The sequence below is a fragment of the Zingiber officinale genome, chromosome 2B (assembly GCF_018446385.1).
Source record: "Zingiber officinale cultivar Zhangliang chromosome 2B, Zo_v1.1, whole genome shotgun sequence".
Lineage (NCBI taxonomy): Eukaryota > Viridiplantae > Streptophyta > Magnoliopsida > Zingiberales > Zingiberaceae > Zingiber > Zingiber officinale.
The window spans coordinates 31,440,715-31,512,803 of record NC_055989.1 but is presented as its reverse complement, the minus strand read 5'-3'; the positions used below and the strand labels follow the sequence as shown (position 1 = coordinate 31,512,803).

The following is a 72,089-nucleotide window of genomic DNA, read 5'->3' as shown; positions in this document are numbered from 1 at the left end:
AGCGGTTCAACAAAGTGGCCATGGATATTCCAACGGCCACCTCGGAGACCATGATGAATGCCTTCACACAAGGCCTCGTGGATGGGGATTTCTTCCGATCACTCATTCGGAAGCCACCCCGAGACTACGACCACATGCTACACCGGGCCAACGAATACATCAACGTGGAAGAAGCCCAAGCGGCCCGGAAAAAAGAAACTCCAACCGAGCGGGCTCCCCCTGCCGAGCGAAAACAGCACGCCGCTCATCAGCCACCCAGAGGACCGAGGGCCGAAGCAATCCGCTCCCCACATGCTAGGTCCCACGTGCAAGAGGTAGCTGCCGCTCGGCCCAAGCCAAAGAAGAAATTGACCCCAATGTTCTGCTCCTTCCACCGGACGGATACACACAACACAAGAGATTGTCGAAGTCTTCCCTTGATCACTCAGCCCGTTCCCCGGAGTGGCGGTCGTCGATCGCCATCAGCCGACAGGCGACAGAGGCCTCGTAAAGCCGATCGGGCGCAAGTTGACAGGCGACAACAACAGACTCTTGAGCGGCATCGCTCTCCGAGGCGGGAGAATCTCTGGATGTCTAGAGAATGGTCCCGACCGTCCGCTCGGGAAGAAGAAAATAGAAGTAATACTTCCCAAGGCGAGATTAACATTATTGCTGGCGGGCCGACCGGAGGTGACTCTAACCGAGCAAGGAAGGCGAGCGTCCGACAACTTCAGATCCATGCGGTCGGCTGCAGCCAGGAACGGGCAAGTGGACCCGAAATCAGTTTCGGGCCCAGGGACTTGGAAGGAGTTGAAGTCCCCCACGACGATGCTCTTCTCATCAAAGCGGTAATAGCCAATTACACAATTCATCGCATTTTTATTGACACAGGAAGCTCGGTCAATATCATATTCAAAAAGACATTTGAGCAACTGCAAATTGATCGAGCCGAGCTGCTGCCCATGACAACCCCCCTTTACGGGTTTACGGGCAATGAAGTTCAGCCGGTCGGACAGATCTGGCTGGCCATATCGCTGGGAGAGGAGCTGCTCAGAAGGACGCGTACTGCAAACTTCGTCGTGGTGGATTCTCCGTCGGCATACAACGTCATATTGGGGCGACCAGCTCTTAGTGAATTCCGAGCGGCCGTTTCCACCTTCCACCAAAAGATCAGGTTCCTCGTCGAGGACAAAGTGGGAGAAGTACGAGGGGATCAACTGGCAGCTCGGCGATGTTACGTCGAGATGGTCCGAGCAGAAGCCAATGCCGCTCGGAAGATGCCCCGGATCGAGGTGAACGCTATCACTGAAAGGCCACCCTCTTTGATTTATGAAGAAAAAGAGGAAGTGCAAATTCACCCGACCCGATCGGAGGCCACGACATTCATCGCGTCCGATCTGGAGGCGAACCAGAAGGAGGAAGTGATCCAATGCCTCAAGAGAAACCATGATGTCTTCGTCTGGGCGACGCATGAGCTGCCTGGAATTTCACCAAGTATAGCGCAGCATGAGCTCCATGTCCGACCGGATGCTCGGGCGGTGAAGCAGAGAAAGAGGGATTTCAGCGCCAAACAGAATGTCATCATCCGAGCGGAGGTGGAGAAACTCCTGGAGGCCAGCCACATACGTGAGGTCCAATTCCCGAGCTGGTTGGCGAACGTAGTGCTTGTCTCCAAGCCCGGCAATAAGTGGAGAGTGTGTATCGATTTCTGGGATCTTAACAAGGCATGCCCAAAGGATTTTTATCCCCTGCCCCGGATCGATCAACTGGTGGACTCTACGGCCGGCTGCGAGTTGATATGCATGCTTGACGCTTATCAAGGATATCATCAGGTGTCGCTCGCCCGGGAAGATCAAGAAAAAGTAAGCTTCGTTACGGCCGACGGCACCTACTGCTATAATGTGATGTTGTTCGGACTAAAGAACGCGGGAGCCACTTACCAACGCTTGATGAACAAAGTGTTCAAGGAGCAGATTGGGCGAAATCTGGAAGTATACGTGGATGACATTCTCATCAAATCCGTCCAAGCGGCCGATCTCTTTGAAGACATGGAGGAGACCTTCCGAACGCTAAGGAGGTATGGAGTTAAACTAAATCCCTTGAAGTGTCTGTTCGGAGCAAAAGGAGGACATTTCCTGGGTTACATAGTGACCGAGCGGGGTATCGAAGCAAATCCCAGCAAGGTGAAAGCTCTACAAGATATGCCGCCTCCAAGAAATTTGAGGGAGGTGCAGCGCTTGACCGGTCGGATAACTGCTCTGTCCAGGTTCATCTCCAAAATCGCCGACCGGAGCCTACCTTTCTTCAAAATCTTGCGCAAAGCCATTAAGTTTCACTGGGACGAAGAGTGCGACCAGACTTTCGAAGATCTGAAGACATATTTGAACTCTCTCCCGGTACTAGCCAAGCCAGCTGCGGGCGAGCCGCTTTGTATCTACTTGTTTTCAACCGAGCAAGCAGTCGGCTCAACACTAGTGAGAGCGAGTGGAGAAGAGCATGTATATTTTCTGAGCCACATTTTAAAAGATGCTGAATCTCGCTACACCGGGCTCGAGAAGTTGGATTTCGCTTTGGTCCTCGCCGCTCGGCGCCTCCGTCCTTATTTCTTGTCTCATACTATCATCGTCCGGACGAATAGCCCATTGGGGAGAGTGCTGTTGAATCCCGAAGCGTCCGGACGGCTCATTAAATGGACGACGGAGTTGAGCGAATTCGACATCCAATACCTGCCCCGGTCGGCGATAAAGGCGCAGTCCTTGGCGGATTTTGTCACCGAGGTACAAAGGCCAGAACCCGAAGCCATGTGGAAGATATTTGTGGACGGATCGGCCACTCGGCTCGGGAGCGGTATTGGTGTATTGTTGCTTTCTCCCCAAGAAGAAAAGATGCATCTATCCGTCCGGCTTGATTATAGAGCTACGAATAATAAAGCAGAGTATGAAGCCCTTATAGCCGGTTTACAGGCTGCCCGGCATGTAGGGGCCGGACGGGTGACGCTATATTCAGACTCCCAATTGGCCGCTCAACAACTCTCAGGCTCCTTTGAAATCCACAACGCTCGGCTCAAGCTTTACGCGCAAGCCTTTGAGAAACTCAAGGCCGACTTCAGAGAGGTTATTATCCAGAAGATACCCCGAGCGGAGAACCAAGCGGCTGATGAGTTAGCCAAACTCGCAAGCTCAATAACGCCGACCGCCATCCAGTAACCAGTCGAACAAGTATCTTTGGTGGCGCACGTCGACCGGATGGAGGGCCTCTCTGTTGGAGTGTATACTGAGAGCCTAAGCTTTGTAAACATTCATTATGAATAAAGAATCACATTTGGTCTAATTATCTACATTTGTTTGTAGTTGTTCATTTAATTTATATTGTAGATAACATAGTATGTGGTGTCACATACAGAAGATGATGTTATCAGTACCTTATAAATTATAAACAGTAGCTCACGACCAGAATGGAAAGGAACAAACCATTAGAAAGTCGTAGTGTAATTAGGTATTAGTTTATCTTGACTATATAATTACACTAGTACACTCAGAGTGTATTGAGTAGGACCATTTGAGGTCGTTCCTTTTATACTGACTTTATAAAGGAACAAAGACCTCAGTTATTATGGAAGTGTGTGCTCTTAATCCTAATATAATAACAAGCACATATGTTTGATATTTATTTCTTTAATTTATCAATGGGTGAGATTTAGTTCGATGAATCAATAAACCCGATAAATTGGGAAATGGTATCACCATAGTGTGTGTTGTTGATTATAGAAGGAAACCGTGTCCTAGTGATACTAGGTTGATAATGTCCTCAAGAGGAGCTCATAAAGATTGTCATGTTAAACCTTGCAGTGGACTTAGTCCGACATGATAATAAGGTTGAGTGGTACTACTCTTGGATTTAGATATTAATTAAATGAGTTGTCAAGAACTCACTTAATTAGTGGACATTCGATATCTTAAACACGTGGAGACTAACACACTCATAATAAGAAGGAGCCCAAAATGTAATTTGGGATTGGTGCGGTAGTTCAATGATAGTTCTCTAGTGGAATGAATTATCATTGATAAAATTAAGTTGTGTGTTCGGGGCGAACATGGGATGCTTAATTTTATCAGGAGACCAAAACCAATTCCTCCTCTCGGTCCCTATCGTAGCCTCTTATTTATAGAGTACTATACCCACATATACCCACCTTTTATACCCACCTAAAGGGGGCCGGCCAAGCTAGGGAACCAAGCTTGGGTTTAAGGTGGTGGCCCTAGCTTGAACCCAAGCTAGTAGGGCCGGCCATAATTAATTAAAAAGAAATTTTAATTTTAATGTTTATTATTATGTGGAAGATTTAATTTAAAAGAGAATTAAAATTACAAAAGATTAAAGAAAGAGATTAGATCTCTTTCCTTATTTGTAGATTGGAGAGATGTTTTATTTTCTCTTTAAAATTATTCACATGTTAATAAAATTAAAATTATAGATATTTCCTTTTATTAACCATGAAGAGATTTTAAAGAGAAATTTTATTTTTTAAAATTTCTGGAAACAAATTAGGAAGTTTTAATTGTTGATTGAAACTTGTCCTATTTGCCTTCCAATGATGTGGCCGGCCATCACAAATTAATTAGGGAAATTTTATTTTATTTCTCTCAATTAAATCATGTCAAGGAAATTAAGGAAAATTTATTTCCTAATTTACCTAGGCCAAGGAATATAAAAGAAGGGGTGAGGGTGTCTTCTCAAGACACAACATCTATTATTCCTCTCCCTCTCTTGTTCCTTGTGGTGGCCGGTCCATCCTCTCCCTCTCTTCCTCTTGTGGTGGCCGAACCTCTCTCCCCTCCTTGGAGCTCTTGTGGTGGCCGGATACTACTTGGAGAAGAAGAAGAAGAAGGAGAGAAAGCTAGCATCTCTTGGAGCTTGGTTAGTATTTTGGTTTTTCTCCTTGGTGAAGCTTTTCTTTTGTGGCCGAACCTTGCTTGGAGAAGAAGAAGGTGGTTGGTGGTTTCTCATCTTGGAAGATCGTTGCCCACACAACGTCCGAGGTTAGAAGAGGAATACGGTAGAAGATCAAGAGGTTTTTCTACAAGGTATAACTAGTAATTTCTATTTCCGCATCATGCTAGTTATTTATGGAAATAATACCAAATACAAGAGGCTTACGTTCTAGTATTTCGAATATGTTTTTCGAAGTTGTGTTCTTTGTTTCTTTCTTTTCCTTGTGATTTGATTGTTCTCTTTGGTTAACCTAAAGTTATTTTAGGAAATTAAATATTAGCTTTCTATTAAAGGTTTTGTCTAGTCGGTGGTGGTTGCTCCCATATCCAAGAAGGCCAAGTGCCTCGCCACGTCAGTACTGGGAACCTTTTATGGAAATTAATATTTAATGGAATTAATAACTTAAGGAGACTTGGGTCGAACGTGTTAAGTTCCGCAGGAGATCCAAGTCAAAACCTAAAAGAACAAATAGATTAAGTTTTGGATCAAACGTGTTAAGTTCCGCAGGAGATCCAAAATTTAATTTAAAAGAACACATGGTAGCTAGGAAAAGGTTCAGACCTTTGTACAAAATTTTTGTACAGTGGAACCTATAGGCTTTCCGAGTAGCAACCAACACTCTCATTCCCGAGCGACTGGCGGACACCCATCATGGAGTTTCTCCGCTCGGATGCTACATCGTCAGATCGGGATGAGGCCCAGCTGTTGAGGAGGAGAGCCGGTCGGTTCACGCTCATTGGAGACCAACTATACAAGAAGGCTTTCTCTCGCCCGCTGTTGAAATGCGTAAGCTCGGAAGACGCGGCGTACATCCTCCAAGAAGTGCATCAAGTATCCTGCGCAGGGCATCCGGGCGGACGATCGCTGGCTAAGAAGATCCTGCTGGCCTGATACTTTTGGCAAACTTTACAAGCAGATGCCGCTCGGGCCGTCGCGACGTGCCTTTCTTGCCAAAAGTATCACAACTTCTCTCGCCGACCGGCGGAAGAAATGAAGGCAGCTACTGTGGCTTTACCGTTCGACCAATGGGGAATGGATATTATGGGTCTGTTTCCTATGGCGACCGAACAGTGGAAATTTTTATTGGTGGCGGTCGATTATTTCTCCAAGTGGGTGGAAGCCGAGCCGCTAGCCAAGATCACCGAGCAGATGGTCAAGAAATTTATCTGGCAACATATCATCTGCCGGTTCGGTATCCCCCGCCGACTCGTCTCCGACAACGGGCGGCAATTCGCGGGAAAGTTGCTCGAAGATTGGTGCAAAAGCTATGGCATCGAGCAACACTTCACATCCGTGGCATATCCTCAAAGCAATGGGCAAGCCGAAGTAACCAATCGGGAAATTCTTCGTATTTTGCGCGCTCGGCTCGACCATTTGGTAGGAAGTTGGGTGGATGAGGTGCCGGGCGTTCTGTGGGCCATCCAAACGACCCCAAAGGAAGGAACGGGCGTCACGCCTTTCCATCTGGTGTACAGCGACGAAGCGGTGATTCCTGTTGAAGTCTCGGTCGAGTCCGCCCGGATCGAGAATTATGATGATGGCAACACCGAGCGGAGGAACATGGAGCTAGATTTGGTCGACGAGGAGCGAGCCAAGGCGTCCGTCTGGTTGATGGTGTACCGACAACGGATGAAGCAAAACTACAACCGGCGTGTCATCCCCAGGTCTTTCCAAGTCGGCGACCTTGTCTGGAAGAAAGTGAAGTCGGTCGGCGACGTCGGCAAGCTAGAAGCTCCTTGGGAGGGCCCCTTCAAAATCATCGAAAAGCTCCGCTCGGGAGCTTATTATTTGGAAGACGAAGACGGGCGGCAGCTGGATAGGCCGTGGAGCGCGAATCATCTTCAGCCGTACCGAGCTGGGTAAGAGGTGCGCTGATGTAATTTCGTATACGTTTTGGTCGCCCATGTACCTATAATGCAGGAAGCCAAAATAATTGAAGAATGGCAAATAGCTTCGCCGAACGGCTGTGTCAAGTTAGCCTTAAAGGCCGTCGAGCTCCGACGTTAAATATCGAGAGACGAGCCGGCGTCTATAAACCCTCCGAGCGGAAGACCGTCGAGCTCCAACGTTAAATATCGAGAGATGAGCCGGCGTCTATAAACCCTCCGAGCGGAAGACCGTCGAGCTCCGACGTTAAATATCAAGAGACGAGCCGGCGTCTATAAACCCTCCGAGTGGAAGATCATCGAGCTCCGACGTTAAATATCGAGAGACAAGCCGGCGTCTATAAACCCTTCAAGCGGAAGACCGTCGAGCTCCGACGTTAAATATCGAGAGACGAGCCGGCGTCTATAAACCCTCCGAGCGGATGAGGGCAATAAAAAGGATGCGAGTGTCCAAGGGACTCGCCGTCAATATTGTTCGACCGTCTCTGCGTTCCGCCCGGCTCAGTACCCAAAGGTGCTTCATCAACATCTAGCGAATGATCTCTGCTATCAAAGCGGAATGTTACATATCCGGAGTATTACATATTTAGCCGAGCGGAAGGGTCACACCAATTACTTCGTAAAAATCCCTTTCGGATACTAAAGGTGTGATAATAGACGAGCGGACAACACACATTGACTAGCAAAAGGACAAAGTACGCGAAAGGAAAGCATTGCATTAAAAATAAAACTTTAGGCCGAGCAGCCTAAGTACAAAAAAGGATCATTTTTGGTCGAGCGATCGAGTTACATACAAAATATCTACTCTATATAATCGTAAAGATCCTTGGGAATGTTGTCCAGGAGCGCCACTTGATCGCCAGCCAGAATAGTAGTGGACTCCGGAAGAAGACCCTTAGACTTCAGATACGTAGTGGTGGCGGTCATAGCCAAGTCGAAGGCTGTGTACATCCGCTCGCAGATTTTCTCCGAGAATTCAGGCGAGCGGATGTAGCCCTGTTTTAGGGCAGCGACCCGACTCGGCTCGGAATCTTGATACTCTTTGAAGGCCGCCTGAGAGGCGGTGAGAGCCTCCTTAGTATTTTGAAGCTCTTCCTTCTGCTTGTCTGCGTCGGCTGAGCGGCCTGCCTTCTCTCTATCGAGCTGCTCCATCAGCTCCTTTACCTTCTGCTCCAGGCCTCGAGCCTCCACGTTCTTCTTCTCCAAGTCGGAAATGGCCGTGTTTTTTCGAGTGGTGGCCAAGGTTATTTTTGTGTCGAGCAACTTGACTTGTCGCTCGGACTCGGCCAAGGCATGGGCCTGATCGGCCGTCTTTTTCTGCTCGGCCGCCAACAAATTTTGAGCTTTCTTCAGCTTCTTTTGTAGCTAAGAATAGGAGGGGCCTTTAGAGCCGGACGGACCGACGGTCGCCTTCAGTTGCCTTAGTTCTTCATCTACCAAGGCCAGGAGGTTGGAGACAGCAATCTCCTCTACCCATCTCTGACAAAAGAAATAAGAGGTTGTTATTGGCCGATCGGAAGGAATGTACACAAAACTCGGAGAGAAAATAAACTTACCCCCGTGGCCTGCTGCATATGGCTATTGGCCAAATTTCGGAGGGGGATGAGCGCGACGCGTGCCCGAGCGTCAGCCCACATCTCAGCTAGTGGACCCTTCAAAGTGATGGTATGCTCGGGCGTTGTTGGTTGGTCGGCCTCTGGCAGCAGTTCTTCAGTTGGAAGATGAAGAGTGACTCGTATGGTGCGGCCATGACCTGGGGTCGTCCGACCGACATCCAGAAGAGGATCAAAGGCCGGCGCCGAAAACTGAGAGTGGATGCTTGAACGCCTGACTGGTTGAGGGGGCGGAAGGGTGCTAACCGGAATAGCCTCAATAGGGGCCTCCGACTCGTCCCATTCCGAAGGAGTCCGATCGGACGAAATGGCTTCGATCTCCGGAGCCTTTCCGTGAGCACTTGCAGTGGCTCGGGCGGAAGGTTGAACAGCAGATGTGGCTGAGCGGACGGGAGTCTCCACTCGGCGCCTTTTCAGAAGAGGCTGCTCTGCCTCCGGAACTGAGCCGTCACCCCAAGCGGGAGGCTCTTGGCTGATGGTTGCTCCAGCTGCTGGTTCTAGGAGAGAAGCCTGAGCGGCCGACTCCCCGGCATGTGTCCCGCTCTCTTCTTCATTTGAGCCGACCGGCTGGATCCCGAGCGTCTCCATTTCCTTTGTTGTCGCGGCTTCAAGCGCCGCCGCTTTTCTCTTCAAAATGTTGGCCATTACCGACTCCATGACGATGTCCGCTGCATAGGAAAGAAGAGAAATCAGTTAGCAATCAAAGTATATGCCCAAGTTAAGTTCTTACCGAAGCTGCTCGGAAGGGGAGTCCGCATGGGACTCAGACCGAAGATGTACATCACTCCTTCGTGAAGAAGCTTATTGATGTCGAGACGTAGACCGGCTAGCATATTTGCAGCATGGAGGTAGTCCGGTCGGGTCTTGAATTTCTTCAGCTCAGGAGTGGGGGGTAGGTCGACCTGCCACTTGGTCCGGAAATTGGCCTGCTCGGGCATACGGATATAGAAAAAATACTCCTTCCAATGTTTATTGGAAGAAGGCAGTTTGTTAAAGAATACTAGGCCGGGCTGAGCTTGGAACATGAAGGTGCCCGGCTCGGACTGCTTGGGGTAATAGAAATAAAAAAAGACGTCCGGTCGGAGGGGGATGTTGTGTATTTTGAACAAAACAACAATCCAGCAGAGAAGGCGAAAGGTGTTGGGTACTAGACTGCCGAGCGGAACACCGAAAAAGTTACAAACATCTATAATGAAAGGATGTACAGGGAAACGCAGACCAGCGATAAACTGGTCGCGGAAGACACAGAAGGCTCCGCGCGGCGGCCTGTGTGGCCGAGCGGAGGGACCGGCTAAAAGAAGTTCAAAATCACCAGGGATGTCAAAATTTTATGTCAGAACATCAAAATCACGCTGGTCGAATCGGGACTGCATGGTGGTGTACCATGGGCCGAGGGACTGATCTTCAGGATGAGAAGAACTAGCCATGATCCGAGCGGAAGAAAGCAAAAAGGCAGAGAGGTAGAAGAAAGACGACCGTAAGCGAAAAGAGGCCCCAAGGATTGAAACTGGGGAAAGAAATGCGAAGCAAACACCGGAAACAAGGAAGAAAAGATATAGAACCTTACTGCGAGGAAAAGGATCAAGGAAGAGGCGCCGGAGAGCGTCGGAGAGCAGGAATGGAATCGCCGGAGCACCGAAACACTGGGGACGAAGGTAGAAGTCGCGAAAGCAAATGAGGGGAATAGGGGAGAACGAAGATTTTATATGGCGGAGGCCGAGCGGCCTCCACCGTTGGATCCAGGTCACGGGAATCAAAGCACACATCGCACCGTCCATTTCGAACCACCTCGATCCCATCGCAGCACCACACCGCCGCCGTACGATGACGACAGTACGCCACGTGGCATTTAGCCATTCGATGCATTTAATGAGCGCGTGCTCAGCCTTAATGTCGATGATTGGCGCAGATTACGAGGAGATTCGAGGAAGGTTGCTGTTGACTAACCTAACGGCTATTCATGCGGAAAGCCGAGCGGAGGAGGAGTGCCTGAAGGCGCCGCCCGGCTAGGCTAGCAGTCCAGTCAGTCGGACTAATCGCCTCCTTCGACTAGACTTGAAAGGGAGGCAAGTGATCCGGCGGTAAGAACAGGGGACCCCCGTTCTGGGGAGTCAACGCCACGCGGAAGTCAAAGGGCCAGGTGGCCGACCGGAGAAGGGTGGACTGACCGCCCGGCCGGCCGACCGGTGTCTGACTGATGACAAAAGGCGCCCCGGCAGGAGTCGGGGTTTCGACGCTCATTGAACAGGATCGCAAGGCCGAACGGGTGTCACGCTCAGCCAAAGATATAAGGTAGCATACTGCTAACAGTCTCCACAGAACACATTATCAAGAATCTCCCAAGTAGACCACTATATATGACCGGCCGGACGTAAGGCGAATGCTGGCCGGTCGGACCCCAGGCAGGGAGTAAGGAGAAAAGGACAAGAGACATCTTCTGACAGCGGGCATGCTCTATAATTCGGCCATACTCCAAATCTTACGACCAGGGATTCCGCTGTCCCATTGAAGACGTGCGTGGACTGTGGCAGTACGGTGGCAGGTAAGCTCACTGACAGGCCTTTACTTGGGTATGGGCTGAAGACACGTGTACACCTCGGTATGTGTGCATCCGCTTCTCCACAGCCCTATATAAAGGCTCTCATCCTTCGACGGAGGTATGCATTCTACGATTCTTGGAGCCACTTTCTTGTTGAGCTTCGCCTGACTTGAGCGTCGGAGGGTCGTCGCCGGGAACCTCCTCCCGGCCCGACTTCTTTGCAGGTTCACCGGAGCGCCGTCCGACCGACCGAAGATTTACGTCAGCGACAAGGAGAGCACCACGTGCCCAGCGTCCGTTGATTCAGCGATTCGGACAGGATCAATTCATGTAAACAATTTACATTAATAAAAGTCCGCTTATTTATCAAATTCAAATATTCTTACTTTGAATTCGGGAGATGATAGGTATTTTCTAAGTAAGTTGATATTCACCATAGATAAGAACAACCTTGACTTTGGCCAACAAGCCATTCTTAGCTATGGCGGTAGATAACAAGTTTACCAATTGCATATCCCTTATATGCAACTATCACATTATGTTAGCAACTAATTTATTTTCACATAAACATCGAGTTGTTAATATATTAACAAGTATACATCAAATATATATCACCCAACTTCACCTCTATTCATATTAATCATGGCTTTGACACAATAAATGAATGCTTCAAGTTTAAAACCAGTCCATTAATGATAAGATTGTATCTCCATGGTTTGAACATATTTAATTTCAAGTTGAGCTCGACTTTAGCTAAAAATTCAAACAAGAACTTAAAATATAGTTCTTACCGTATTAATAGAAAGTGTAGGTTTTAATATTGTATAAAGGATTTGGTCTTATTTACATTATGCAAATATTCTATCTACATGACATTATACGTATGACATAAATGATGACATGTCATGGCGCACGCATAGCATAGATGATGACATGACATATCACACACATGACATAACATGACAAATCACACATACAGTAAGATATAATCACATCGCACATATGACAAAATCTAATCATTTCATAATTAATGAATTTACACATAATTAATGAATTTACACGACAAACAATATGACATGAACATCACATAAATTTAAATATACTATAATTATATTTTAAAAATAAAAATATGCTATAAATTTGATTTTAATAAATCAAGATTTATCTAATTAAATTAGGAAACTAATTTTTAAATTTAATTAACATATTTTATCTAAAATCTTTCTATCAATCAAGAATCTTTAATTATTTTATAAATAATTTCTAAATTAATTTCCTAATAATTTAGGAAATAAATAATTAATATTTCTTAATTTATTATAGAATAATTTAAATTTAGATTTTTGTGATTTTTTAAATCTTTCTAAATTTGATATTTCCTAACAATTTAGGTAAAAATATAATATTTTAATAAATCTAGAAATTTTAGAAAAGACAATTTCTATAATTTAATTCAGAATATTTCAAATCTTAATTTTTAGAGAATTTCAGAATTTTTCCAAATTTGATATTATCTAATAAATTAGAAATTTTTTTTAAAATGAAATATTTCTTAAAATTCCAGAAATGATAATTTTTAAATTAACAGAATATTTCTAAATTTAATTTTCCAAAATTATTTCAAAAACTTTCCAAAAGTGAAATTTCCTAACAATTTATGAAACTTCCAAAAATAGAAAATTCTTAATAATTCTATTAAAATCTCAAAAATTAATTACAACATTAATTACGAACCATAAAATAATTTTACGATCATGTCAAAGCATGATCGAGCTCTGATACCACTATTGGGATATGTATGATGTAGTATGTGCTAAAAGCACATTTTGTAAACATGCACAGCGGAATGCTTAATGATAAATATACTAATTTATTACATCTCACACCACACGCATGTAAGATACAATCGCGCAGATACGATTATAAAATAAAACGAAATCTATTAACAATTATTCTAGGTATATCTTATGGATGACCTATAAAGATAAAAGCATCAACCTTTTACGACGTCATCAAACCTCCCCTCTATTCATATCCATGCCGATCTCTTCAAGACAACTCCAAAAGAACAAACTTCTCCTTTGGAAGGTACTAGCCATAAGCGAAGGAGAAGGATCAAGAAGAGGAAGAACAAGCAAAAGGAAGATCTTCTTCCTTTGGGTGGCTCACGGCAACAAGAGGAGACCCTCTTGTTATGATCGGCGACAAGAGAGAGGGAGAGGGAGAGAAAGGTATTGAGTTTAGGTTTCTAAAACCTAATCAAACTAATAATGAATTATATATTAATTCTCTCTTTAATGAGTTGGATTAGAAAGTCTAAATCCAACTCATTATGCCTTAACCAAAAATTAGCCATTAACCCCTTGGTGTGGTTCATAACTAAATCAAGTTGGTTCATAGCTAAACCAAATTAATTCATAACTAAACTAAATATGACCCAACTCTTTCATAAGAGATGTGACCCATCTGCGTTTCCATTTCGATAAATATTTTCATATTTGTCTTATGTATGGTCCAATCAAACATTTATCTTTTGATTTGAGAATCATATTCTCTAACTTGTTTTATGTCTTTTGAAGATTCGTAGTGCGTGTGACCCAATAGGTTTCTGGTTTATTTTGACAGTCCATAAATAACTAGTTAATTATAAAATGACCATAAGTGGCATCTAGTAGTACATTATGATCCCCAATTAACTAAAAAAATACAGTTGATCATAAAACTAATTCTGAACCCTTCAACCACTATTGTGAGTTGTGTCTCGTTCCTTTCACTTATCTTACACCCACTTGATTTATGACATGGTCTATGTGTTTGCCCCCACTAGGCTAACTACGTCACACCTAGCCCAAGTAATACTTCCTCGTTCTGTGGATTCAAATTACTCTTATATGTGTACAAGAGTCTCATACTCTTAATATGTGATACTTTGGCCAAAGACTGAATAATAATCCTAACGAGCAGCCATAGGGTATATGTCTCCTCATAAGGAGCGGTGAATCCTCTATGAGCTACTAAACACCTTCAGACACTTCAACTTATATCCAATCATCTTAGGTCTACACCTCCAAGAGATGTTTGCTTAGGATGTCAAAGTATAAGTTTCTATGACCAAGATGACTTGTATACCTCAAGTCGAAGAAAACTTGTACTCGAACTGTAATAAGAATTTTACAGACATATCCATATATGTAGAGAACCATATGAAGTCTTACAACAAGTCACTTCAATTAACTAGTTACTATAACTAGCATCCACATTTAACTCTTGACATTTTAATGTCTCCAGCTAGTGAGAAACAGTTGATTGGCCGAACCAAGGAGTATAATCTGTGTTAGTATTATATAATTAATGATGTCCGAATGCACCAATTAATGACTATGGAAATTTCAATACTTTCATAATTGCACATGTAAAGATAATCACAAGTTATGATCAAATCACAAATTCTCTCATATTATAAATTGTATTACGGACATTCAGTAAATAAGTTTAAGATTATTCAAACATATAATATACACTAAAATAATGAATTTATATTTATCAAATAAATAATAAAATCATAAGGTGATTGTCTTAAGACATCCCTCAAAATCTAACAAGAACGAGGGAATATGGTATTGTAGTGCTGATTTTCAGATGGACAGTAAAGTTACGTTTGGTAGGATGTAATTCATCTTGTAATGTAATCAAGATTACATTACAAGATTAATTACTTTGTTTGGTGTAGTTTTAAAGATGTAATGTAATGTAATCTGGATTACAAAAGGTAATAAAGTTTGTAATCTGGATTATAAAGTAAACACCATGTAATCCGATTACATTACGAAGTCACCGTTTAACTAAAATTTAAATACCAAATATACCCCTAGTTTATTTTCGATATCAACCGATTATCGACCGGCCCTTCCGCCGTTGCTGTCGGTCGACCGTCGCTGGCCGCCGTCGGTCGTCGATCTACCAACGCCGTCGTCGGTCGCCCGCTGATCTCCGGCTGGCCGCCGTCGTCGGTCGCCCGCCGATCTCTGACTGGCCGCCGTCGCTGCCGCAGATTGCTGGCTGGCCGCCGGCGCCACCGGTCGCTGGCCGACCGTCGTCGCCATCGGTCGCTCGCCGACCGTCGTCGCCATCGGTCGCTGGTCGGCCGCCTCCGCCACCGCCGCCACCGATCGTCGGTTGGGCACCGTTGCCGGTGGGCGGCCAGGCACCGTCGCTGGTCACCGATCGGCTGCCGTCAACCACCTCCGGGCACCGCCGTCGACCACGACCGTGACCACCGCCGGTAGATGTCACAAGATATTTTTGTCATTTTATAATAATACGAATTACATTCTTTATAAAAAATATTGGACACCAAATAAAAGAATGTAATTACCCTTATAATCAAAGATTACATACATTACATTACCAAACGTAGTAATGTAATCAAAATTATATTACATTACATCACAAAGTTTATTATATACAAGTTTAATTATATTACCTTTAACCAAACGTAGTCTAAGAAATGAGGGAGAAGTTTAAAATGAGAAATGAACTCAATAAGGCTATATTATTTGAACAATTATAAAACCAAGTTTTGAATGTGAAAAACGTAAAATCATCTATCTATTTTGGTTGGATTTAGCATATAATATAAACAAAATGATTAAAAAATTAGGGTTTCATATCATTTTTTTTTTTATGATGGTAAAGTAATTTTAAAATTTTAATTTTTTTATAAAATGATGGTTAAATAAATTATATTATATGAGATTGAATGTTATATTATGACTTAAAAGAAAATGAATATAGTAAAAAATGAGAATGTCAAACCGAAGGTGTGGATATATGAGAATAAATTTAATAAAAAATTAAGATATTAAAGAGAATAAATTCTGAAAGTTTATAATAATATAAATATATATTTAAAATATTAATAAATATTCTAATTAAATAATATAAAATTATGATAAATATGTATATAAGAAAGAGAAAAAAAAATTTAGTTAGTAATGATAAAATAAAATTTATTTAAATATTACTAGTGAATATAATTTTAGATTTTTTTTTAAAAAATATTTAGATATTTGAACGATTAGAAAATTTTGAGTTTTAGGTTTTTTACGAGCGATTCGATCAATGGGTGCTGTTTGCGGATGGTCTCTCTCTCAGCCAAGTCCGTAGCGAATTGTCGTAGCGGCAGGGCAGGCGTTGGCGGTGGGTGAGCGATACGTCGTCGACATACAGAGCGTGGAGTGACTCATCGTTAAGCCCTCGGGTGGAGGAGAATGGCGGAAAAGCAGCTGATCGTGGTGGTGGAAGGGACGGCTGCCCTTGGCCCCTATTGGCAGACCATCCGCAACGATTACCTCGATAAGATCATCAGGTCGGCCATCCCTTCCCATTCTCCCGAACACGCTTCCCTCGTTTGGCTTCTTGAATTTTAGCCTTTGTTTTGGAAGCTTTTCTTCTTCCTCTTTCCTTTATAATTAAAAATTATGGGTTTGTTTTTTTTCCCCTTTTTTTTCCGTGTTACTTTGCTAATCATCTACCATTTTCTTCTGCACATCATTTTTTGTGATAAAATATAAGATTTGTGGTACATTTGTACCTATAGAGCGCATTCAAATACTTTTCCATAAAGAATGCAGATTTGATTACTACTTGGAATCAATTGAAACCAATGGAGCTCAGATAGTGTAGGTCAAATTTCTCCAAAATTCCTCTTTTTTTCTCTAAAGGAGGAAAAGCAATAGCAGAAGGAGGTTTAATAGTTGAATCATTACTATATTATCCTGTTTTAAGGGGAAAAAAAAGAATAAAAGGCTGAAAAAATAACAATACAAGATATTGATTTTGTTCATGATTTTTGTGAACCATATGCTCATGCTCACTTCCCTTTTTCTTTCTCCAACTGATTACTGTCTACTACTGCTTGTTTTTTTGTCTTCAAATATCACTAGAGCTAGAAAGAAAAGAGTAGTGCCCAAGGTTTGGAATTATATAGGGAAAATTTTTGTGCTATTAAGATATTAGAAATTTTGGAAAAAGATCAATATGATGGATTATGATGAAGTGAAAATGAACTCCTAATGGAATTTATTGCATTGTTTAAGATTTTTTTTTTTTTTGACTTTGTGTCATTTGTGGCGACTAGTAATAGTTGCTTGGTTCTACCATTCAAAGAATATGCACTAGTGTGGTTTTTTATGTTAATTCTTGATTACTGAGTGTAACATCGTTGATGCTATGAGGTGGCACTTTGAAGTTTAGTAAGAACTTCCATAGTATTTGTTTTCTATTAGAAAGCATCACCTAACTAGATTAACAAGAACTAAATGTTTTTTGAACTAATACCAACATATCAAATACATGAATTTAGTGCCCAGTGTATCAATTTGAATGTTTCAATTAACTATATAAATAAAGTGTTAAGTTCGTAACAAGATCCAACCAATAGCTCAACTACTTAACAAGTATAATAATTAAGTGATCATGCTACTATTCTCAAATGAATTCATTCTTTACCTAGGATCCTTTTCTAAGATTTCATAAGCTATTTTATTAGGCCATGTTTCTAAGGAGTGAACTAAATTGGAAAAGATAGAAATGTTCTTGGGAAAGAAAGTGGGTAGAAGAGAAATGATGAAGTGATTATCTTAAGTTGTTTCCTTGGAGGGGAAAAAATGTTTACCTGTTTTCTTGAAAGGAAAGAAAGCAATCATTTTTAAGTAACATTACAAAATGAATAATCATACTAGCATAAAACCATAGTTATCTTCCGGCCATGTTTGCCCCTCTATTTAAAGTCTATAAATAATGCTAAAACAATTGTTTATTAAATTTCTATTTTTTTATGGTACATCCGGCCATAGCCAGCTGCAATGGCTTTTCCCTCAATTTTGGAAAAACTATTATATACTCATTTTTTGAATGTCTTGGTTGATATCTAATGTTGTATTTTTTGTGGATTAGATTAGTGTTTGTCAGTGCTTCTGCATTGACTACCACTAGTTTTTACTTTTGAGAATTGATCCCTGAACATGTTGGACTAATGTAGGTGCTATTATGGGAATGAGTTAACTGGGCAGGTATGCTTCTAACAAATGAGAGTTCTTAGGAACCCTTGGAGTTCGTAAGCTATCATCTTTGTTCAATTATTGATTGTAACAATTATTCTGCCTGTATTTCATGCTAATTTCTTTGTTGATAATGTGTTTTTTGAACTTGATATGTTCATTGTATAGGCACAACATCTCTTAGCTATCACCAATTGATGTCATTGATTTAAAACTTACATGCCAGTGTTCTATATCACTATTAGCTTTCATTCGGATATCTTAAAAGACTATTGATTACATTAATCACCATTTTTTCAATCTGCCTTTACCTACCTGTTACATCTTTAATTATCAACTGATTTATTTGAGTGAAGCAGAAAGGTGAGGTGTAAATTAAGCAAACAATATTTATCACTACATCAAAAACCACAATACCCATAAGGGTGCATAAGGCTATAATAAGTATGAGTACTTAACAATTTATTTAATATTATAGAAAAATATTCAACTCAACATAATGACTACTATACTCATGATATGACTAACAAAAGTAGACTCATGCCAACAACAAAATGAATACACCAAAGTACTAAAATTCTAAAATGCATAAAAGAAAATAAATTGAATTAACTCTCGTTCACTACAATATATTTTTCTTGGTTTTAGTAATTTGCATCATGGGTATTGTTGTTTACATATACCAATAGGACGAATATATATTTCACGACATATTATTTTTGATGAGTCTCTATCCCTTTTTTAGCAGTTTTTACAATCTCTCCTCCTGATATAGGTGGCATCTTCTTGATGTCACCTAACATTGTACCAGATCTCAGATATTCGACTCCTTTGGCTAGAAATAATACTAATACTAGAAATGATGGTTTTTTAGGTCCAGCACCATCGCCACTTCCCTCTGGGGTCTCTCTTATCGATTCTTTCGCTACATCATCCAATCAAGAAAATGCTCAACTTCCTTCTTCAGATGAGCCACATATCGCATCTTCACAATTCCAACCTACTTCATCACCCTCTTCGACAACTGACTCTGATGAAGATGCTCCTTGACGTACACTTCCTTTGAGTTGACATTTATGCATGATGTCCACCAATGACAACCCAATATCCTCTTCCACGAGTTTGGTAGTTTCTTCAAAATCTGTTAAATCAACTTGTTTTTCACAAGCGAATAAGGATCCAAACTGGCGTAGTGTAGAATTTGATGCACTTCTTCACAATGGAACATGGAGCCTAATTCAACACACTCCATTTATGAATGTTGTGGGCTCTAAATGGATATTTCGTCTTAAACATTGAGCTGATGGTTTTCTTGAATGGTTCAAAGCTCGATTATAGTTAAATGATTTAGTCAACAACTAGATATTGACTTTAGTGACACCTTTAGCCCAATTATCAAAATCACATATGTTAGATTATTGTTATTGATAGCTGTTAGTTCTAATTGACCTATACAACAATTAGACGTTTCTAATGCATTTCTTCATGGTCATCTTGAGAAAACTGTATTTATGGAGCAACATTCATCCATCCACAATTCCCAACTCATGTTTGCCAACTCAAGAAATCCATATATGGTCTTTGACAAGCTCCTCATGCTTGGTTTCATCGTTTATCTAACTGCTCAAGGATTTTCTAGATCAAAGATTAAGAGATTTAAATATTTAGGATTATTTTTACAAAACAATGAAGGGATTGAGAGTAATGTCTTACATAGAATAATGATTAAATGGAGGAGAACAAGTATTTTTTTTTTATTGTAAAGTATCTCTAAGATTTAAAGAAATGTTTTACAAAACGGTGGTTAAACTTATTATGTTATATGAATTTGAATATTGGACTATGACTTGAACACAAAGTAGATGATGATGAGAGTTGCAAACATGAGGATGTTATGGTGAATTTACGGACATACAAGAATGGTCATGATATGAAATGAAAGTATTAGAGAGAATGTCGGAGTTGCACCTATTGAGAAAAATTCCAACACATTTAAGATGGTACAAATATGCATTTAGACGATTAATAAATGCTCCAATGTGAAACTACGACAAATATGCAAATCAAACGTGGAAGAAGAAGGCAAAAAAACTTTGTTAGTAATAATAAAGCAAGATAAAATTTATGTAAATATAAATGATAATATAATATCTGTAGAAGGTTTTATATAGCTTGGTTGTTGTTGTTTATATAATTCCTATAATACTTCCAATTCTTTAATGGTTATTCTATATTTCTGTAAATTTTCTTTTAATTCAAAATTATCTAGTGATAGCCTAATTATTAAGTCTCAGTAGGGCATAGATAGAACAACTAAGCAACTTAATATGAAGATAACAATTAGAGAAAGTTTCTCAAGCAGCAAGAGTAATAATGGTCAAAATTAATTCCTTTCTGCTAAACTAAAAATTATAGATAATTTATGGTATCTAGTTTATCCAATTAATCATACACAAGGTAATTTGCCAAGAAAATCAAGTACAAAAAATCCACCTGAGCAAAAGTCCAAATTACTTCGCTTGAGGTTCCCTTTGTTGGAAAAATCCAAGCGAAAAGTGAGGTTAGTGATGTTGCAGGGTTGCTGGGAACAATATTGGCGGATGGTAGTAACGGCAGCAACACTATGTCGTGTTGGCAGCGACAACAATGACACGGTCGGTGTCGTCTGTATGAGGAGGGAAGGAGTTTAGGATGAGAGAAGATGGGAGAGGAGAGGAAAGATGGTAGCGGCGTTTGCAGTTTTGGGAAAATAAAATTAGGGTTATGGAAAAAATATAGTGGGGGAGGAAGAAATAGGGCTGGGGCTTTTAATCACAATTTTATAAAAATCCAAAAAGTTTTAGAAATTACAACTACACCCCTAAGATTTTTTAGATAATATAACATATCTAGTTTAACAATTAGGAGTTGGACTGTTATTGACTAGGATTGGAATAAGCATAAATACAAGATATAAATGCATCTCCATTTTCTACTCTAACAAGACAAAAAAGGTGCACAACTATAGGTAACAATTTGGATTTCCAGTCCGAACAATCAATACAAGTAACCATTTAACAAGCAAAGAAAACTAACATCTCCCTCTTACCTTAACTAAATTGAGCATGGTTGAATATAAAAATTGATTCAAATTGGAAGAACAATTACTGCCACTAGAAAGCAATCTAGAGAAGAAAGAAAATTCATCACTTGATAAAATAGAGAATCTCACAGTGAATAGAAGCTTTGCTTACCCAATCTTATTGAATTTAACTATGATCTAGAAGATAGATCCACACTCTCTATCTTGAATGAAAGAGGTGAAAACACTTGCCAATTTATTGCTTTGAAGGATGACAAATCACGAACATCTACAAGAGCAAAGGAAGATGTGGTGCACAGTGAGAGGGATCAAGAAAAGGGAGGATGGCCGCTAGAGGGGGAAAGTGTTGCTTGTCACTAGCATGTGTCCAATCCTGGATGGGTAATGTGACACTACCAGTGGGCACACAAGAGAGAAAGGGAGGGGGAGATTGGGAGAGATCAAGAAAAGGAGAATGCTAGGGTCAAAAGAGAGGAGGAGCAACATGTGCCATTGGCTTTGATTAGTGTCATGCACCCGTGTTGAAGGGTTTAGGATGGGTGGCAATGTGAAGGGGGAAGGGAGAGAGAAGGTCTAGGAGAGGAGTACTTGATGAGAGGAGAGGAATATGAATAATCCTAACATCCAAAAACCTCCATTAAACTCAACCAAACATGACTGAACGTCTTGAAGAATAAACTTGGTTCAATGCTAAACTAATTTATTTTGAACTTACCTAACCCTAATCACCTATAGATGCACTCAACCCAACCCTACTACGACTTTAAATGAATCTCGAAAACTCAAAATATTGCATTGGTTCTGCTCAATTATCTGTTAAAATTTAAAATTAATTAAAAAAAGGAATAAAATTCAATATGCAGCAAGTTGGTGATTACAACAATATGATTCGTCCATGCTAGTTGATACCAATTGACACTTGAAGTATTAATTCATTTGAATCGTGCTTTGTCATAATTAGATGCACCTTCGATGATGTAGTATGGTTCTAATTTTGACATCTAATTCTATTAAGATGTGTCACTAATAATGGGTGAGCCAGTCAACACTGAAAAAAGGAGGAAGCAGAAGAGTTGGCAGGGGTAAAAGCGGAGGTGAAAACAAGAGCAAGAGGAACCCAATGAGGGAGTGTCCGAGGATGAGGAAAATAAGACACATGGTGAGGGAGTGGAGAAACAGGGAGAGCGAAATGGAGGAGAGACAACTTGGAGTGCAGCTGTGTTGAGAGAGACATGGTAAATGAAGGAATTTAGGCAGCTCATCACTACAAGTCAAATGGACCTACAACAGAAAATTTAGGTGACAGTCCAAAAGTCATTTTGCCAAGTTAGAACTGTCTTTTCAACTTTCAAAAGGGACTTTCTGTCAAGCAAATAGTTTCCTGTCCATTAAATAACTTGCTCATACAAAAAAAAAACAAATGAATATAACTTGCTCAGCTATATAACATTTAGAACACAGTGACTTGATTATATTGTATGTATTTAGATTTTCGTGAATAGTGAATTATCTTTCTGCTTTTGTTTTTTCAATTTGCAGAAACTTAATGGAACAAACCCTGAGTTCGCTTTGGTTGTCTTCAACACACATGGCCCTTATAATGGTATCAATTTATTAAGTCCACAAGCGATTAACAGTGATTTCTTAACAGCATTTTGGATTTCCAGATATATATGTTGGTAACGGATCAATGAAAAAAATAACCATTGTAATTATATTGATTTTATATATCCTTTTGCAGAATTTATGTTGCTTTACACTATTTTGACGGAAACATTTAGATAGGCACTAAACCATGTTATACATCATATCATGCCATATGAATTAGCAATTTTTTTTGATTGATTGTAACTATTGTATTTTATTTTTTAAAATATTTTCTGAAGTGTTTTTAGTTTCTGGCAAATTAAGTTTGCACCTATAGTTAGAGCCTTCTGCAAATTCGCAGCTTGTGGTATTTTTGTATTTGGTTATCTGTTTTTGATTCTGTTGACACTATACCTATTTCTCATTTCCCCTTTTAGTTAAGGATCAAACTAACTCCATTGTTACACAACATAGTTTGTTTGATGATGATCACCCCTTCCTTGACGACCTCTTCATCTTTCACTTTGCAATGTCAAGGCCTAACATGACAGAATATGGGCTACATTATTAAATCTCAGCTATGATTTTGACATGGTGTGGAATAAAGTGTTTGGCATGAGTATTTTTCAAAAAATTTACAAGCGATCAATGGGGACATCGGATGTCTACTCAGAGTGTCTGTGTTCAAATATATTTGTATGCTAATAGCCATATGGAAGGGGTATGCATTCCTACAGCTGTAGCCCAACTGTACTACTATGGTCAAATTCATGGCTCTAGTATCAACCTGGTCTCGAATATCTCCTTGGCCATCCCTATCATGCCTGTATTCATATGGAGCTCTGGATGTACATAGAATAGGTAAACCTCCAGGTTTTCTGCATCATCTACAGAATTTTCAAAATTTTCAAACATAAAGTTCCTTTGTTCTTCCGTTTTTTGGTATCTAGGAGTCAGAATTAGTAGCTCTCTTTGCTTGTCTTTTTTGCATGTTGGATTTTCTTGTACAACCATTTTATACTTCTGATTAAACTCAGATGTTTACAATAAGATTTTGTATGACTTTGCAATGGTTGTCCGTCACCAAGGTGCCCTGCATTCCTCAAATAATATCTTTAGATTGTTTCTTCTGCATTGTTTTCCCACTAGGCATTAGATAGTTATCCTAGTAATTAATGATGATTGTCCAAAAAATGATATAAGTAAATATGAGGGAGGTAATTGACAGCAAGAAAATTACCTTTAAGGTTTTAGAAAGCATATGCAGCCTACCCACTGCACGAAGAGAGGGATGTCTTTGTAAGTAATTGCAAGAAATTTAAAAGCTCTAAAAGCCTCCAAGAAAGTAAAGAGAGAATTAGTATATATTTAGATGGATAAGGGATTCTGGGAACATTTGCTTAAAATTTGATTGTATCTTGTGTATCCTTAACGCATATGAAACAACCAGGGTGAAACAGTGAAATTTTGGCAATGTGAGATTTTATACTGCCCTCACATTCTTTGAGACTGATAGTAATTTGCTACAGGAATACAAACTGAAATTTCAATTCTTCTTTTATAAATATGCATTTCTTTAATTTGTTACGTGGATAGAGGATTAACATCTGTTTTAGTTGCCAATTACATCACAAGGTTCTCAATAGGGTCATCAGAAGACCAACTATTTGCAAATTTGAGCTAGTGTTTGTGTGGTTGTAAAAGGCTGCGCTGTACCTTTAATCTTATGCCATAATCCTGAATATTTTGGATCAGTAAACCTCCTCTAACACTGGGTTTCTATTTTTTATTGTTTTCTCCCAGTCCAAATTCCCTTTTTGTAGATATTGTGGTGCAACGGAGTGGTTGGACAAAAGACTTGGATATTTTCCTCCAGTGGCTATCAACAATGTGCTTTTCTGGTGGTGGTTTTAGTGAAGGTGCCATTGCTGAAGGCCTTTCTGAAGCATTAATGGTAAGTGATGAGCTCACAGATTCCTTTCATACATCAATTTAATGCTTTACTTACCAGTCTAATATAGTGATTTTTTGCTCTTATTGCTACTTGTTCTTTTGTTATACCTAGAAACTTGTATTAGATCAGATGATGCAAAATATTAGTACTTGTATTACTAATTTCCATTTCTGTTCAAATCTTTGACTAATATGGTGAAATAAATTTGTTAAGGTTTTATCTATTCTCCTGCCATGTATTTAACTATTCCACTAATATTGAAATGAGTTTTTTTTGTCTTTTGTCGGCTCTCCAGTTTTATTTTTGTTTCAATATTTTAATACAAAAAAAATCCAACATGAGTTTTTTTTCATGTAATAGTTTACAAATAGTGCACCCCAAGGATTAAAATTGAGTTGTGTCGGAGTTTCAGTTTATGATTGGAAAACGGTTTTGATATAGTATTGTGCTGTGTCGATAAGGTTTCAGTTCTTTTTCAATATAAAACATATTAATTTTTTTTCTATGTTTCCAAATAATCAGTTTCCTACATAATTAAAGATGTATTTAGTTTTTGTTTACTGGAGGGAAAAAATTAATGGGGAAGGAAAAGGGATTAATTATAAAATAAAAAACATGAAAATAATGAAAAAGAAAAGAATGAAAAAATAAAAAATCTGCGTTGTTAGTGAGTTTGCGGTTTCACGGCTATAAAAAAATAACATCTTAGTGTAAATATTGTTATGTCATCCCCTCAACTTGGTAAAGAAGCATTCTTTTCCTTCCCTTCGGGTTCTCCTAGAGAAAAAACTCTCTTTTACCTATCGCTTCCCCTCTTGGTCTCTCTACCTATGGGTAGAATTGTCTTACCTTCAAAGCTCTAGGGATAAAATTGTTGGAAAGTATACAACTATTTTAGGATAATTTCTGTTTTTGTAGGAAAAATAAAATTAGTCATGAAAATCCCTTCATACTAAGATCCAATTTTGGATTAAAATATGTTAACTTTATTCTTTTCTATTTTTTGAGTTTTTATACATAACTAATGCACAATGTATTTATATTCATTATTGTGCATAATGAAAAAGTAAGAGAATTTCATTTTACGTTTCTTGTTATAGTATTAGAGCTCTATGGTTTTATGCCTTTGAGATTTCTTTTTTTTTTTGGCCTTCATTGTCAAGTTTTTATTCATTACTCATTGTCAAGTTCTTATTCCTTACTGATTTACTGTTGGCTTTCATTGCTGACATCCTTTTTTTTTAATCTCTCTGTTGCGTAACCTTCAGAGGTAGTATTTTCTCCATAGTCTGCGATGTCTAATATCGCATAAACAAATAGCCCTCCTCGATTTGGTGAATGAGCAACAATAACCTATCTTCCTACTGGTGTAACCTTCAGAGGTAGTATTTTCTCCATAGTCTGCGATGTCTAATATCGCATAAACAAATATCCCTCCTCAATTTGGTGAATGAGCAACAATAACCTATATTCCTACTGGTGAATTTTAGAATACCCACCACTCATAGAACCCAAACAAGGTGATCTGAAATTTTGAAGCTTGGGATGAAGAGAACTCCATGATTATATCCTGGTTATATATTTTAATGACATCGGAAATTAGTGGTACGTGTATGTTTCTTACCTCTACAAAAGATATCTGGGGCTCCCTTCACTAAACATAAAATTTGCTCGTGTGCATGAAGTTAAAATGACTATCGTCGTTGCGAAATAGGGCAATGAAAGTGTAACAAAATATATAAATATATTGTAAAATCTGTGACAAGAATTCCACCATTATTGGGTCCTTGAGATGAAGTGCCCTGAAGATGCCATGATCTTGAAGAAATTTATTGAGAAAGATGGAGTATATTATTTTTTGGTTAACTTAGTATATGGTTTCCTTTGCACGGATCTTCTGGATAGGAATTTATTTTTTCACTGCGCTTTTCGGCGTGTTTAACGCTATTATTCCTTACAGTGGTATCAAAGCCACTTGTAAAGGCGCATATACTAAGTTGTAGTAGATTTTGATATACGATATAGAAATGCATGAGATTTTACTATGATTTACATGATTATGAGTAAGATTTAGGCCAATGGTCTTAGCTAAAGTTTTGTGGGTAGTGGGGTCTCGAGCATGGCAGCAACTCATACAATGAGTATGCAACTTCTGGGGCGCTGCCCCCTCACCCCGCAAGGGGCGCTGCCTCCTTGACCCCCGCCCGCTAACCCGCTAGCGGGACCGCCGTGACATTGCAACTCATAAGTCTTTGTTTAAATCATAGTAGATTTTATGTTATAATTTTGTGAATGTTATGTGACATGATGCATGGTTATGACCCTTAACCCTATGTGATTGGATGTGTGTTGTCTGCGTGTCGTGCCTCTCCCTTTTCTTTCTTTTTGTAAATTTAGATTTCCCTCGAATGTAACTCGAGGTTTCTTTAGATTTTGTAATGTACAAATTAGAGAAAAACAAGTCTATTGGATGACGGTGACAAAGGGAGGAGGACAACAACGCATGACGACCGAGGAAGCACTTGAAGAAGATGCTTTGACTTAGGTTGACCTTACGATCCTCTCATTGGCTTGAGAGGATCATAGAAAATGGGGTCATAACCATGTCACGTTTATTTAATGCGTATATGAGATGTATGCCATGATATGCTATGCGATGTATGTGTAGTTTAATCATGATTAGGTCTCTTTTATATATGCTTACCAAATTTTGATACTCACTTCTCGCTCAATCAATTGTAGTCACGTTTTGCCAAAGCAAAGTGACTCGATTTATCTTGCTAGAATGCGATAGGACAATTGTGATGTCCGACTATTAAACTTTGGGTATGACTTAATTAAGTTGAGAATTTAGAGGCATATCCCATATAATGAAATTCAAATTATACTAGTCTTGAGCGATTAGTCAAAGTTAACTCAAGATGAGTTATAATGTGGATTTCATAAGATGACAAATGAACAAATAGTCTTGTTCACCCAATGATACAAGAGTTACATATGATGTAATTGGTAAACGTTGCCTATCTATGTTATACTAAGTCTTGGGCGATTAGCAAAATCTAACTCAAGATGAGGTATAATATGGATCTTGTCTCACATAAATGTCAACGCGATTGGACTTGGAGCTAGTAGTGTGGGTAACACTACATACATGACTTGCTCCTACCAAAACTTTACAAATTCAATGGGAGAATCATTTAATTAAAGACCTAATTAAATGACCAAAATATGATATCTATTTCTGCATTTTATTGTTGTATATCACCATGTCGTTAAATACGTCGAATACTCTCTCTTTACGATCTGTTCTTGATAAGGACAAGCTCAATGAAGCTAACTTCATGGATTGATACAGAAATTGAGAATAGTTCTCAAGCAAGAAAGAAAACTGTACGTCCTAGAGCAGCCCATTCCTTAAGTACCCCCACGACTGCCACTAGAGCTGATAAGGATGCTTATAAGAAGCATCAAGATGATGCATTAGATGTATCATGCCTTATGCTCGCCACCATGAACTCTGAGCTTCAGAAGCAACATGAGAACATGGATGCTTATGATATGGTTGAACATCTTAGACAACTATATTAAGGACAAGCAAGACATGAGAGATTTGAGATCTCCAAGGCTCTATTTCAATGCAGAATGCAAGAAGGAAGTCCCGTAAGGTCTTACGTGCTTAAAATGATCGGGTATGTGGAGAACCTATAACGATTGAGATTTCCACTAGGTCAAGAATTAACCACTGACCTTATTTTGCAATCATTGCCTGAAAGCTACAGTCAATTTGTCATGAATTATAACATGAATGAAATTGACAAGCCACTGTCTGAGATGTTGAGCATGTTGAGAATTGCTGAACTCAACCTTAAGAAGGCAAAACCTAGTACTATTTTGATGGTGCCAAAGGGCAAAGGCAAGTGGAAGCCTAAAGGTAAGGGGAAGACCCAAGCCAAAGGCAAGGGCAAGATTCATGCATTGAAACTCAAAGGTGGGGTTGCTAAGGAAGGAACCTGCTTCTACTGCGGTGAGATCAGACACTGGAAGGGGAACTGCAAGGTGTACCTAGAGGAACTGAAAAGGAAGAGAAGCGAGACTTCTGCCTCAGGTATAAATGTTCTAGAAGTCAATCTATCTATTTCTTCTTCATGGGTATTAGATACCGTGTGTGCATCTCACATTTGTACTAATGTACAGGGGCTGAGAAATAGTAGATCTTCGACTAAGGGCGAAGTAGACCTACGAGTAGGCAATGGTGCAAGAGTTGCTGCTATAGTTGTAGGAATATATTCCTTATCTTTACCCACTTTGCTTGTTTTAGAACTTGAAGAATGTTGTTATGTGCCTGCCTTAACTAAGAACATCATCTCTGTTTCTTGTTTGAACAAGAAAGGATTCTCATTTGTAATAAAGGCCAAATGTTATTCCGTTTATTTCAATGAAATATTCTATTGTAGTGCACATCTCGTGAATGAACTCTATGTTCTAGACTTTGACCATCCAATCTATAACATAAATACCAAACAGTTCAAGTCTAATGATTTGAACCAAACATATCTCTGGCATTGTCGCTTAGGACACATAAATGAGAGTCGCATATCCCAACTCCATAAGGATGAACTTTTGGACTCATTTGATTTTGAATCATATGAGGTATGCGAATCTTGTCTTCAAGGCAAGATGACAAAAACACCATTTAGTGGACATAGCGAAAGAGCTAATGACTTGTTAGGACTCATACATACTGATGTATGCGACCCTTTCAAAATAACAGCTAGAGGAGATTATCATTACTTTATTACTTTCACTGATGATATTAGTAGAAATGACTACGTGTATCTGATGAGACACAAGTCATAATCTTTTAAAAAGTTCAAAGAATTCAAGAATGAAGTACAAAACCAACTTGGTAAGCATATTAAGATGCTTCGATCATATCGAGGTGGGGAATACCTTAGCCAAGAATTTTATGACCATCTCGTTGAATGTGAGATTATATCTCAACTTACTCCACCTGACACACTACAATGAAATGATGTATTAGAAAGGAGAAATCGTACTTTATTGGATATGATACGATCGATGATGAGTCAAACAGAACTTCCTACTTTCTTCTGGGGACATGCTCTAGAGACGACCACTTTCACACTTAACCACGTTCCAACTAAGGCTGTCATAAAGACACCATATATAATATGGACTGGGAAGAGTCCCAAGATATCTTTCATGAAGATTTGGGAATATGAGGCTTACGTTCGACGACAAGTCTCAGATAAACTAGGACCTAAATCAGACAAGTGCTACTTTATAGGATATCCTAAGGAAACAAATGAATATTACTTCTATAATCCCACACAAGGCAAAGTGTTTATTGCCAGAACTAGTGTCTTTCTAGAAAAGGAAATTATTTCTTGAAGAAATTCAAGATACACAAACTAGCACCGAAGGCTTAATGGAAACGGAACAGGTACCACAAGATATTGTGGATCATAATTTTGTTACACCACAAGAAATTATGGAGCAATAACTTGTTCAAATAGCACAAGCTTTACGTAGATCTGATAGGACCCGCCGTCAACTTGAGAGATATTATTTTCTCTTATCTGACCACGGTGATGTAGTGCTTGTTGGTCTTAATGAGCCTACATCTTATTAAGAAGCTGTACAGGGCTCAGATTCTGAGAAATGACTAGAAACCATGAAATCCATGTACACTAACCAAGTAAGGACTTTGGTTGATCCATCTGAAGGGATCAAACCCATTGGGTGTAAGTGGGTCTTTAAAAGGAAGACTGACATGGATGATCATCTGCATACCTATAAAGGGCGATTGGTAGCTAAAGGATTCAAACAGATTCATGGTATAGACTATGATGAAACCTTTTCACCAGTTGCGATGCTCAAGTCTATTCGGATCATGCTTGCTATTGCAACTTACTATGATTACCAGATCTGGCATATGGATGTCAAAACTGCATTTCTTAACGGAAATCTACTTGAGTATGTGTACGTGACACAACTTGAGTGTTTTATAGATTCTAAGCATGCTGGAAAGGTGTGTAAGTTGCAACGATCCATTTATTGATTGAAGCAAACTTCTAGAAGCTGAAATCTTCGATTCGATGATTCAATCAAAGCGTTTGGTTTCATCAAGAATGAAGATGAACCTTGTGTCTACAAAAAGATTAGTGGGAGCACAGTCATCTTTCTCATATTGTATGTAGATGATATACTTCTCATTGGAAATGATATCCATACTCTTCAATCAGTGAAGACTTGGCTTGGGAATTATTTCTCAATGAAGGACTTAAATAAAGCAGCCTACATTTTAGGCATCAAGATCTATAGAGATAAATCTAAGAAATTACTTGGTCTAAGTCAGAGTACATATATTGATAATTTGATTAAACGTTTTGCCATGCAGAATTTCAAAAAGGGATTTCTGTCGATGTTACATGGTGTGAGTCTTTCGAAGACTCAATGTCTTTCTTTTAAGGAAGAAAGAGACCGTATGAATCAGATTCCTTATGCATATGCTATTGGGTCTATCATGTATGCCATACTTTGTACTCGCCCAGATGTCTCGTATGCATTAAGCATGACGAACAGATACCAGTCAGATCCAGGTGAAGGTCACTGGACAGCAGTCAAGAATATTCTTAAGTACTTGAGAAGAACTTAAGATTATTTCTTGATCTTTGGAGGCAATGAAGAGCTTCTTGTAATGGGTTACACCGATGCTAGCTTCCAAACAGATAAGGATGATTACAGATCACAGTCAGGGTATGTATTTTGCTTAAATGGTGGTGCTGTGAGCTGGAAGAGTTCAAAGCAGGACACAGTCGTTGATTCTACAACAGAGGCCGAGTATATTGTTGCTTCAGTTGCTGTAAAAGAGGCAGTTTGGATTAGGAAGTTTATTGCTGTGCTTGGCATTGTTCCTAGTATATCGAACCCAATAGTCCTCTATTGTGATAACAATGGAGCTATTGCACAGGTTAAGGAACCTCGCTCTCATCAGAGATCCAAACATATACTACGGCGATTCTATCTCATTCGAGAGATTATCGATAGAGGAGATGTGAGGATATGCAGAGTACCGACCGATGCTAACATTGTGGATCTCTTGACCAATGCTTTGGCACAGAGGAAGCACGATGGTCATACTAGGTCACTGGGTATTAGATATTTCAGTGATTGACACTAGTGCTAGTGGGAAATTGTTAGTATTAACCCTAGTACCAATTATGAGATGATTGTAAAGGGCTTCTTTTGTATCATATTTCATTGTTAATAAAAGACAAAGTTGGTTATTATATTTATTTCAATTCAGTGCCGAATGAATAAGTATAATAATATCCTACAGTAGGAGGTTCTAATCTATAACATATCAATTGGTTGAATTGATAGTGAGATATTTTAGATATACATAGAACAATACTCTTAACTATTCCTAGTCAAGTATTAATATGCAAGGACAATATTAATGCGTTGAGACTAGCATGTAGGTCAACGGATGATTTGATCTCACAAGTCATGGATATGAGATATCAGGTTGACACATGAGTATAGATTAGAGAATATATACTAAATGACTCGCCATGAGAATGTTTCATGGATCGTTATATGAGTGTTATAAACATTCTCATGTGACTATTGGTATGAATAGTCCTTAGACCTGAAGTCATTACGGTGCCTTATATAAGGAGTTGTGTACTTGTATCGGCAAACGTCACCTGTAACAAGGTAGACTATAAAGTCGATCACTGGTATGCAATAAGTTATGCGGAGGGATGCGAGTGATGTAGATGAGATCTATCCCTTCCATATAACGGAAGTGATATATGTGAGCCCCTTGATTAATAGGACACAAGAAATCATGGCCATGCTCAAATGAGTCAATATGAGATATTGAGCTTATATGATTGAGTGTGTCTACTTAGAGATCAAGAAACACAAAGATTGATAAAAGGATGACACGTTCTATGTCTCATTAATCAATCTAGATATCACGGATAGAAGGATTGAGTCATACAAAGGTAGATCCGCTACCTTAGCGGCCCCCCTAGTGCCGACCCCACGGATATGGAGGGAGGTTCATGCAGGTACACAGGCCATAGGCGCATGACGGGGTAAACCCCAGGTCGTCGTCAGTTCCTGAGAATCGACCCCTGGCCATTACGCCAGAGATACCATGCGCCCACCGTCTGTGCTACGCCCTGGGGCAAGGATTGAGTCATACAAGATAATAGACACGGAAAGGTTAGGTCGGATCTCGACATTCTCGTCATTTGGGTAGCAATGATGCATTGCTAGATGCTACTCATTGCTTATGTATCTAAAATAATTTTAGATACATTACCAATGTTACGAGAGCCTATTGGGTCACACACAAAGAACATGTTGATTTGGAGATAGATTATGAGGTTAAGTTTAATCCGAATTATACACATTGAGTTAGACTCGAATGAATTCGGATTAGACTTATTGAGTAATGGGTTAGACTCATTGGTTTATTGGGTTAATGGTTAATCCAATATTCTAAATCCAACCCATTAAGATTAATGAATATTAATAGAGTTTAATATATTATCATTAATCAAAGGAAGATCAAGAAACAAAGATATTTTTTGTATTGATGAATACAAAAATCATTTGTAAAAATAACCTTTAGGTGAAGTAACCTTTTTGGTAAAGTAACCTTTTGGTGAAGTAACCTATTTGATAAAGTAACCCTTTTGTGAAGTCACCTTATATAGATGACGTGACCTTTTGGGTGATGAGATCTTCTTGGTTTTTGCTCTTCTTCCTTCTTCCACTCTTGGTCGAAACTTCCACAAGAGGTTGCTAGCACAACTTTTGGTTGTTTCTTTCTCCATTTCATGAGTTCGTGAGACGGACGGAGAACGTGTTCGTGTGGATACCGTAGAAGCACGGACGTGTTGATCGTGCTGAGATCTACATCCTAAAGAAATGTTACTGTCGGGATTGCGAATGACACGTAGCAAAGGTATATATCTTTTAACAAAACTTAGTATATGGTTTCCTTTGCATGGATCTTCTGGATAGGAACTTATTTTTTCGCTGCGCTTTTCGGCGTGGTTAGCGCTATAGTTCCTTACAGAAACTCCTTTCCCAATCCATTTTACAATATATTCACCTTGACCTAGCAAGGAAAATTATTGTTGGTTTTGTTGCCATGGTGGCTGGTGCTACTCACATTTTGTTGAGTTCATTCTTGCTATTAAAAGATGAAGTTGATGTTTCAAAATTATCCACTAATCTTTTGTCTATTTACAAACCAACCCTTGATATTAACTATAATGTCTTTTTATTGCTCTCACTGGCTATGTATTTTAGGATTAGATTTCGGGGAAGAAGATTTGACTTGTTAAGGAAAAGGGTGGTCTCTACTATCTTAATATCTTAGGCACACACTCACTTATTGTCAAGCATGCTTTCTCAAAGTCTAATTTTTCTATTTCATATAATTACCTCATTTGGTGTCAACATTTTCATTTTAATCATCATGTATTATTTTAAAAAGAATGCTCTCTTTCTTGATTAAGAGTGTTAAGGCCCATCAAGAGTGTTAACATTTTTCTTTGCCTTTTTATTTGATTCACATTGATATTATTGGTGTAATATCCCTTGGGAATCAAGGTTGATCAGGTTGACTAAACTTGAGTTGACTCAAGTTTAAGTCTTGATATTTGGGATTTGATGTTTGACAATATATGGAGATTGCAGTGACAATTGTCCGTTTGTGGAGATTGGTAAGTAGGTCAAGGTTGACTGGATACTTGATTGGTAAGCCCAACGGGAAGGTTGGCAGAAGATGAAAATCTAGGTGGGTCAGTATTGACCGGACACTTGGTGTGAAAGTCCTGGTGAGTGAAGCTAGGTGAAAGACCTAGTGAGTGAAGCTAAGCAGATGGAAATCCTGATGAGTGAAGTCAGGTGAAAGACCTAGTGAGTAAAGCTAGTCAGAATGAAAAATCTTGGTGAGTGAAGGCAGGTGAAAGCTCTAGTGAGTGAAGTTAGGCAGATGAAAGTCTTGATGAGTGAAGCCAGGTGAAAGTTTTGGTGAGTGAAGATAGGCAGAATGAAAAATCCTGTGAGTGAAGCTAGGTGAAAGACTTAGTGAGTTTAGCTAGGCAGATGAAAGTCTTGGTGAGTGAAGCCAGGTGAAAGACCTAGTGAGTTTAGCTAGGCAGATGAAAGTCTTGGTGAGTGAAGCCAGGTGAAAGACCTAGTGAGTGAATCTAGGCAGAATAAAAAATTTTAGTGAGTGAAGTCAGACCATGGAAATCCAGGTGGGTCAAGGATGAGTGGACATCTGGTGATTGAAAGTTCAAGTAGGTCAAAGGATTGACCGGATAGTGGGCACAAGGAGAAAAGTCCAAGTTGGTCAAGGGATTGATCAGACACTTGATGAAGAAGTTCCAGCAGGTCAAGGTTGACAGGATGCTAGGCAATGAGAAGACTCAACAGGTCAAGGTTGACTGGATGTTGGGTTTGAGAATCCTAGACTTGAGTTAGGCAAGTTAGGGTTGATCAATTTGATCAAGTGATCAGATTCAACCAGAGCCCAATCGAAGTGTGCTGCGAGTGAAGGCAGCCCAATCAATCAGCCGGTTGATTGGGGAGACCTCGCGAGCACAGAAATCCGATTGATTGGGGCTGAATTTCTCACAAGGATGTGAGAAAAGCTGAATCGATTTAGGCTTTTTCCAACGAGAGCACAGAGGCGCTCTGAATCGATCGGTCAATCGATTCAAGCCTCTTTAATCGATTGATCAATCGATTGGGATATGACCGTTGTGCAGGATGTAGGTTTTGGATGGTTAGGATTGTTGGGATTTGCCGTGACAATCAATTGGGAGGAGACCCAATCGATTGGGAGCCCTAAATTGCGGAATATAAGGGCGACAGCGAGTTCAAATGAGGTAGCGCTTACACGAAGATCTCTCTCGATTCTTCTCCACCGAGCTCACGAGTTTTCCGCCAGTTTTTGGAGCATCTTGGGTACAAGTGTTGCTGTACTTCCCAGAGTCAAGAGGCATTTACAAGCTACACAAGATTGAACAAGAGAGGTTATTCATTGTATTGTTTACTTTTACTTCTTGTTTCGAGTTGTATGCTTGTGTGAGTTTTGTACGAAGTTTCTCCTCCTCCGATAGTTACGAGAAGGAGTGTTTTTCATAGTGGAGAGTGCTCGTGTGTGTGGATCCTCGGATTAGTCACCTCTTCTTGAGGTGGATACTAAGTAAATCCTGGTGTTAGCATTGTGAGCTTGCTGTGAGGTTTTTCTGTTGCAATATCATTATCTACGAAGCAAGCGAACGAGCGTGACGAGCTATTCATCTCCCTCTAGCTCCCCAAGTGACCCATCAGATATATGAGTCCCCTCTAGAATTCCTAATGTAAAAGAGCTCGGTGGTTTGTTTCTTTTATGGATGATTACAGTCTCATGGATTTTTCTTCTTAGATATAAATCATATGCGACCACTATAATTCATAACCAATTTGGTGTCAAAGGAAAAAATTCTATTCTCACAATGTTAAGATTATTTTAACCAATTTCTTTCACTATATTTTCTACAAGAAGGGATAAATACTCCTCAACATAATGCGGTTGCTAAGAGAAAAAATGGTCACTTTCCACATTCGTTCTTTGCTCTTCCAAAGTCGAATTCTGAAATCATATTGGGGAAGTAGTCCTAATCCACATATAAATTGACTATGTTCTAAAGTCTTAGGCAATCAAACTCTTATGCAACTCCTCTTTCAGTTTTATTATAATATTCAAACCTCAAATAACCTTTCTCCTTGAGTCATTGTTTGTCTTACTTTTGTTCATGTGTCTAACTTCAATAGAGGTAAATTAGATCCATGAGCAATCAAGTGTGTGTTTGTTGGCTATTCACTAACACAAAAGGCTATAAGTCACTCATCTATACAAAAATTATATATCTCTGTTGGTGTCACTTTTGAGGAGGGCCCATCATTTTTCTCTTAGACTTATCTTCAAGAGGAGTGTGACTTTATTGATGAAGCTAAGGTAGAAGATCTATTCATCCTTGCCCTACCCATCTCACAATCTTACTCATCTTCATCTCACTCCGGATCATCTTCAAAGGAGCCATCCCTGCAGCCCGAATTGTCCCCATAAGAACCTCATCTCTCGCAAGTCCAAAACTTAACTTCTACTTCTGAACGTGAGGTATGCACAAACCTAATTTCCTTCATCTTGCTTTAAGAAAATGGACAAGAGAGTGCAGTAAACATCCAAGATATTCATTGGCCAAATTAGATTTTTTTTTTAATCTCAAACTGAATTTTCTTAGCAAATTTAAATGTTATCACAATTCCTAATACCTTATTTGAGGGTTTTATCCGATGAGAAGTGAAGATATGAGAGTAGAGATGGAGGCACTTGAGGAAAGTAGAATGTGTTAAATCATGGAGCTACCACAAAATAAAAGAGTAGCAGGGATGCAAATGTGTATTTGCCGTGAAATATAGATGAGACGTGTGCCTTTAGAGAGATACTAGGCGAGGTTGGTTGCTTGGGGTTACACACAATCCTTTGGAGTGGACTATCAAGAGATATTTGCAAAGGCGGCTAAGATAATATAGTGAGAGTTCTATTGTCCTTGGTTGTAAATTTCAATAGGATTTATGATAGTTTGATGTGAAGAATGCCTTCATTCACATTCACTTAGAGGAAGAGATATATATGGAAATTTTATCACAATTGGAGGAGTGATCAAAGGGGGAGCAACGTTTGCAAACTGAAGGTGTTATAGGGATTCTTGCAGTCTCTAAGGGCTTGGTTCGGTAGGTTTACAATAGTGATGCTCAATACCAAAGTTTAAATAGAGTCAAAGTGATCATACATTATTTACCAAACACTTGATTTTATAGGGAGTTACTACTCGTTTGGTGTATTTAGATGACATAATTATTATTAGGAATGATGAGAAAGAAAACGGGGACTTGGAAAACTGCTTGACAAAGGAATTTGAGATCAAAGGCTTGGGGAGCTTGAAATGCTTCCTTAGGATCGAAGTAGTTCGGTCTTGGCGAGGTATCTTTATTTTCCAACAGAAGTATGTGACTTCTTGAAGGAAATTGGTAAATTAGCGTGTAAACATGCTCCAATTCCCATTGATCCCAATTACAAACTTTGATAGATGAATGATGATAAGGTAGTAGATGTGGAAGTTCCAAACAAGGAAAGGTTCCAAACATTGGTCGAGAAGCTAATATATTTGGCACATTCGATTAGACATTGCCTATGTCATGAGTGTGGTAAGTTAGTTCATGCACAAGCCAAAAGAAGATCATCTACAAGTTGCAAATCTGATACTCCACCACCTACCTGAAAGAAATTTTATACATGAAAGGTGAGAAAAAGTTGGGGCTAATTCTTAAAATTTACACTGACGTAGACTATGCAGGATATCCAGTTGATAGACGTTCTATAATAAGTTATTACACATTCTTAGGCTACACATTTTAGGTGGTAATCCAGTCACGTCACGTGGAGGAGTAAGAAACAAAATATGGTAGTTTGATCAATTGCAAAAGTATAGTTCATGGCTATGACTCAAGGTGCGAGTGACCTATTGTGGTTGAAGTCACCCTTGAAGATATCAAGATAAAGCGGGAGGAGCCTATGAGACTAAATTGCAACAACAAGTTAGCCATCAATATTGCTCATAATCTGGTTCTAAATGATAGGTCAAAATACATCGAGATCCATAGACACTTTATAAAGAAGTTAGACAACAAGTTGATTTGTACTCTTTATATGCCTACAAAGGAGCAACTTGCAATGTATTTAAAAAGGAATTTAATGAACATGACTTCTTAACGATTATATCCAAGTTGGAATGGATATCTATTCACCAGCTTAGAGGGAGTGTTGGAAAGCAGAAAATTACTTTTGGATAGTTTCTAATTTTGTTGGAAAAGGAAAATTAATTATGAAAATCCCTTAATACTAGAATCCTAAATAAAATATTTTAACTTTATTCTTTTCTTGGTTTCTATACATAATAAATGCATAGTGTATGTATACTCATTATTGTATATAATGAAAAAAATAAGAGAATTTCTTTCTACATTTCTTGTCATTTATCCCCCTTTGAACTAACAAAATTGGATTCCTAATATTATTTTCCTAGGGCGAAGACCCATTTATATGGTAATTATATAACATGTTATTTGCACTAGGAAGGTAAAAGGATAATTATTGCTATGAAAAAAGTAAGAGACAATTTCATTCCATGTTTCTTGTCAGTATCAAAAGAGGGAAAGGAGGCCTTGCTGACAGCCGCACTTGAACTAATATAATTGGATTCTTATTATCATTTCACTAGGGCATTACATAAAAAGTGTGACTCACCATAAATGTAAAAGAATAATTATTGCTATGAAAAAAGTAAGTGACTTTCATTCCACATTTCTTGTCAGTATCACGAACTAATAAAATTGGATTCTTAATATCATTTCACTACGGCAAAGACCCATTCAATGATTGAAATACCGTTCCGTGCTGGGTGATATGAGCGGTTTTTATTGTTTTAACGGGGGAGTGAAACCATCATAGTATGCTCCCAATTTCGCGTGCGTCATCTGTGTGTCATGAGCACACGTCACACGCCAGAAGTGGGTTGAAGGCATCCCAGAGGAGTCGCCTCCGGTGCTGTTGGATGCCTTCAGCGGCGCCGGAACCGTCGTGGGGTTTGTGGGCGATGTTACTTAGCAAAATTAAAATTATGATTTATTTAATTCAAATAATTTCCAACTTAAGTGATATTTTGAAGACTTTCATCAAGTCTAATTAAATTATCCTAATAAAATATATAAAAAATATATTTATTTTTTTATAAAAATATTAATTTTATTAATTGATATTCTGAAGTTGTTTTTACTGATTTAAACTTTATTTAAAAATTCTAATAAATCAAATTTATATTCTGATAATTTTTTTTATATTTTTATATTTTTACTGTTTTAATATATTTTTTCACTATTTTAAATATATATTATTTAAATTAATGAATAATTATATGAATAAATAGTTAATTTATATAATTATTATATATAAAATAGTATTTTTGTATTAATTTATATAATTATGATTATTTAATTTGAGCATTGGAGAACTGTAGAGTTGACCTAAGCAGAATGTTACGAGAACTAATGTTTTCATCTGATTCACTATTCCTTTTGGTATTAATAAGGTAATATATTATGTATCAATTTTAATTTGAATTATTGATAAATTAATTTTCTTTAAAAAAACTATATTTAATTATTCTTTTTAATAATATTAAGTTCAATAATGGAGAACTTATATAAATCAATGTACAACTTATTTTTAAATTATATACAATAAACATATTTATCTAATAATTACTATATATATATATATATATATATAAATAAAAAAAATACTGAAACCGTATCATCACAGTACGATTCGATACCAAAATTGTATCGTTTCGGTCTGGGATGGAAACCTTGGCACAATCAGGATTTTAAACCTTGGACTCATTTATACAATAATTATGCATCAACAAAGAAAAATTATTATTGCTATGATATCATAGAATTGTTGATACTTAATGGAGTAGGCGGTAGATAGGAATATAATCTAAGTTATTATAGTTTTCCACTGGTAATGTATTAAGTAAATTCATTTTGGTTAAAAAAATCAAGTAGTGCAGACTGGATTCTTAATATTGCTTTATTGGAAAAACCCCATTTATGCATAAATTATATGTGATAAAGGAAATAAGAAGTGTGAATATACTAAGGAGGCAAAAGGATAATTATGGGTAGGAACACATCAACAAAGGAAAACTATCATGTCTAGAATATTCAATAATTGTTGTTACTTAATGTTGTGGACTGTAGATTGGAGGGGGCTCTAAGTTATTGTAGTTTTCGTGTTGGTACTTGTTGGTTCGTTGCCATAACCAAGTACAAAGTGTGTTATCATAACTCATATGATCAAGTATAATGGTTCCACCATGTGGTTTTTTAATCTACCCTTCTCTTATTCATGGATTCAACTTGAGCACCAAAATTGTCATGGTTCTCAATGGTGTGGTGGCATAAGGGTGTAGGTAAGTTAGATGTTCCTAGTGTGGTCATTGGTGCAGGTGGCATGGAGCAAGGAAAAATGGTGGATAGGGTACATGGTGATGGTGACAAACTAGAATATATGACGGAAGGACATTGTTTTGTTATGAGGACATTGTTGCTGCTTGAGTAGGTGCATTGCCCCATCTCCACACTCATGAATTCATGTGGACAAAGATAACCCTAGGGCAAGATTTAGGATAGTAAACAATATAGGCTTGGCGGACGACTTTTATTTATACACTGGTGTTACAAGATTTTCCTTATTGTATCAACCAATTAGGCATGTTTTAACAAATAACCATTTTAAAAACCTATAGCAAGACTATACTAAAAGCAAGATTTAAAATTTCAAGCCGTGTAGAGATTTCGATGTACAAAACCATATCGTGCCATGCATATGACACATTTGATTACCTTTTTAATTAATTAGGTTGCATGCATGTGACACATTTCTAGTATGACTCTTCTTCTCCCCTAGAAAATGAACATCAAACTTTAATTAGGTTGCATGCATACTACATATTTATATTTGACTCTTCCTCTCCCTTAGAAAATGAACATCAACCTCCCTTGCAAACTTTTTTTTCTCTTTGCATGACTCTTCAATATTTGAAGTTTGTTTTTTCTTTAATTTGAAGTTTTGATTTTGATTATGAAGATAAACTATTTTCAATTTTTGAATGTTAGTGAATTTTATATTTATATTATTGTTTAATAGTTTATGGATTATAATTTTGTTAATGAAATATGTTGGTATAAATTTCCTATATATGTTTGAATTATATAAATTTATATCCAAAGTGCCTTGGGTAAGGTGTGCGCCTCACCTTTCCCCTAGCGCCTCAGATCCATAGCACTTATGCACTTTTGGGCACTTCACGCCTTAAATAACTCTGGTGCCATGTCGATAGAGTTTCAATATTTTTTTAAATATAAAATATATTAATTGAAAATATTTTTATTAATATTTAATTGCTATAGATGTTTACTTTTGAATTAATAATTTATTTTTAAAATTTAAATAAAATAAATATTTAAATAAATTATGGTGTTGAACTCTAGTTGTTTATTGACATTCTTACTAAAGCTAAGGAACACAAAGGAGAAGCTTGCCACGATCTTGTTGAGCTTTAGTTTTCATCTCACATGCTAACACTTTATCTCAATCTCTATTGACATAAAAAAGTTAGAATATATAAAAAGTCTTTTACATATCAAATTTATCTTATTTAAAATTTTTACATTTAAAATTATTTCTTAAATAATTAAGTTAAATAAAATTAACATTTTAAGAAGTAGGGTGAGTAAAAGTCAATTTAGGACTAGGTGGAGTCCACCTAGTAGTAGACATGACAATTATGATGAAGTAGGTTTAATTTGAATTTAATTTAGATTTATTTTGGTTTAAAATTGAACCAAATTTATATCCAAAATAATTTAGTTCAATCATAGTAGGATATTTTATAAGTTAGAATTTATATTATATTTAATTTTCTTTTCAATCTTGGCCTAGCATTATTATATTTTTCCTTATATTGCTACATTGTTATACTTTTCCTTACAAAGGAACATAAAGAAAGAAAAGGAATGAAAAATAGGGGAGTCAAAGGAAAAAGGGTGAAAAATTGGGAAAAAAGTCATAAGGCGCTATCGGTGGCTATAGCTTGCCGTCGTATCGTGACTAAGGTCATGGCTAGGCTTGGTTGCCATGATGCCATTGCAACCTCACGATGGCCTTGCGACACCCTCGCTTTGTCACAAGGCCTTGTGACACCTTCGCTTTGTTGCAAGGCCTTGATCAGGTCGTGGTAGTATCGCACCTACCATGCTTAGTCGTGAGGCTGTGGCGACCTCATTACGACTTTGCCTGACTGTGTGGCCTCTTGTGGTAGCCTTACATGGCAGTCGAGTGCAGGTACAAAAGTGTTTCAGTGTCGGTTGGCGAATGTAATGGTAAATTCTACTCATGCACATAATTTGATATTTTAATTGCTAACTAAAAATTTCACATTTTCTTAAAATGGAGTTGTTAGAACATGATTTGAAATCTCATAATTGAAACTAGGTACTATTCGATATCCAAACAAGGCCTCCTTTGCGTCAATCTTGTTGACGATTATCATTTCATGCCAACACTTACACCTCTTGGCATGTTAAAATTGAGATAATATTTTGTTGTTTCTCGATACAAAGATAATGCTAAAATTGTAGCATTCTAGATGGAAAGCAAACATTAAACTAATTATATACTTGTCTTTATCTTTTTCTTCATCCCTTTTCTTCTTTCACCTTCAATTCACCACTGACACCATATATGTTAGGATTCTTATCCGTGTGGTTCAGAGGATCTACGTAATCAAAGGTGAGAAGGATGGCTAAGGAGCTATGGGCTCAAAGCATCCAAGAGATGCAAATTGAGGATAGAATTGAAGGTACTCCAACTAAGATGAGCAAAGTGATTTGTATGCATAGGCCGAAGTGTAGACAGGCAACTTAGGCAGACTCAACCTTACAATTGGTTAAAGTCAGCCGAATAATCAACTTATTGATATGATTCAATCAATTGATGTCCCATACCCTGAGTTAGGCCTATTTGGTGTAATAGGGATGTATTAATTGACTGATAGATAAGATCCAGTCGATTGGTAATCTGAATATCTCACATCTAGGTTGTTTGGGGTGTTAAATTTGCGTGATTGATGAATAAAGATCAGTCGATTGCTGATGACAGATTTGTGACAACCCAACAAAAAGTTTTTGAGTCGATTGACGCAGTCGACTAGAGCCTATAGGAGGAGCACAGAAAGTTTAGAAATCAACCGGGCAATTCATTGACGACATTCTGATTAGTTGATTGATGATTGCGAGATCAGCCAATGAGCAAATTCGATCTCAAGGCTATAAATAGAACTCGAGAGGCTGCGAGAAGAATAAAATTTGTTTTGACTACATGTCAGCACTCTGATTTCTTAAAGCCTTCATTGTTTTTAAATTTACTTGTATTTTTTTTTTTTTGTTGGCTGGCTGAGTGGTTTCTCCTTATTGAAAAGGAGAAAAGTAGTAGCTGTGTGTATAGACTTTGGACGCAGCAACTTGGAGTTGTCAACCAAGTAAATCCCAGGGGTTCCACTGGTTTGATTGTTTGTTGTGTTCTTTTTTTCGTTGCGCATCACTTTGTTGGTAGAAAAACTAATTCGAGCTATGGTATTCACCCTCCTCTACCATACCGACATCCTGATCCAACAATATATTGGAACATCGATATGATACTGAAATAGTCTCATTCCGGTCAAAGAGTGAAACACTAATATGATTCAAGATTTTGAATCTTAGTTTGGACTAACCAATGAAACTTTGATACGAGTTCCCATTTTTTGTCATTATCACTTGCAGGAAATCAGTCTAAAGCCTAACAAGGTGAAGCTCTAAGTCTGACAAATAATTATCTTACAAGAGTTTGCTAAAATTGTCATCCAAATCACACTCTTGTATTTTTGTCTTCCTATTAGAATGTGTGCTAGAGTTTTCATAGTTTAAAATCTAGTGACATAGTCGAAACACAGTGTTCAACCAAATTACTTAAAAAAATGAAGCTCACTACTGACCAACATGGGTATTCCCATTTATGCCACTAATACATATCATGTTGATAAGTATTGTGTCTTATCGACACTCGAAAAAATTGCTTTTTTATGTGGAACTCTTGTCCCATATGTTTTCATGGAATTTGTTTGTTTTGCATGTCAAATACTATTTTCTTCTTTATGTTAATATTTTTTCTTCATAGTGAATTGTTTTGTATTTTTTTTTTCTAATACATATACATCATCTGGAATATTAGATGCTTCTAGTCTCTATAAATGCATCAGACAATCACCAAAGCCCCGAAGTACAAAAACATTGTGTCCTTGTTGCTGCCAGCAATCCCTACCCTCTCCCTACTCCTGTCTATCGACCTCCTATCTCAAGTTTAGAACACAAGGAGAATACTGAAGTACAAAAAGAGAGTTTCCTTGCTGATGCTGAGACCGTTGCAAAATCATTTAGCCAGGTAATAAAGGCATCATACAATATAATTTTTTGTTGCATATACGTGGTAGTGAACTAGTAGTAAGTTTTGTTTCCTGTTTTACTGATATGCTTGATTACTCTTTGGCAGTGCTTTGTCTCATTGTCCGTGATTTCACCTAAACAACTACCCAAATTGAGATCTATATATGATGCGGTATTCATGTCTCCTTCACAAGCCATTTAATTATGCCATACAAATATTTTTTATTAATAATTTTAATTTCTTTAATGTGAAATCACTTAATATTTTGACTGAAAATTGTTGGCTTGGCCAATATTCATATAATGCATGGACAATTTATTTATATACCTTACTATACATTGATTGCTACTTAGTTCAGTCTTTACTTTTCTTGAATGAAGCTTATACTACTTAAGATTCCTATTCCTCTCTTCTTATGAACTTCTATGATTCTATGTTGCTCCTTGTGTAGTACACCAGTTGATAATGATTGGATTACATGGCTACTTTCTTACTTCTGTTGCTAGAACCAAAGTTTGAAATATCATTTTTGCCTTGGGTATCCCCATCTAGAATGATACCATGCCTATGCTATGCAAGTGTTCTGATACTGTGCCCGGGTAGCAGCAATTAGGAAGTAGGAGGGAAGAAGAAGAAAAGGCTCACTTAGAGGAGGAGAAATCCTAGTTGATGCTTGAGGGATTTGTTCGCAGAAGGTGGGATCAAGAGGGTGGGTGGATAGACATGGGAAATTAGGGATAAGTTTAACTGGTTTTCAGTTTGACAACTAACAATATAGGTTATTAACTTTTTGTTGGGCTTTTCCCTCAGTAGTTATTTGCTGTTTTTGATACATGGTTCTACGGTGACATTGAAGCTGGATATCAATGGTGGATATTAGCGGTAAGTGTCAGTGGGCGTTGAGTGTCAGCAGGTGGTGTGCGTCCAATTCTTTTATGATTTTGGTCCTCAGGTGGAATGATATGCTTTGCGCTTGTTGACTGTCATGGAACAACACTTCAGTTTTTAAATAGAGCATTTGATCAATGTGTTTCCTACCCGTTTGTATTGATGTATTTGTCCATGTTGAATAAAGAAAAAGTTGCAGGGTGCATCTACAAGGGTGAATGAAGTGTCACCTCTCGAGTGACCAATATGTTTCAGCCTCTTTGTCATGGAAGATTAGTTCAATTGCTTCATTGTCTAACCCGGCTTAATCAAATGACTTGCTGTCCCTTCTGTTTAATTGGAATTAAAGCCCTAAGTTGTTATGACCAATCAACCTTGTTAAGGGTTGTACTGTAGATATTGTGAATATCGTGGAAGTAATCACTAATTTTATATCCATGTATATACTTTTTTGTGCATATATAATGAGATGGACTAGGGCATTGCTTCTCAACTTTATTCTCTCCCAATTATTCCCTTCAACAAGGTATCTTATAAATGGTCATCCTTTTTTTTGTTTTTTTTTGTTCTTACCAGCCATATCCATTCATATTATTTGCCTTTAGTTGCACAATGTAGGAGCACCACTAGGGCTTTAGCAGTAATGTTGAGTTCTGTATCAAAGATTCTAGGGCTAATTGTCACAATAATATTCATTGTTGGGTTCTGTATTTGTTGACGCTATGGTTTTGTGTCATTCACAATTTTATGAAGTTGTCAACAATTTTATGTCTGAGTTGGACCACTTGGTGATGCTGGCTTTATGGATTAAAAAGTGGCCTCTTTGGTGTTTGCAGCAGGAGCCATATATCATATAATATATACAGTCCCCTATACGTGGTTGGCGCCAATAGTCTGATTAGCATCAATATGCAGTCTACGTGATTATATATGCAGCTGAAATTGCGAATATCCAATTATATGAACTTGTGTTTCACTTGAACTAGATTAGGTTGAACCAAATAAAATAAAACTCCTAATTATCACTTGTCAACTCCCTTCACAAATAAATAAATGGATATAGTCGTGCAATACATTAAAGGTGTTGAGACCTAATTATAAATAGAAAAATGCTTAACTGCAATCATATAAACTTCATGGTGATAATTTATATTAACTATTAAGGTAGAGTGGACTATGAGTAAAAAACTAATAATTTTTTTTTATCTCTGACCTTTAATGAGTTCTTGCCAAGGCAATTCCTATCGCAAGTTTTCTTTTTCATCACTGCATTGTGATTCAATTCAGTTTGTGATTTTTTTCTAATTCCATATCTCATTGGGGTTTCTTTCTCAGGCAAAAATTAAAAGGCATCTTTTATTATAATTTTTCATCAGAAGTGTACTCCTTTTTCAAAAAATATCAAAACGATGCCGTATCACTTTTTTCATCCTGAAAATAATTTCAGTGTTGTACCAACTACAATCATAGCTAGTATAACATAGAGCAAAATTGCTCCAACTTGTTCAACATTACAACACATGGAGTAATTTTATATTAAATTATATTTTACCAAATAACTCAAAATTGTTTAAATTTAATCAAAATCACTCCAACTCAGTTAAATTATTGTAACATTGTTGTAGTAGCTATGACCGTAGTTGTTATAAGTTGTAGCAGCTATGACATAACTTATACAACAATGTCAATTAATTGTGATCAAATTGGATAAATTTTGTTGTGATGATAGCTGCTACAATTTGCTTCACGATATAGTAGCTATGTCCATAATTGCTTCAAGTTGTAGTAGATATAGACATAGCTACTACAAAAGTGTTAAGTGATTTTAACCAAATTGGAGTGTTTTTGTTCAAATTTGAGTAATTTTGACCAAATTGGTAAACTGTATTTTTATATATGAGGGTTTTATGTGTAGTAATTTTGACCAAATTGGACCGAAAAGAAAAAGTTGAGCCTGTTTACTTTAACACATTATAGCAACTATGACTATTGTTGCTACATAGTGTAGCAGCTACGGCTATAGCTACACAATGCCTTTTTAAGAGTATTTTTGGATGAAAAATTTGATGGATCGCTGTTTCAAAATTTTTTTTTTTTCAAGGTGGCTCTGTTCTTTTGTTGAAAATGATAATAAGTGCTGCCCTTCTGATTTTTGCCCATCCTTGTTCCTGTTGCCCGATTTCTCCTGCTTGCCTAAACCATGTGATTTACAGTATTGGAGATCTTGTGCATTATTTCTTACATTAGATTTTAGTAGTGACACTATTTGCCAGGAAACTGTGTTGCTTTTTCCGTCTTCTGCCTTCTGTTCTTGCAAGATCTTCCCAGAAATTGATTTGTTCTTGTGATTTCTTCTTCACAATTTCTCTTTAAAAAAGACTTTGTTCAGCAACAAATTTATTTGCTTTGCCCGTCTCCAAGAATGTTTCCAGATCTTCATTGTGGTTTCCATAAATCCAGCACATCCTCACTTTCTCTACCTTTTTGTTTTTGTTTTTGTTTTTTAATAATTTGAAACAGATCTGCTCTTCAAGTTTGGTGGAGACCTATTCTGTGCTTCCTTCACAGTATATCTGGTTCCAATTGGTATTTACTAATTGATTCTCTGATAGATTTGGTGGTTCTCAGCAGAATCTGTGTGCAGATTTATTCTTGGTGCTGTTAAGCTAGTGGCTCATCTTGTGTATCTTGTGCAAATTTTTATGAGATCGGTGCTCTTTCTCCAATATGGTTCCATACAGGGAAACGAATACCGTTCCGTGCTGGGCGGCATGGACGGTTTTTACCGTTCCGCCGCCGGGCCGAAACCGGCACCCGACGAGATAAAATTTCGGTGCGTGATACGCGCGCATCAATCCATGCGTTCCTTTCGTCGCGATTCATCGATCGCTGTAGAAAAAAAAATGGCACCAGAGATCGCGACAAAATGAAGGAATCGATTCCACGCACGATCGATTAATCGCGACAGGAATCGAATCGATTCCTTCTGTCGCGCGATCGATTACAGAAGGAATCAATTCCTTTTGTAGTCGATCACGCGACAGAAGGAATCAATTCGATTCCTTCTGTCGCGGTTAATTGATTGCTGCAAAAAAAAATATATAAAAGGCACCAGAGATCGCGATCGATCGACAGTCGAGACGAGCAGCAGCGAGGCGGCAGTGGCGAGGTGAGCAACAGCAAGGTGGCAGCAAGGGCGGCGAACTCTGAAGGTATGATTTCCCTATTCATCGGCGTGACCATCTCGGATACGCTGGAGGAGTCGCCGGACCATCGGAGGTGTCCTGCGATGCCTTCGGCACCACCGGAGGCTGTGATCCACCGCTGCTTGCGTGCTTCGCGTGCCCTGGCTTTAAAAAACAAATTAGATTTTAATTTTATTAATTTAAACCATTCCTAAGGAAGTGTGATATTACAAACAGACTTCTATAAAGCCTAATTAAATTATCCCAATAAAATATATTAAAAAATATAATTAAAATTAAAATTTTAATTAATATTCTGAAAAATTATTTTTTAATATTTTAAATTGTATTTAAAAATTTTAAAAAAATTATAATAAATCTGATTTATATTTTACTAATTTTTTTATTATTTTAAATTTCATTTTAAAATTTAAAAATTATAAAAATTCATATATATATATATATATTGTAATAATTTTTTATTATTTTAAATTTCATTTAAAAATATTGTTAAAAAATTTAAAAAATCTAATAAATTAAATTGATATTCTGATATTTTTATTATTTTATAATTTTTACAATAATGATTAAATAAATAAATAATTAATTAATTTGTTTAGCATTTTTATGTTAATTTATATATTTATTATAGATAATTTTTTTTAATCTCAGAATTAATTTAAAATTTGAATCTACGAATATTAACATATTTAATCTTGTGCAATTTTGATCATTCTAAATTGAGAAAGATGAATTAATATTTTTAGGAGATTGTTTCAAATTTCAGAAGTTGCTCTTTATAGTTTATATACTTAATTTGTAAATTTACAATGTTAATACATTCTTGACATTATAAAATGATGACCATTACCTAGAAATATGTATTATTCTTAATTTTTGTATAATGCATAGGTAATGACACCAAAACAACAATCTCATGATCCAGCTTAGAGACACGCCGATTAGAAAATCGATTCCATTGGCAATGTTTGCATTATGATATGATTCGACGCGGCGGCGGGGTCACACGTCTAAAACATCTTGCCGGTGGATATTCAGAAGTTTCTAATTGTCCAAAAATTTCTCAAGAAGTTCGTTGTGCAATGAAAGAGGAACTTGATGGCAAAAAAGCATTAAAGTATAAACAACAATGAGAACGTGAACTTGTTGATAGCCGAAGCTTTAAAGAACCAATCTATGATGAAATGGAAGGTCGTGGTGAAGTTCCAAATGACGAAGACTTTTTAGCAGCTCTCAATGCCTCTCGAACTCAATATGACTATGAGCAAAATATGTGACGTAGAAGTGACTCAGGTGCCAGTGGAAGTGACTCAACTACTGTTTAGGAAGGAGTGTAAGTGTTCATATTACTTCAACACAGGTGGTATTGGTTGTTTTTCTTCTTTTATGGGACGAAGACGTGCAGTTGATATTGTTGATATTGATCCATTAGTATTCCCAGACCAAGCTAGCAAACAGACTAGGATTGATAATGCATATTCAAAAGAGAAGAAAAAATCAATCGGTAAAAGTATTGCTAAATTTTTTCATTTTAATCATATTTCCCCTAATGCAGCAAACAACACATACTACCGTAGCATGGTGTCCAACATCCAAAAATCTGATCCTGGTATCCAACCTCCGACTGCATATGAAATTGCCGGTCCATATTTAGATGAACAAGTGGAGGAGATCAAGACTTAGATCCTATCATGCAAGAAGCAATGGAGCTTATATGGGGTTACGTTGATTAGTGATGGCTGGACATGACCTACATGAATGAGCATTATCAACTTTCTACTATACTGCAATAGAAAGGTGATATTTCATAAATCTATTGATGCAACTACATACTATCATGATGCACCCTGCATATATTATTTGATGGATAGTGTAGTTTACGAGATAGGTGCAGAACATATAGTGCAGGTGATTACAGATAATGGTGCCAACTTTAAAAGGGCTGGAGAGTTATTGGAGCAAAAGTATCAAACATTATTTTGGACACCATGCGCAACACACTGTATCGATTTGATGATGGCAGATATCGGTAAGCTCGATATAGTGAAGAAGGCAGTGAAAAAAAGTCAATCTTTAACAAAATTCATCTATAATCACCATTGGGTTCATGGATTAATGAGGAAATTTATTGATGGGGAGATTCTGCGACGAGGAGCGACTAGATTTGCCACTCACTTTCTCTTGTTAAAATCGTTGAATTAGAAAAAAGTCGGATTGAAGGTCATGTTCTCTTTTGAGGATTGGAAAGCCTCTCGATATTCTAACACGACTGAACGTAAGGAGGTGTAAAACATTATTATATTTGTCAGATTTTGGGACTATATTGCAGATATTCTTATAGCAGTAAAATCATTGTACGTTGTTCTATGTAAAGTTGATATGGACAAGAAGTCACAAATGGACAACATTTACCGCCTAATTCATGAAGCAAAAGAGGAAATTAAGAGGCGTCTACAATCACTGACCAAGTATCAACATTATATTGATATAATCACTATAAGATGAGATGATCAAATGGGAAAATCTATTCATTTGGCCGGTATGTATTTTTTAATGATAAATAATTTTTAATATTGTTATTAACAATTGTATATGTTTAATTATTGTAGGCTATTATCTCAATCCGGCATATCAATATTGTTATAATCTTTGCACAAATGATGATTTATTAGTGGCTCTCAGACATGTAATATCAAGACTACATACAAACAAAGAATCAATTGCTGAGACTATTAATGAAAATCGATTTTTCGAGAGGCATATGGTTCTTTTAGCGATCCTATTGCAGTGCCATGCAGATATAAAATGGGTGCAGGTAAATATAGTAAAAATTATTACTAATTATTGTCAACAAATATAAATACTTATTTTAATTTTGTTTTTATTTATCTTACAGCTGAGTGGTGGTTACAATATGGAGGATCAACTCCAAATTTGAAAAAGATTGCAGTACGAATTCTCTCACAGACAACGTTTTCAAGTGGTTGTGAAAGAAATTGGTCAACTTTCTCCCTCATTCATACAAAAGTACGAAATTATCTTTCTTATCGTTGCTTGGAGAAGATGATCTACGTTCATTATAATATGCGTCTTCAACTAAGAGCAATAACAGAAGAGAATAAAGAACAAGAGTCTGGTGATGTAGACCCATTTGATATGGGATTTGTCCAAACTGATAATGGTCCAATGATGGAATGGTGGAGCGCTGTTGAGGCTGAGAATCCATTACTTGATGAAGCAGGAGACCCGCCACGACCATCTCAATTTCTTACTCAACAGATTGAAAAATACAAACTAGAGGAGATATCTGCGAGGAAGAAGATGATGGAGCTTTTGATCAAGAATTTCGATTTGGATCTCGGTCTAGGCGTTCTCAAACATCACAAACCCAACCAAAGTCCATAGATAAAGGCAAAGGCAAAGGTCCTGTAATTTTTATTAAAAAGAAAGAAAAAGGCAAACCTCCTGCTTTTACGGGAAGGGGTCAATTGAGAATTAGAGAAAATCCACTCGATGCAATTGATGAGCAAGAACAGGATGACAGTGATAAAACATCATCACCTTCTGACATTGTAGTCCGAAGAGAAGTTCGAAATGGGGATAGTGATGTTAATAGCAGTGCAAGTACTCATGGAAGTGATGACAATGGTGATGCATCTAATGGTAAAAATTATGTTCCCCCTACTCTAGCACCAGAGCTATGGACATGTAAGATAGATTACACACATGCAACTCAAGATTATGATCATGGAGCTAGAAGTAGTGCTATTCAATATCAATGTCGATATAAGGGTGACAACAAAAGAAAGCTCATAATTATCAAGATATGCGGGAGAGTTTAGCTGAGATTGATTTTGGTCGAAGTTTATCATACTCGCAACCTTCTTATTATAACTCTGATGCATCATATGGCGATCCATCATACCAGAGTTCGGGGATGTATGCTTATCCTTATCCTTATCTTGTGCCTGTACTTGTACCCGTTCCGATTTCAGTGGTGCCAGTTCAAATCCAACATCCAGTGATGAATCGAGACACGCTGATGGACATGTGGAGAAATCAATATCAATATTGCATGTCATGGGATGCTTATTTAATCTGGACATTGGAGAACTATGGAGTTGACCTAAGCAGAATGTCGCAAGAACCAATGCTTCCATCTGATTCACGCCACTCCTTTTGGTATTAATAAGGTAACATATTATGATGTATCAATTTTAATTCAAGTTATTCATAGATTAACTTGTTTTAAAGAAAACTATATTTAATTATTTTTTCTAACCATATTAAGTTGTTCAATAATTGAGAATTTATATAAAATTAATATACAACTTATTTTTAAATTATACACAATAAATATATTTATCTAATAATTACTATATATAAATAAAAAAATACTGAAACAATATCGGCACGACACGATACGATACCGAAACCGTATCGTTCCGATCCGGGACCGAAACCTTGGCACGGGTTGAGATTTTAAACTTTGGTTCCATATAAGGAAGCATTCCAGAATGGTTTCCTCAGCAACAGGCCTACCATTGATATATCAGTTGAAGAGTATCTTAAAGATGTCTTAAGTTTCATACCTCTCAGGTGCATTATGTCAGTCTGTGTTATTGGTGGTTTGAGAAGATAATCCTACTGCTTCTATGACTTGGATTATCGATCGAACATCTAAATTCTATCTTCAAGTGCCTTTGCGAGTATGTTTGTTTCATTTCTTCTCTACTTTACACTACCATCTCACCCCATTCACGCCACTTCGTAGCAGATGAGTCACTCTATGTGAAAGACGTTGGTAGGCTTCCTATACACTATCTTTGTAACTTTATATAATCCTTTTATGCCTAATTTTTCTTTCTATTCATTATCTCCGAGCAAACACACTAAGTCACTTAATTGTTTGATAATCTTCATTTCTGATTCAGATAGTGTATAGGTTATGCGGGTTAAGGATTGTATCAATTGGTAGTGACTACATGCTCAACTCTTCTTATAATTAATTCTTGAGCAATCAAAATTCATAGTCATCATAAACATCCTAGCCTACTAAATTCCAGAAAATTCCTAGTTTGCCTAATCTTGAAAGTCTAGAATGTGTGCCTTGCCAATTATGTAACCATGTCCTATCTTCAATTCTGAATAGTGTTCACAATGTGCTTTTGCACTTTTTACCTTGGTACACTTTGATATCCGGATTCTAAGTCGAGTCTCTTGGAAAACTTGTTTTCAAATATTTTGTATTTACTAATTGTTCTTTAAATGACGTCTCAAGATTCTCAGTTTAGTGTATCCATTGAAGTCTCAAGAAGTGGCAATGCCAACTTGCCAAGGTGTATTTTTTGACCTCTTTCATACCTTTGAAGAGTTGAGCATGGTACCAACAAGTGCCAACTTACTACTCAAATCCTTGTTAGTATGGATCTGACCTTTGATTGGGACCTTCCTATTACTCTCTACAAAGGTACCAACAAATGCTCTACTTCACATCTTTCTCAAAATATCTCTTATACTTCTTTTTCATCTAGTTATTCTACTTTTATTTCATCTTTGGTTTCACATTCCATTCATAAAACTATTTTTAGAAGCTCTTTCTGATTTGAGATAGAATCAAGAAATGATTGGCAACATGATATCTTGCATTTTAATGACACTTGAGAGCTAATTCCTCTTGCTTCTCCCAAGTATACAATTGTATGTAAGTAGGTACTCATTGCAAAGATGAAATATGGAGGTATTGTGCATCGATTGAAACCTAATTTGTGGAAGAAGGGTGCACTTAAATTTATGAAGTTGATTACATTGATACTTTTTTCTTGTGACTAAGTTTATTTTTGTGAGATTCTTTCTCCCTTTTGCATCTAGTCACTTCGGTCATTGGATATCCATAATGCCTTCATGAGAATCTCGAGGAAGAGGTATTCATGGAATAACCTCTTGGATTTGTTGCTATGGGAACATGCTTGTGTTTAAGCTGTAGGTGTTTTTGTATAGGATTTAGCAATCTACTAAATTTGGTAAAATTCATTTTTGCACTTCTCTAATTCTGTATAACTAGGAGCACACTAGATTAGTCAGAATTTTATCATTTTTTTAGTTTGGAGCATGTATTCATCTCATTATTTTTGTTGATGACATTAGTAGTTCCTACAACGACGATGCTACAAGAATTACAAAGTTGAAACCATATCTTTATTAACACTTTTATACCAAGAACTCGAGAAATCTAAGGGAGCATGTGGTTTCTTTGATTCTTTTTTTCATTTTCTAAAAAACGCGTATTTTTCCTTTTCTTATAAAAAGACTTTTAGACATTCTTTATTTTCCATAGAATGATATCTCGCTTTTTTCTAGAAAATGGATGTGAAATTGCCAATCAAACAATGTTTTCGCTTTTTTCAGAAAATGAAAATGAAAAACTTACAAACCAAACGTTGCCTAAGTATTTTTTTGGCAAATAGTTTACTCTCCATGATTAGACATTTATCTTTCATAGAGAAACTACAAATTTGATATGATTTTAATTTTTTTTGAAGAACTAGAATGTTAGAGGCTTGACCAATCAATACCAAGGTTGTAGGGATTGCATCTAGGATAGCTCCATAAAAGCAGATTGTAGGATCAAAGCATAGGATCGTAAGATCCTAAAATTTACTAATAATAGTTTAAAAATAAATACCTATTGGCTTTTAATATACAATATTACTATGAATATTTTAATCTTTATCATTCTAATATCGATAAATCAAATTACTCATTGTAAAAAAAGATAGCCCGGTGTATGAAGCGCCCACCAATGCGGAGTCCTGGAAAAAGATTTATTGCACGCAATCTTACCCTTCTTTGCAAATGAATACAATATAATTTACTCATTGTAAATTAATGAAAAATACAATATAATTTTTAGTGTTCCATGCATGTATAACAAGTAATAACTTCAATAAGATGAATCATAAATATATAATGACTGATAATAACAACAATTAAAAGGTTTTCTTACTTAGAAGTCAACAAGAGTCTTAATCCAAAGCATTCTGACATTGTTAAAATGTTTAATTGAATAAAAATATATTCCAATTAAGGAGGTGGGAACCAAGATTCCGTGTAGGAACTATAAGCCGGCTTAGGATTGGATTGTAGAATCATAAAATTGTAACCCAATTTAGATATTAATCGGAACTTGAATTGTTAAAGTCAGTTTGGATTTGGATCATAAGGTTGTAAGATCTTTAGGTGTTGATTGCAATTTTGACTAACATAGTCAATACTCCTATGAACACTTAGTTGATGTTGAGCTAGGAGATCCATGAGTGGGCCAATTGTAGAACACCTATTATGCTTTTTTAAAAATTGATTGGCTTTAGTAAATAGAATGCTTCATTAACTTTGTGTCGATTCAAATATCTTCTAACCCCTTACCTCGTTTGGCACTCAGCGTTTGCTTTGTTTATAACTTATCTAAATGGTTCAGTAAATTTTTTTGATTATTTGATTGTGCTCTCTTGATATGCTTCTGATGACAAGGGTCATTTCTTGTTTTTCTATTTAGCTGTATTGGTTCATCATCACACTTAATGTTTGAGTCTATTCCTTTAACACTTTCTAAGAGTGGACACTATTAAATCAAAGCATACAAACTGGGATAATCTTGACCTAAAGAAGATCTGCATATATATGGTCATCATTATATATTTGAGTATGCCTTTGCCAAAGTAACTATATTTCTGAGTATCTCTTTCTCTACTAATCGAATTTCTAGTCTAGCAATGGAATTATCAGTTTTTAAATCATAAACACCCACTTGTAACCCACATAGATTTCCTAGAAGTGACAATAATGAAGTCCCATGTAAGATTATAATCCAATGATACTATTTTATTTAATCATATCTACTCTTCACTTTGGATTAGATAGAGCTTGAGATAGTTTGGGTGTTCTTAACAGAATCCAAAGCATCTGCAGAAACAAGGAAGCATAAAAAATGAATCGAGATAATGGATGTGAGTTGCTATACATATGAATAATTTTTCTTGAAGCAATAAGAAGATCAAGGTTAGAGATAGACTTTGGGACAATAGATGGTGCTACAATAGCAACAGAATCTCAAATGGGTATGACAAACTTAACTCTTGATCTTCTGTGTAGGTTTTTTGTGGATGAGGCTTTGGTTTTGCTTTATTTATAGGAGAGTATGGTGAATTAGGGAGAGACAACAAAGTGGGAATAGAAAGAATTGGGCTAGGAATAGGGAGAACCTTTATAAAAAACTAGAGTATAACGTGTGGTAGTGGAGAAGAGAAAGTACTCTCTCATATTTCCTCATTTTTTACTCCGACATGCACATTTAGATCACCTCGTATTAAAATCATTTCATTTGGCGGAATATTTTGTAATATTTCATATAAGTCGTCCCAAGATCTTGATTTGTAGCTTCATCTATCCTACTTGCGGTGCATATATACTAATTATGTTAATAGTTTCTTTCGCCACTATTATCTTAAGGGTTATAATTTTATCCTCTTTTCTAAATACTCATACAACTTCATCCTTTAACGAACTATCTACAACAATACCTACTCCATTTCTTGTTTTACTCTTTCCTGTGTACCATAACTTAAAACTCCATTTTGTCTCTTGTAAAAAAAATACTAATTCTTCTTCTAATTATCGTATCTACTACCTTTGTGATTTATCAGTGAGGGTTTTTTATATTTCATGTTCTAAACCTTAGATTATTAGTTTTCCTATCATATTTGTTTTTATCCAACCTATGCTGTGAGAACTCTTGCCTATTTAACACTACACCGAAATTCTCATGAAGATATAATGGTTCTTATCGATACGTTACAGTCGGACCCTGCAATTCGAACTCTTGCATATTTAGCACTACATCTGAGTTCTAGAGATGTAATGGTCCTTGTCGAGATGTTACAGTTGGACCCTGCAATGCGTTCTTTTTGGAGAACAACCTAGCATTCGCACAATAGTTTAATGAATCTATTCATTGAATATTTGTCATAATTTTAACTTTTAACGCTGTTGGCAACCTAGCGCAACCCTCCGCCTTGGGACCGTCGTTTGTCACCGGCGGAGTTTTTCAGCAAAAAAGGAAGAGAATTGAAAAATGGATATTGATAGGCATTGAGAATTGAAAATATTCTACTGTTTGATAGGACTCACATTTGAAACTCGGGAGATTGGAAGACTGGGAGCTATCTTTTGTAGGCTCTGAAGACTAGGATGCCCTAGATGGCTATGAATGTGAAGTAAATAGGTAACAGCCTCAGGGGCAAATGAATGTGCAACGACTGAAATAATATAATCATTGAGACTCTTGCCTTGTACTAAATACTCTATTGGTCCGTGAATCATCCTCAGTGAAATTCAGACTAACTTAATGCGTTTGTCAACTGATATCAGATTCAAATAAAATTTGGGTATATAGGCAACAGAAAGTGGCAAAGTGAGGAGGGATCTGACCAACACTTTGAATAGATGAGAGGGGCCTATTTGCTAGAGTGACATAAAATAGGATGAGACATAGGCTTAAGACTAGAGAAAAGGAACTTATTGCTGGACATTTCTCAGTTCTAAAATTTAGAATCCATATTTTTAACCATATACATTTGCCATACAAATTAACTTCACGAACTGGGTATGACAGTGTCACATGCTGAAGTTTAGTAGTCTGCTAAGCAAAGAAACATAGATACTCAGCTGATATACTGATTGTAGAAGGCCTGCTTCCACGAATGGGGGGCTCCTTTAGATATGAAATTTGCTGCAAATATATGTAGGGACCAAAAACAGCTATCATCTGGGAGGAAATCTAGCAAAGGAAAAAGGCCTCTACCAGATGGCTGCAAATGTAAGGAAGAGAACAGTAGATCTGCTCCAAAGATTCAGAGAAACGAGCAGATTCTATAGAGGACAACTCAGAACTGCAAAATTTGGAAGAAGGTAAGCAATGCAGAAGATCCTGAGGACAGCACCAAAACTGAAGAATAAAGAAGAAAACTCATGAGTTCTTACTTTTCAGCAACATCAATATAAGGGGGAGATTTGCTGGAAGAAATCAGCATCAGAAATGTTGGAAGCAATCTGGGATGAAGAAATTTTTACAGACTGCAGGAAGAAACTTCAGATTGAAAAAAGAATCTAAGCTGAAGAAGATTGAAGAACCCAACAAAGAGAAAATGGATTCTACATTTACAACTTTTTTAGGTTAATGCTATATCATATGGACTATAATATATGTATTACAAATCAAATAAATAATGATATCCTGATATATTGGTCTACTGAATTTAATTAATATGACATATATTACATTAATGATATATCATATACTATATCTAATTGATATAATTTTGATTAACTAATTTAACATGATTAAGAGTGTATAACACCTCTGATCATGGACCTCTTATTTTCACTTTTTTGTCCCGCTTCAATTGTCACGGAAAGAGATTGTGTAACCAAAGGCTTTCTTCACTGCCCCCCTTCTTCACAAGAAGCCTAATCATGGTTTAAAATCTAGTGGGTATTGGGCGGCATGAGCTAAATATTTCATTCTGTCTGTCGACTCGTACGACGTAGAGATTGACACGTGTCCCACGACCCCCACAACTGCTGTGAAGGGGGCACACAATCTCCATGGAGAGGTCGTGTGAACCCCGCACCCATGACAGAGGGATTGCACTACCCTCATGGGCGCTACGGAAGGGTCGCACAACCCCCACGACTACTATAGAGGTGTTGCGCTGTTGCTCGCGTGTTGCGTGAGTGCTAGTGTTTTTTATTAAAACTTTGCTTAATAATTTTAATTAATTCCCAACTATAAGGCTATAGCAGGGATAATCTAAAGTTGAATACCTAGTCCCAACTGAAAAAAAGTAGATATAATCTAAATAAACTTAATTAAACCCTAGTAGAACTATCCTATTAAAATAATATATATATATATATATTATTTTTTTTAAAAATATATAATAAAATTTATTTATCATATGTGAGATCTCGTATTTTTTCCTTTTTCTTTTTATTTTAAAAATATGTAAGTTATTTTTTTATATTTATTAATATATTTTATATTTAAAATATACTTAAAGTTCAACAATATGTTAAGAGATATGTTTATGAAAATGGAATCACATTCAATGCTGTTGATAATGATAGCTTCAAGCAACTAATGAAGGCAGTGAGCCAATTTGGATCAGGATTCAAGTCTCCAATATCAACTTAGGGAGCCACTGTTGAAAGTCGAAGTTGAAAGAAGAAAGTAACTGTTGAAGAAACTTGAAGAAGAATGGGTAAAGAATGGGTGCTTGATCATGACATGGAGTGATAGAAAAAGAAGAAACATATTAAATTGTGTTAATTGCAAAAAGGGTACTACATTTTCAGAGTCTTAGGAGTTTTTAGATGAGGCACATACGACTGACAAGTGTGTTGTATAAGTAGGAATTCAGAATATTGTTCAGATTGTAAAAGACAATGCGACCAACAATATGACTACTAAATTTATGAGAGAAAAGTGACCTAGGATCTTTTTGAGTTCATGTGCAACTCACACTGTTAATCTCATGCTTGAAAGTATTGGCAAGCTTCCACGATATAAAAAGGTTATTGAGCAAGCCTAGTATTTTACCATTTTCATTTATGCTTACCATAAGACTTTGTCATTGATCAGAAGTTTTACGAAGAAGAGAGACAGTCCGACAAGAGTTACCAGGTTTGCATCAAATTTTCTCACTTTGCAAAGTTTGATTGCTAAAAAATCTAGTTTAAGGGCTATGTTTACAAGTGATTTGTGGGAGACATGTAAATGGTCAAAAACAAGGGAAGTTGAATTACTCTATTGCGATGAGCATGAGTTTTTGGAATGGTGTGACACTTTGTTTGAAAATATTTCTTCTTTTAGAGAGTGTTCTTCGATTGGTAGATGGAGATAGAAAGCCATCCATGGGGTCTCTATATGAGGAGCTTCTTTAAGCTAAAGAAGATATCAAGGTGACCCTGAACAATGTGGAATCAAATTATCAGTCTGTTATAGTGATTATTGAGTCAAAAAAGAAGGATAGACTTGATACAACATTGCATACTACTGTTTTTTTTTTGTTGAATTCCTATTTTTACTATAATGATAGTTCTATTGCTCTTTATGAGGAGGTTGTGATGGAGATTTTTGAATGCATGGAAATGTTGCATGTCAGTGAGTTAGATCTACAGGATACAATTATTAATAATCAATTTGAAAAATATAGACATAAGATTGAGTTATTTGGCAAAACATTGGCAGCAAAAGCATGTAAAAAGAATGATGATACATTTGATCCATATGCATGGTGGAGTACATACGGTGCTCACACACCCAACTTGCTAAGAGTGCATCGAGGATACTTTCATTAACTACAAGTTCATTCGGGTGTGAAAGAAATTGGAGTGCATTTGAAGGGGTAAACTTTAGGCTTTAAGTCTTTAATTTGTTTTAAAGTTTATATTCATGTTACTAATTATAATATATTACTTTCTCTCGTTTTTTAAGATTCATACAAAGAAAAGAAATAGGTTGGATGTCAACAGGTTAAACAATCTAGTGTTTGTCCAATTTAATGTTAGATTATTGAACAAATAAAAAGAGAAAAAGAAAGGAATGTCGATGTTCTTGCAAAAGATGCTTCAAATGCACAAGGTTGGATTGTGGATAGTGGGGAAGATGATGAAGTTGAACTAGATTCTGGGCACACATGACAAATTGTTGATGAAGCAAGTGGAGTAGATGATAATCTATAATCCCGAAGAAGCTCTATAGTGCGAGAACTTCACGAGAATGATTTTATATCCGAAGAAGAGGAGGATCACAATAATGATATTCTGTTTGTGTCCGATGAAGAACAAGTTGTTGAAAATTATGGAGAAGTAGAATAAATGTGATATTTCATTAGTTGTGTAATTCTGAAGTTTGAACTCATTTTAAATTTAATATTTTATTAGTTGTGTAATTTTGAACTCATTTTAAATTTGATGTTATTGTGTTGGAGTTATAATACGCGATATATTATGTAATTTATATGGATACCGTGGAATCCGCCTAGCGGCGCCTAGTCCCCGTCTAGGAAACCTAGGCATTGGTCTGATGCCCGACTAGCGCCTAACGAATTTTAGAACCTTGGCTGGAACCAATGATAACCAATATGATGATTGAGTGCAAAGTGCATATATGTCATTCGGAGAATGAAGATGTTGATTTTGAGTTCGATGATAAGAGGATAAGGATGTAGTTGATGGTGCATGTGTAGATTATTTAGAAGATTAGTTATGTTTAGTCTAATCCTTATTAGCTTGTTGTCATGTTGAATTAAAACTTTGAATATAAACTTAGACTTTTGATAAAAGTAATGATATACTTTTTTAGTGAATGTGGAGGTGCTTTTGCGATAGACCGTGATGGAGCTTTTGTAACTAATGCAAGGGTTAGACTTTTGTGAATGTGGAGGTTAGGATTTTGTTGTTTCTTAATGAGGCTTTTGCAAGTGCAAGGGTTAAAGTTCTATTGTTTGCAAGAGGGCTTACATGATTAGATGAGGTAAGCTTGGATGAGGGATCTTCTTTGGAGGCACAGAAACACTTGGATAAACCAAGCATAGTTTGTCTCATTCAAGACATAAGAGTTTGTCAAAACATGTTTAACTGAACACTCGCAATAGAAGAGAATATAGAGCATCTTAAGTAATGATGATAATGAAAAGAATCTATAGAAAAGAGCAACATTAAATTGTAAGACAGTTAAAGTAAGAAATTTGTCGTTTCACCCATTGCTCGCACCGGCATTGGCCCAACACCAACACCGTGGGCCGACACAGGATAATGGAGGCACCGCGGGACGACCACTGCGATCCCACGACGACCTTCGTGGGTCGTGGCACGGACTTTTGCCTATATTATGTAGTAAATAATATATGTTAAGTATTAGTTAATAGAAAATAGATAATTACTAATACCTAATAAATTTATTACCAATAGATAATAAACATAATTATATAGGTAATAAGACATTTTGAATCATTACTTAATAATATTCTTAATATTTTATAATGATGTATGGTTAATCTTTTAATAATTATAAAAATTAATAACCAAGATATATCTGGGTCAAAGTCATGGTACACCTCCACCTTCTTATATGCCACAACCGCTATGTTTCTTCCAAAGTTTTCGGATTTACTCTTATACTTCAACAATTTATCATTAAAAATGGTGGATTGCATGTCCTCATCGGTGGACACAATTCAAAAACTCATTCATAACATTGGTGTCATTTTGTATGTTTGGATCTTTGAAGTAAAAAATCATATTCAATAAGAGAGCGGTATAATGTAAAGGACTATTAAGTTTACCCTTAGACTTTTTATCAATAATCTTCAAAATAGGGGGTGACATTTTCTTCTCTTTTAAAAGCCTTTTTAATCTCTTCCTTGACTTGTTAAGTGCACCCAATAAAAAGGTTGAGGGTTTTTTATCACCATCAACAAGTTGTAAAACTTTCACTAAAGGGGTGAAAACATTCAAAGCCAAAGAAACACTATTCTAAAAAGCGATGCTTGTTATCATCACCTCTGTTGTTTTCCCCTTCACACTACTTAATTTTGATTTGCTCCACTCCTCGCATGTAGACATAAGTCTCAATTGATCTTTCTTGTCTTTTAGACTTTCCAAAGTAAAAAATGAATTAGCAAATCTAGTCACCCTAGGCCTCACAATATCCCTCTTTTTGGTATATTTCCTCGTAATAGTCAAAGTTCTATTATGTACATAGATGAATATTGTTAGGACCTTTGCTTTCTCAAGTATTATGCTTAACTTGGGTAGCTTTCTAATTGCTTCAAGCATGAGGTTGACTGTATGAGTTGCACAAGAAGTCTAAAAAATTTGAGGTCGTGTAACCTTCAAAAACTTCGTCGCCGCCATATTATTTGTCGCATTGTCCGTCACAACTTGAACAAAACATGTTGAGGGTCAATTTCATTGATGTATTTTTCTACAAACTTGAAGATGTAAGCCCTAGTGTGCACCTCCATGAATTCTTCAATAAAACTAAGAAGGAAGTGCTTAGTTTGCAATTAATACATAAATTCATAATGCTTCTCCTCTTGCGATCCGTCCATGCTTCGGTCATAATTAATTATTCATTTTTCATCCACTCTTCATGCTTTTTTAGATATAATTTGATCCTCTTAACTTCTCGTTTCAAAAGTGGCTCTCTTAGAAGTTATTGACTTGTAGGTTTCTAGCCCGGACCGAATTGGTCAATTGCCTCCACAAATTGTCTAAAGCTTTGATTGTAAATTGCATGAAAAGGAATTCCTTCCTCATAAATCCAGGTAATACACATTATTCGTAAACTTTAACTTTAATGCATCATTTATGTTTTGTTGTCTTGCCTTTGTTGGATCGATTGTGGATGCCCACTTATCAATAGGTCCGAGGTGTTTTGACTTTTTTTTAGAAGAATTTCCCTCCACTTGACAATCATCATCCTCTGCATCAACACCTATATTTTTACTTAATCCCTCTCTTCTTTTAGTTTTTCCACCCTTTCTTACTTGTTATTTTTGTTATTTTCAAAATAAGCTCTTACTCTTTTTGTCTTCATCGGATGTTTTAGGATATGCTTCAACTTGTCCTACAATACCTGTAATGTGATGCTTCATCTGATAAACTCCTCCCTTAATAAGCTTCTTACACAATTTGTATGTGATCCAATCTTTTTTTTCTTTGCAATACAAAACTTCATAATCCCAAATAATATCACTAGACTTTCGTTTCAATTGGTTGTTTCTTATTTTCCACCATTAACCTTCAATAATTAAATAAAAGATAAAAATTTAGAACAAAAACTTATTAGAAACATCGAGCTATATTGAAGTTTTGGTAATTTTTAAATATAAAATATATTAACTAAAAATAAAAAATTTAATTATATATATATATATATATAATGAGATAATTTTATTAATCTTTAATTAAATCTATTTAAATTATCTTGATTATTGCTAGGAGTTAATTAAAATTATTAACCTAAAGTTATTTATCAAACCCTAACTTAAAAACCTAAACTTAACTCCGGCTTCATACCTTGTTTAGCCCGCTCGACGTGTCAAGTGCTGGTTGCTACTCGGAAAACCTAGAGGTTCCACTGTACAAAAATTTTGTACAAAGGTCTGAACCTTTTCCTAGCTACCATGTGTTCTTTTAAATTAAATTTTGGATCGCCTGCGAAACTTAACACGTTTGATCCAAAACTTAATCTATTTGTTCTTTAAGGTTTAGACTTGGATCTCCTGCGGAACTTAACACGTTTGATCCAAATCACCTAAGTTATTAATTCCATTAAATATTAATTTCCATAATTGGTTCCCAGTACTGACGTGGCGAGGCACATGACCTTCTTGGATATGGGAACAACCACCACCGACTAGACAAAACCTTTTATGGAAAGCTAATATTTAATTTCCTAAAATAACTTTAGGTCAACCAAAAAGAACAATCAAATCACAAGGAAAAGAAAAATAAAAGAACACAACTTCGAAAAACATATTCGAAATACTAGAATCGTTATTATTTCCATAAATAACTAGCATGATGCGGAAAGGAAAAATTACTAGTTATACCTTCTAAAAAGACCTCTTGATCTTCTACCGTATTCTCTTCTAACCTCGGACGTTGTGGGCAACGATCTTGAGACGAGAACCACCAAGCACCTTCTTCTTCCTGCGAAGTTTCGGCCACCTCCTCCAAAAGTAGGGCCGCCACCACCACCAAGCTCCAAGGGACGAAGAAACAAAACCACCTTTCTCTCCTTCTCCTAGCTAGAACCGCCACCATCAAGAGCTCCAAGAGAGGTTGCCCACTAAAGAAGAAGAGAAGAAGAAGCTTAGGCCACCAAGGAGGAAAGAGAGGAGAAGAATAATAGAGTTGATCACCCGTGAAGGCACCTCTACCCTCTTTTTTAATCCTTGGTCTTGACAAATAAGGAAATTTTAATAAAAATTCTTAATTCTTTTGTCATAAAAATTATTTTAATTAAAAACAATTTTCTTCTTTTAATAATAATGGCGGCCACTTAATTCTAAAACAAGGAAAATTTAATTCACACAAGAATTAAAACTTCCTAATTGTTTCTAAAAATTTCTCCAATAATTTTATCCTTCATGATTGGTTAATAAAAGGAAATTTTATAAATTAAAATTCTTCTTCTAAATATGTGGATAATTTCCAAAAGGAAAGTTATCTCTAAAATTAAAATATCTTTTCAATCTACAATAAGGAAAGATATCAAATCTTTTCTTAATCTTTTGACTAATAAAAGAGAATATTTAATTTTAAACTTCTCTTTAAATTATTATCATGGTCAAAAAGGAAAGTTTTTCTTAAAATAAAATCTCCTTTCAATCTACAAAAGGAAAGATTTCAAATCTTTTCTTAATCTTTGTAGAGAAAGCTTTAAAAGGAAAGATTTAATTTTAAACTCTTTAAAACTATGATATCCACATAAGAAATAATTTTAATAAAAATCCTTTATTAACGGCCACCTCAACTTGGGCTCCAAGTTATCGGGCCACACCTTAAGGCCAACCTTAGTCAGGCACCTAAGCTCGAGCCAAGCTTAGCAGACCCCTATCGGGTTGGGTAAGAAGGTGGGTATGTGGGGTATAAATCTATATACAAGAGACTACGATAGGACCGAGAGGAGGAATTGGTTTTGGTCTCCCGAAATTAAGCTTCCCGTGTTCGCCATCATAACTTAATTTCATCAATAATATCATTCCACTAAAGAACTATTATCACAGCACCAATCCAAATTACATTTTGGGCTCCTTCTTATTATGAGTGTGTTAGTCTCCGTGTTTAAGATGTCAAATGTAATTAAGCGAGTTATCGACAACTCATTTAATTAATATCTTAGTCCAAGAGTAGTACCATCAACCTTATCGTCACGTCGGACTAAGTCCACCCGCAGGGTTTAATACGACAATCCTTATGAGCTCCTCTTGAGGACGTTCTCAACCTAGATCACTAGGACACGCCTTCTATAATCAACAATACACACTATAAGTGATATCATTTCCAACTTATCGGCTTATTGATTCATCGAACTAAATCTCACCCATCGATAAATTAAGGAAATAAATATGAAATATATGGGCTTGTTATGATGTGAGGTTTGAGGGGAAACACTTCCATAATAACTGAGGTCTTTGTTTCTTTATAAAGTCAGTATAAAAGAAACGACCTCTAATGGTCCTACTCAATACACTCTAAGTGTACTAGTGTAATTATATAGTTAAGATAAACTAATACCTAATTACACTACGACCTTCCAATGGTTTGTTCCTTTCCATTATGGTCGTGAGTTACTGTTTATAATTTATAAGGTACTGATAACATGATCCTCTGTGTGTGACACCACACACCATGTTATCTACAATATAAATTAATTGAACAACTACATTTATCATAAATGTAGACATTTGACCAATGTGATTCTTATTTCTAGATAAATGTTTATACCAAAAGCTAGGCTTTTAGTATACACTCTAACATCAAGGCCCATTGCTGGGCTTGGGCGATGCTTCGAGGCTCGCGTTCGGGCTCGTACGATGCGTCCGGATTCGTCGTTGGGCCCCGACGATGCGTTAGGATGCTTCGCATTGGTGAAACTGCTACAGCTTGAGATTTTATAACTAAAAATATATGAAGCTAACCTAGCGGCGACGGCGGCAGCGGCGGAAGAGGTGAGTTGTGGATGACTTAGGCTGTGGTGTTATTTATGTTTTGAAAGGGACTAGGGTTTTTAAAATTTTGTTGTCCCACAGCCTTTCCCGCCTCAAGCTCCGCTTCGACCGCCTCATGCGCCGTCTCGCCCACCCACCGTCTCAACTCATCTTTGACCGCCTAAAGCACCGTCTAAGACAAAAGTGTTATAGTTGATGCTCGTCTCCTGCCTAGGCACGGCCTAGGCGGCAACCATTTAGAACACTCGGTTGACCCATCCACATAAAAGAAAATTAAAATATCATCTCAACCAACTAGCATAAATGTGCTAAAAACTAAAGCAACATATAGCAAGACTTTGAAATTCACCAAAGGTACTAGTAACCACTCCAAGTCACATATAACACAATCCACAAAGTATCGTGACAAGGTGGACATCCAGAAACTAACACTTGCACTACTAGAGAGACTCACAAATTAACCAACAAATCTTAGTTCACATCGACCAAAATCTAATATTGGCACAACACATCTCCATATCTGTGCTTCCTATGGTTTAATGCTTCCGCCACCTCCAAATTTTGAGGCAATAACATGGGTATCAGTTCCAAAGTAAAAAATGATTAGCAAAATGCATAAGATGATACTTGACCATACAATGACAGCAAGGTATAACAACATATACATGCAATTGATATGTTCACAATGCTATCAAAGCAATCAAAATATTCATAGTAATGCTTGTTACTATTACATGACTTAGTTTAGTATTCATGTGACTAATTGTCTTACTTATACATTTCATTAAACAAGTCGAGGAAAAATGATATATCATGCATAACAATATCAATGCAAGATGTTGGGTCAAACACCCAATAGTATACACACATGAGAGGGCAATCACTACAGTGTACCATGCATGCTAAGTTTTGTGCCATGAGTAAAAGAAGGCTAACACCATCGTGAAGATTGAGTTGATGCCTCTATATGTTTAGAAATGACACAATGATTTGTGTCAACGCCTAACTATGCTTATGCATTACAAAATAAATGATTAAACAATTTGCCTCCCCAACAATTCAACTGGACCCACCTTGTTAAGACCTAAAATTGAGGGCATCTTTGAATTGTCCCAATGGCCTTTTGCAATCATGAAGCCTATGAGTTTCCTCTCAAAATCATCATATCTACCAAATTAGTTATCAACGATCTCTGCAAGGCATGAGAATCACCGTGTACACTAACTTGATTCTTTCCACCAAAAAGAGGTTTTTCCCCTTTGACTTTTTTACAATCATGATAGAGTCCATTCCCAAATCCTCGTATCTTCATATAGTGATAGGTTCTCTTTAGGACCTCATATAGGCCATTAGGGTTCTTTTCATCCCTAAACAAGAGAAAATTTTGAGTTTTTTCAAGGTCTTATCCTCAAAACAAAATTGGCTCCGTGTAGCTACCAGCCGCTTTGGAGGAAGAAAAGAGTTCACTACACTTGCTTCTCTTTCTTTCTCTCTTGATCTCCACCATCTAAAGTAGAACAGGATGAAGGGAAAGGCTTAGAGAGGAAGGGGAAAAGATAGTTTCAATTTGGGGGAAAAGAGGCATTCGACTCCTCTCTTGGTCACGCACAATCACCACTGCAATTGCGCCCCACCTCTCACAAATTTAGGGAAAAATTCACTTAAATGACATTTCAAGCAACCCCTTCTAAGTTTCTGAATCTTTGAGTATTGTTCCTTTTAACTAAACAAGTAAATCATTTATTTGAGGCAAAGTGTATTTATTCTATAGTATGCATATTTAAAGAGATTTATCCTTTTCATCAATGAATAATACAGTGTATTTCATGGTGAAATAATAGCATAAATAAACCCTTCGTCTAAAGTTCTTGATTTTAAATTCCACTAGGTCTTTAGGTGCCATCCATCATGCAATAATAACCTCTGATAATTCAATTTGGACTAGAAGATCTCAACCACCACTCTATTCCAAGTCAATTTATCAAAGTAGCCAATAACAACCAATTATTATGTTGGCTGGGAGCTTGTCTCAATAAAAAAAAGTAGGCAACCCTCTCACTTGTTATTTAGGAGTTGTGCTTATAATGTAGAAATGATCGAGATTCCTTGATCACATGCATCTCCAAATTTCTAAGGAAAGCATTTTATTGTGTTAAAAGCCAACACTTAAGTAGCATTGCCATGCACCATTGCATTGCATGCTGACATAATATTCATGTCCAATATCAGATCTACATTGGACATCTCTGACACCACCACGATCCCTATCAAGGATCCCTTTCTGAAGTTCAAGATACAACCTCAAACTTCCATTGTGCTCTCAAGACACACCTTGATAAGGTCATATAGTCCCCACCAATCAACACATTTATCACCTTCCTATATATTAAAGCATGTATTTTTTTTTTTTTGTAACATAACTTACCCTGAACTCCACAGCAACTGACCAACATGTCGGATTATTAGACTATTCCCAGCATGCATCAACCAATTTGACTAACATTGTACACTCGTGAACAACGAAGTATTTTTTGCTTTGACCTATGTTCCATGCTATAGCTTTCACAATTTTGTATGATGGTGGAGTTTATATATTAGATTAGCTTCCAAAACATCATAAATCACAACTAAAAGCATAATCATCTCCATGCTGACTCTAATAAGCAACTTCAAATTTAAAAATCCTAAATCTATAATATTCTTCCTCATCTCAACTCTGACAATGTAGTATCATCCCAACTAATATTTACAGTTTACAGGGCATTTAAGTGCCCCACTCTGTACGTTTCATTGATAGACCAAACAATATACCCAATAGTCCATGGGGTGGAAACAATTTTGGTACATACAATTTCTTTAGTTCAAAAACATTCACAAAACTAAACACGTTACACCAAAGGTGTCACAAAACAAAAGCAAAAGTTGCTTCATCATTTAAAGTTTCACTCATCGCCATAACTAATGAGGAACAAAACCAACCAACTTCAGTTTTCATCCTTTTACTTCTTTATTTTCTGCTGATCATCAACCTAACCTATAAGTTACTAGCCTTTCAGTGACTTACAACTTCAAAAAGCATCCAACATATAACAACTTCTAACAATTTAGTAGAAATCCAACATCTAGTGAAAGGTGATTCAACTTTAGGTTTAAACAATGCAGTTTCCAGGTTAAAAAAATTCATCCTCTACTTATTTGGAAATTTCAAATGAACATTACTAATTAGTAGCCAGATCAAGTCTAGTAGAATTCTTCTTGTTTGCTACATCTATAATTTTTTACCATCCACACATGATAGTTTGCAGCAATAACCCATAACTTAGTTGGAGAATCCCAATCAATGAGATTAGCATAAGCCCGAAACCCCCTTGATATCACATCCAATAGCACAATGCACATAGCTTCTATGAAACATTATCCCTCACTTTGAAAACTTACATTCAATAAAAAGAAGGTTCTTACTTTTATTGAGCTTCAAAAAAAAACAAAAAAAAAAGGTAGCAACAACTTTTATTAAGCATTCTCCATGTCAAATAACTTGATCCCAGCTAGGTAGGAAAGTCTACTTATTTGTCCCCTTCAAAATCAACAACTACGTACTAAAAGAGCATTTCTACCATTAACACAATTAACTTTCTTATTATAAAGGAAAGAATCAGCCACTTGTTCTTGCACAATTATATTTGTTCCTCAGAGATGTCATACCACACAAACTCAACTTCTCTCATCAACAGCCGGGGAGATTTTTTCAAATAACAATTCCTTACTGATTGACTTATTATGTACATCTCTAGGAGGCAGCACCTACATTAGGTTTGACTTGCTCTGTTACTGCCCAAAAGTCATACTCAAAAGCTTTAAAAGGCTAGGTTACACTACAAAGGTTAGGTGGACCCAAGCTGAAGCCTCAATTAATCAACACAAGGTTGGTTGACCAGATTTAGTTGTTAGAAAATGATGTTGACTAACATGGGAAGTTCGGTTGACACTTTACATTTTGGTAAAAAAGTGTAGACTAAAATTAGGTTTGTGGCACTAATTTCAACCAAAAATTCCTCTAGACTATTTTACAAGGTTTTTATCAGTTAATGCCCAACCAAACATCCCAAACATGTCGTGTTAACATAACATAAGATAAACTAACCATGCAAATGAAGATGGACACCGTCCCAAGAAGCAACTTAATTAAAACATAATTATATCCACCAAATAGCGTGAATGTTCCAACATCCAAAATAACCTAAAACAAGACTTGAAATCCACTAGAGGAGTTAAAAGAAAGTA

General features: G+C 37.0%; 2 protein-coding genes across 4 annotated transcripts in view; both read left to right on the top strand.

Annotated features, from left to right (window-relative positions):
* The first annotated feature begins 16,104 nt into the window (after nt 1–16,104).
* On the top strand, nt 16,105–45,198 carry LOC122045560 (mediator of RNA polymerase II transcription subunit 25-like). Of its 2 annotated transcripts, none has more exons than XM_042605830.1 (6): nt 16,105–16,377; nt 18,052–18,082; nt 22,692–22,755; nt 24,563–24,693; nt 44,696–44,905; nt 45,014–45,134. In XM_042605830.1, exons 1-6 carry the CDS (start codon nt 16,280–16,282, stop codon nt 45,107–45,109), a joined length of 630 nt encoding a protein of 209 aa, XP_042461764.1. In that variant the 5' UTR covers nt 16,105–16,279; the 3' UTR covers nt 45,110–45,134. The 2 variants fall into 2 exon arrangements, with proteins under 2 accessions (XP_042461764.1, XP_042461765.1); XM_042605831.1 differs by lacking the exon at nt 22,692–22,755 and adding an exon at nt 23,214–23,600 and having other exon boundaries at nt 16,282–16,377; nt 45,014–45,198.
* Nucleotides 45,199–64,312: 19,114 nt separating this feature from the next.
* LOC122045559 (mediator of RNA polymerase II transcription subunit 25-like) overlaps nt 64,313–72,089 on the top strand; it is a 16,765-nt gene continuing 8,988 nt past the window's right edge. The window contains exon 1 of one of the 2 annotated variants that reach the window (XM_042605829.1): nt 64,313–64,391. Coding sequence is in view for 1 of the 2 variants with exons in the window: in XM_042605827.1 (XP_042461761.1) it covers nt 64,361–64,391 (31 nt within the window). In the remaining variant the exon portion in view is untranslated. The remainder of the gene's footprint in view (nt 64,392–72,089) is intronic. The other variant, XM_042605827.1, reaches the window with a different exon arrangement.

Excerpts from the sequence above, each read along its gene's own strand:
- LOC122045560 (XM_042605830.1), top strand. The coding sequence starts at position 16,280 with ATGGCGGAAAAGCAGCTGATCGTGGTGGTGGAAGGGACGGCTGCCCTT. Across the intron at positions 24,694-44,695 it reads GCCTTTCTGAAGCATTAATG|ATGCTTCTAGTCTCTATAAA; the intron begins GTAAGTGATGAG and ends CTGGAATATTAG. Across the intron at positions 44,906-45,013 it reads TTGCAAAATCATTTAGCCAG|TGCTTTGTCTCATTGTCCGT; the intron begins GTAATAAAGGCA and ends ACTCTTTGGCAG.